General features: G+C 37.0%; 7 protein-coding genes, 1 long non-coding RNA gene and 1 pseudogene across 23 annotated transcripts; 3 read left to right on the plus strand and 6 right to left on the minus strand.

Moving 5' to 3' along the window:
- Positions 1-3,187: 3,187 nt before the first annotated feature.
- Positions 3,188-4,628, minus strand: LOC126622527 (uncharacterized). The gene is made up of 2 exons (XM_050291322.1): positions 4,308-4,628; positions 3,188-3,415 (listed from the first exon to the last, which is right to left on the minus strand). Exons 1-2 carry the CDS (start codon positions 4,626-4,628, stop codon positions 3,188-3,190), a joined length of 549 nt encoding a protein of 182 aa, XP_050147279.1.
- Positions 4,629-15,301: 10,673 nt separating this feature from the next.
- Positions 15,302-16,025, plus strand: LOC126624458 (auxin-responsive protein SAUR21-like). The gene has a single exon (XM_050293517.1). The coding sequence runs from the start codon at positions 15,516-15,518 to the stop codon at positions 15,825-15,827; it is 312 nt and encodes a 103-aa protein (XP_050149474.1). The 5' UTR covers positions 15,302-15,515; the 3' UTR covers positions 15,828-16,025.
- Positions 16,026-18,386: 2,361 nt separating this feature from the next.
- Positions 18,387-19,604, minus strand: LOC126624456 (isoamylase 1, chloroplastic-like; annotated as a pseudogene).
- A 10,119-nt stretch (positions 19,605-29,723) lies between these two features.
- Positions 29,724-30,336, plus strand: LOC126624459 (auxin-responsive protein SAUR23-like). Its single transcript, XM_050293518.1, has one exon. The coding sequence runs from the start codon at positions 29,833-29,835 to the stop codon at positions 30,127-30,129; it is 297 nt and encodes a 98-aa protein (XP_050149475.1). The 5' UTR covers positions 29,724-29,832; the 3' UTR covers positions 30,130-30,336.
- A 6,522-nt stretch (positions 30,337-36,858) lies between these two features.
- Positions 36,859-54,766, minus strand: LOC126623095 (probable ADP-ribosylation factor GTPase-activating protein AGD15). Of its 11 annotated transcripts, none has more exons than XM_050291898.1 (6): positions 54,087-54,766; positions 53,931-53,993; positions 51,991-52,152; positions 51,022-51,113; positions 50,735-50,919; positions 36,859-37,143 (listed from the first exon to the last, which is right to left on the minus strand). In XM_050291898.1, exons 3-6 carry the CDS (start codon positions 52,080-52,082, stop codon positions 37,099-37,101), a joined length of 414 nt encoding a protein of 137 aa, XP_050147855.1. In that variant the 5' UTR covers positions 52,083-52,152; positions 53,931-53,993; positions 54,087-54,766; the 3' UTR covers positions 36,859-37,098. The 11 variants fall into 11 exon arrangements, 1 of the variants encoding a protein (XP_050147855.1); XR_007623610.1 differs by lacking the exons at positions 36,859-37,143; positions 50,735-50,919 and adding exons at positions 51,266-51,481; positions 51,820-51,877 and having other exon boundaries at positions 51,026-51,113; positions 51,991-52,062; XR_007623615.1 differs by lacking the exons at positions 36,859-37,143; positions 50,735-50,919 and adding exons at positions 51,266-51,481; positions 51,820-51,877 and having other exon boundaries at positions 51,026-51,113; positions 51,991-52,082.
- Positions 38,270-42,320, minus strand: LOC126623094 (uncharacterized). Of its 6 annotated transcripts, none has more exons than XM_050291893.1 (7): positions 42,022-42,318; positions 41,730-41,899; positions 41,133-41,239; positions 39,321-39,503; positions 39,108-39,203; positions 38,946-39,026; positions 38,270-38,844 (listed from the first exon to the last, which is right to left on the minus strand). In XM_050291893.1, the coding sequence occupies exons 4-7, from the start codon at positions 39,498-39,500 to the stop codon at positions 38,377-38,379; spliced, it is 825 nt and encodes a 274-aa protein (XP_050147850.1). In that variant the 5' UTR covers positions 39,501-39,503; positions 41,133-41,239; positions 41,730-41,899; positions 42,022-42,318; the 3' UTR covers positions 38,270-38,376. The 6 variants fall into 6 exon arrangements, with proteins under 6 accessions (XP_050147850.1, XP_050147849.1, XP_050147853.1 ...); XM_050291892.1 differs by having other exon boundaries at positions 39,321-39,536; XM_050291896.1 differs by having other exon boundaries at positions 39,108-39,181; positions 39,317-39,536.
- On the minus strand, positions 47,076-48,207 carry LOC126623097 (uncharacterized). Its single transcript, XR_007623620.1, has 3 exons — positions 48,014-48,207; positions 47,720-47,862; positions 47,076-47,273 (listed from the first exon to the last, which is right to left on the minus strand). It is a non-coding gene; the product is annotated as an uncharacterized LOC126623097 (long non-coding RNA).
- Positions 54,767-55,394: 628 nt separating the features above from the next.
- Positions 55,395-56,177, minus strand: LOC126622528 (secreted RxLR effector protein 161-like). Its single transcript, XM_050291323.1, has one exon. The coding sequence runs from the start codon at positions 56,175-56,177 to the stop codon at positions 55,395-55,397; it is 783 nt and encodes a 260-aa protein (XP_050147280.1).
- A 6,253-nt stretch (positions 56,178-62,430) lies between these two features.
- On the plus strand, positions 62,431-65,757 carry LOC126620888 (beta-glucosidase 13-like). Its single transcript, XM_050289197.1, has 13 exons — positions 62,431-62,617; positions 62,740-62,809; positions 62,955-63,013; positions 63,161-63,236; positions 63,405-63,482; positions 63,692-63,779; positions 63,925-64,180; positions 64,281-64,396; positions 64,497-64,714; positions 64,806-64,837; positions 64,928-65,030; positions 65,250-65,358; positions 65,457-65,757. The coding sequence occupies exons 1-13, from the start codon at positions 62,447-62,449 to the stop codon at positions 65,620-65,622; spliced, it is 1,542 nt and encodes a 513-aa protein (XP_050145154.1). The 5' UTR covers positions 62,431-62,446; the 3' UTR covers positions 65,623-65,757.
- The last annotated feature ends 5,667 nt before the right edge of the window (positions 65,758-71,424 follow it).

A 71,424-nucleotide genomic window follows, 5' to 3' on the forward strand; every position in this document is an offset into this window, starting at 1 on the left:
ATTCTATATAAAATTTAAGTTTTATTTATTTATTTTTATAGTATATTATAGGCAAAGATTGAGATTAAAAATCATAAAACATATTAAAAAAATTATAATAATTAATTTACATGTGCGAAAAATATGAAAAAAATATGCAAATGCTCGTAGTTGCATCCTCTACGCTTTGAGGATGGGCATATGATTGTTTGAATTTTTAAAACCATACAAACTCTCATGAATAGTATTTTTAAGGAAGTTCAAAATAAACAAAATTCATAATCATTACTGTATAAGTCTGAAAGATGTGAAAGCATAATAAATGTTCATAATTGCATCCTCAACGCTTAGACAAACCCTCCAAATCTCATGAACAATGTTTTTTATTTGAGTGCAAAATTAATAAAATTAATAATAATTATTGTAGAAGTGTAAAAAATGTAATTACTCGTAATGAAAAGCTTTACAACTTTCATAAAGGGGTCAACTCCGAAATTTAGTATTATGTTTTACATTTTTTGGGGTCAAATTATGTTTTTCATTTTCATTTTTATTGATTTAAAATATATTTTTCTTAACAGGTAATGGGTTGGGTCATATTACCTGATAATATTGACGGGTTGATTTCAGGTCGGGTCATATTACCCGTTTACTTTAACAAGTATTACACGACACAACCAGTTAAGTTATCGGGTATGATACGAAAACGACATGAACACGAGAAACATGACACGAATGCCAGGTCTACCGTCATCCCTTTCCTTTTCTGCAATAGATCGTGTCTTTTCTCTCTCTCTATCTCTGCTCCGTCCCATTTCCTTTTCTACAACAACAAAGCGCGCCTACTATCTTTCTTTGTTTCATCTTACATCGTTGCCAGGTGTATTGGGGCCTCACAAAGTGACGCACACAAGGGACTACGAGACGGCAAAACAAAGTATCACGACAATTTTCAGTCCAGAGGCCACTAGCCCACCAAGCCACCACCTTTCCCGTCCGATGACCGCCTGCCCGTCCAACGGCCACCTAACCCGCTCAAAAGGCCGCCTAATAGGCTTGCCGATTTCCCAAACGATTTTGGGGTAGTCGCATCAGTGCTTTGCCGTCGAGTCCACCTAGGCTGCTTTTTAGAACACTGATGGAAAGAGTGGCAAGTTGCCAAATGACAAAATTGTTTATTATTGTGCGAGTGATACCCTTCATCACCTAGTTGGTGATATGAACAGATTACTCTGATAACTATTTTTTAAGGCACTAAAGCTAGAAGTGTAATGAAAAAGTTAAGACAAGAAATTGGATCAGGCTTGATATGAATTATTTTTCATATTCCAATATATTTTGTTCAAGAGCAGCAGTGCAATTTACATTTGATTGACTTAGAATAGCCAACAAAAAACCAAGTGGGTTAATTTAAATACCCCTGTCAGATCGGAATGTTTTGAGCCATCACTTTTGGGAAGCTGGGTTTTTCTTGATGGTATCTTCGTTTGTCTGCTTCATAAATTTCATAATTTTCTCCTCAGCTGACAGGCAGCTTAAGTGTTGCAGATGGCTTCCCCTCAACAGAGGATCTGAGTCGAACGGTTAAACGGATGATGAATCGTAGCTTCTCCTTCGTCCTAAGTCAGTGAGTTCCGAAATGAGGATCCTTTTGGACATGACAAATTTGGATCACATATTCACTATTGCTGTTCATTCACACACTTAAGCGAGAAGTGAGATGAAGGAAAGTGTCTTCACTGCAAGGGATTGTGATACCACCCATGGGATGATCATAACCAAATTCCTCTTCAACTTGACTCAACAAATCTTGGAGTAAAGGCTCATTCAGGTATGATACTGGAATCAAAAACCGTTTTTTCTGTCTCTCCCCAACGTACACAGAAAAATAGCCTTCCGGGATATCTAAGGTCTTTGAATCAGCTGTCTGTTTTGAATTACATAGAGACCGGACGAGACTTCTCTTGGTGCTAACAATTCCAGGCAATCGGAAACCCATGGCTTTATATTCTCAAAGGGGATAATTGAACAAGAAAAGTACTTTGAAGTACTTAGAAAAAAGAGAGCTTTTGATTCTTGGGAAGGTGAAGACTTGAGTTGCTAATGCCATTGTGAACTAGATGATGTGTATATAAATAGATGAAAGGGGTATGCAAAAATCTTATGGCACATGAAATTATTGGTCAAGAGGTACTGGAAAGAGAAACAATAAGGGAAACTAGCTTGTAACAAATCACATGGGTTTGTCTTGCTGCTCGCGTAACTCCTACTCCGACGGAGTTTTCGTGAAAATAATCAAGCCCTATTATTGTGTAGAAGCAGCAGTCCCTACCTCCTTGGATAACAGGCAACGAAAGACCCCCAAAATGTGAATTCTTTTTCCAATAAAACTGTGTGCGCCTGTTAGGTAAGGGGCATATACTTCAGGCATGCCCGTTAATCAGACTGACTACTAATGCCTTTCTTGATTACGCCTTGCTAACCACTGGCTAACCCTTTGTTGCTCCACATGTCATCGAATAATCAATTGCTTGCGCACTTAAATCTCAATGTTAAACAAGTGGACCAACAGCAGCGCATATGTTATGTCCTATCCAACAAGAACTTGTGGATAATTGGCGTTTCATTTTAAATAAATATAGATTAAATGGTACTAGACAAACAAGAATATGTGGTGCTTTAATCTGGCATGGGGCTTGAATAAGAAGGGACTTGTGGATAATTGGCGTTTCATTTTAAAAAAATTATTGTACAAAATAGATTGAACTCTTTCGGTTTAGCAAATCCATTGGCATGCATGCTTCAGATAGGTGATGAGTAGATTTTATATTATATATTTAACCTAATTCTTAATATATTTTGGTTATTAATTTGGAAGAATTTTGATACTTGAATTGTATTTTCAATATAGGACTTTTTGTTAAGCCCTTCAAGTCTTCCCAATTGCACAGAGAGTAACAAAAAAGATAACAACAACTTTTCATTAACCTCCTTTTCATTCTTTACAATCTGCTATTTATCCTCTACTATCGGCTAACTACTAACAACCCTTTACACATGTTATCATCTTATTAAGCCACTTGGCAGTATCCTATCAATACCCCCCCCCCCCTTAAAACTAATCTTACAGAGTAAGATTACAATTGAATTAGCACAACTACTCATCAACCAAGGACCCAACATAGAAACAAACAACATTCAGCATCTGTTACAGATTCTCAATCTCAGGGAACTTCATCTTCAAATCATGATAGATTTCCCAGGTTGCATCTTCTTTGGAGTGGTTTTGCCATTGAACCAGAATCTCTGTCACCGCAGCATTACCTCGCTTGACCATTCTTTGATCCAAAATCGCAACCGATACATCTTGCAAAATGCCAACCTCTGTTATAACCGGTAAGGACACTGTTGCCTGAACCTGAGGTCCCAAATGTTTCTTCAAGCAAAAAACATGGAACATAGGATGCAACTTAGTATGCTCTGGAAGTTGCAGTTTATAAGCCACAGATCCAATCTTGGAAATTATCTAGTAAGGACCATAAAACCTGGGTTGTAGTTTATGGAATGAATTTGATGCCAAGGATTTGAGTTGATAGGGAATCAACCTCAAATAAACCCAATCTCTTGTGGCAAATTCCCTCTCAGTTCGATGCTTGTCTGCTTGCACTTTCATCCGACATTAAGCTGCCTCTAAATTAGACTTGAGAAGAGACAACATCCTGTTCCTTTCTTGTAAAGCTTGATCCAATGAATTCACCTTAGTAGTGCCACTCTCATATGCAGTTATGGCAGAAGGTGCTTGCCTATACAAAATCTCATATGGAGTCATCTTAGTCGAAAAGTGGACACTTGTATTATAACTGTACTTGGCCTAAGACAGCCACAATGCCTATTTCTTGGGTTGAAGGCTACAAAAACACCTGAGATACGTTTCCAAACATTTGTTGAGTACCTCAGTTTGGCCATCTGTTTGAGGGTGGTATTCAGAACTAAAACACAATGCAGATCCTTGCAGTTGAAAAAAACTCTTTCCAGAACTTACTCATCAAAATTGGGTCTTTATCACTGATTATTAAATGAGGCATACCATGCAATTTAAAGATGTGGTCAATAAAGAGTTGAGCCACTAGAGATGCGGTGTAGGGGTGAGCTAATGCTACAAAGTGGGCATATTTAGAAAATCTGTCAACTACTACCCATATCACTGTCTTACCCTTGCAGTTAGGCAACCCCATAATAAAATCCATTGATATATCAACCCATGCTTTCTTTGGAACTAGTAAGGGTTAGAGCAGTCCTGGTGGAGACAATGTCTCGTACTTATTCACCTGACACACTGAGCAAGACGTAACTTTATCCTTAATGTCCTTCTTCATCCCTTCCCAGTAGAAGGATCGAGTGATTCGCTTGTATGTTTTTAAGAATCCTTCGTGACCTGCCAAAGGACTGGAGTGAAGCTCAGTGAATATCTTGTCCCTCCAAGAGCTAGTAAGGCTGAGAACAATTCGTCCTTTATACTTGAGGAACCCATTATCAAACTGAAATTTATACGTGACAAGAGGTAATGCATCAAATTCTTTACCAACCACCAATTCTTTCTTCTTAAGCACCCACGTGTCTGTTTCAAGATGTCTTTGAAGTTCATCCATCCAACTCGAATAGGGGTAAGAAATTGCAGCTAATTAGGCCATGTTGTCCAACTGTGGAGGAATGGAATCAATGTTGAGAGGAGATCGAGACAAGGCATCTGCAACCTGGTTATCCTTTCCTTGTTTAAATTGAATTTCATAATCAAACCCCATCAACTTGGTCACCCATTTTTGTTGGAAAGGGGTATGTGCTCTCCCTTGGAGGAAGTATTTCAAACTATGGTGATCCGAGAGTATAATAAAGTGGTTTCCCACCAAATAGGATTGCCATTTGTGGATGGCATGGATAATAGCAAGCATCTCCCTTTCATAGGCTAACAAGGTTTGATTTCGTGGACATAAGGCTTTGCTAGTGAAGGTAATAGGCCTCCCATCCTGTTGAAGCACATCACCAATATCAATACCCGATGCATCAGTTTCAATGGTGAAGGCCTTATTAAAGTTGGGCAATGCAAGTACTTAAGGAGAAAGCATAGCTTTCTTCAATGTGTTGAATGCTGTAGTTGCCTCTTCCGACCAAGAAAACCCATATTTCTTGGTTAAAGCAGTCAATGGCCTTACAATCTTCCCAAAATTAGGTATAAACTTCCTGTAATAACCGGTTAACCCTAAAAACCCTCTCAAGGCTTTGACATTGGTTTGAATTGGCCATTTGGAGATTGCATCCAGTTTGCTGGGATCTGCCCCCATTTTCAAAAACAATATGGCCTAGATACTCCACCTGAGATTTTCCAAATGCACATTTTCATTGTTTCACAAATAGGTTGTGCTTCTGTAATGTTTCAAAGACAGTTCTTAAATGTGACAGATGTAGGGACCAAGATGAGCTATACACTAGGATGTCATCAAAGAAAACTAAGATGAATTGCCTGAGATAAGGGCGGAAAATGTCATCCATAAGAGATTGAAAAGTTGTTGGGGCGTTGGTCAAACCAAAGGGCATTACTAGGAATTCGTAATGTCCATCGTGTGTTCGAAATGCAGTCTTCTCGACAACGTCAGGATGCATGCGGATCTGATGATATCCGACCCTCAAATCCAACTTCGAAAAATATTTTGCACCAAACAATTCATCTATAAGAGGGATAGGAAATTGATCCTTCACGATGATATCATTGAGGCCTTTATAATTCATACACATATGCCACGTCCTATCTTTTTTCCTTACCAAAATCACTGAAGAAGAGTAGAGGCTGTTGCTAACCCTAATAAACCCCGACTGCAATAACTCTTTCACACACTTCTCAATCTCACTCTTCTGCATTGGGCTATATCTATATGGTCTGTTGTTGGGAGGTTTACTCCCCGGCAATAATGGAACCTTGTGATCGTGGGATCTATGATGTGGTAAAGTAGTAGGTGTCGCAAATACAGATTCAAATTCAGATAAGAGTTGCTGCAGTTGAAGAATTGCTGAAAGATTATTTGAACTAGCCGTCACATATTCGGGTTCCAAACTATACCCGATAGCCCCATCTATCTCCAAATTGCATAAAACTGCCCCTACAGTAGTTTCTTGGTGCATAAGCTTACTCATTTGTAAGGCTGAGATGTCCTCTAGTTGATTAGTAGGTGTTTCTGGGCTAGCAATGCAATAAGTAGCCCTACCTTTCTGAAACTTCATATACAATTTCTCGAAATCCCATAAAATTGGCCCAAGGGTTCTCAGCCACTGTACTCCAAGAACAACATCACAGCCTCCCAAATGAATAGCATACAAATCTATCATGCAAGCATAATCCTAAATTTTCACAGGTGTTTGCACCAAGGTACCTTGAGTGTATACCTTACCCCCATTAGCTATTTTCACATTAAAAGTATGGCCCGTGTCAAGACTACCCTTAATCTGCTTAACCAATCCATAATTCACAAAATTATATGAACTACTCGAATCGATTAAGATGGTGACAGGACAATTTTTCACAAACCTAGTGACTTTCATAGTCTTGTTAGAAGGTGGTGTAGGGTACCAAACAATGCGCATGCTGTAATTTCCAATTCTTCATTGGTATCCCCTTCCTCCTTACAAGAATCAGAATCTTGAACATCAATCAAAAGTAATTGTTTTTTCTCACAGGTATGTCCCGTGTAATATTTCTCCTTACAATGGAAACACAGACCATTTTTCCTATAAAAGTTTACCTCTTCAGAAGTTAACCTTCTCACACTAGTAGGTCTAGGTTTATTTTCTTGCAGAGGATTTGAATTCAACATTTGTAAGGGTGCACAAAGGGTAGATTGAATTATTGAAGTTTTGGAAAAAGATCTCACCTTTAAGTCTGATAACTTGGTATCCAATTGTTGCGCCATGGCTGAGGCTTCCAATACATCCTTAGGCTTCAAGATCTTGACGTCGTGTCTGAGTTCTGGTTTCAAACCCCCAAGGACTGGACTTATTTCTCTTGTTCGATTAACTAATCGCCGGAATTCGATCACATAATCACGTAGGGTTCCAGTTTGACACAGTTTCACCAAGCTCTCTGCCGTATCTTCGAGTTCGGATGGTCCAAATTCCTGACACAAAATCTTCCAAAATTCTTCCCAAGAAGGATAATTCTCCAAACATCGTGCCCACTGAAACCATTACAAGGCTTCCCCTTCCATGTGAAATGATGTGAGCCTCACTTTCTTTGAGTCTTCAATGTTGAAAAACTCAAAATAGTGCTCTGCTCTGTAAATCCATCCCAGTGGATCATCACCCTCCATGAATCGTGGAAATTCCATCTTCAAGAATGGTTGTCATGGCTGCTGGTTACAATTTTGCCCAAAATCATGGCGGTTGTCGTTCGTATTCCCCCTATCACAAATTTGATTGTGAAGAATCGAATCATGTTGATGAAGAATTGAATTCTGGGTTGACTTGAATTCCTCCTACGAAACCCCGAAACTTTTCTGAGTAGCCTGAATTTCATCGATCTTGGATTCAAGGTTTGAAACCCTTGATTCCATAGTTCTTCGCGATGCTTGCCACATCATACAACATGAAGGATTGAGGGGATGAACGACTAGCTCGATACCAATAAGCCCTTACTCCACATTTTCCTAATTGCATAGAGAGTAACAAACAAGATAACAACAACTTTTCATTAACCGCCTTTTCATTCTTTACAATCTGCTATTTATCCTCTACTATCGGCTAACTACTAACAACCCTTTACACATGTTATCATCTTATTAAGCCACTTGGCAGTATCCTATCACTTTTGACTTCCTCTGGAGCAAAATATGATCAAATGGATGAATTTTGGAGTAATTCCAACCAGAGGACGTTTATGAGTCACTTGGCTTGATCATGTCAAAATTTGGAATTTTTCTACCAAGCAATGTTTTTCTGGCGATAGAATAAAGGAGCAATGTGCGGTGCTAGAAAAGTGACTAACCTAACCTTCAAAGTGGCATGCGTAGATCATAAGTAATTGGTAAAAATTCATAGGATTGCTAGGTGATGATGGAACCCTAGTGGTTTTATAAATTGGTATTTAAAACTCTTTTCTTGTATCATATTAGTTTTGGGCAATTTTATTTTATTTTTTAATTAAAATTCGTTTTTAATATTACCCAAATTCAAAATCACCTTTCTCAATTTTTAGTTTTAAGGAGTTAATTAGGAATTGTTTAGGGTTTAGGGTTTAGGGACTAATTTAACCCTATTTGCGTAGACGGTAAAAATCTTATCAATAGTGCTACTAGAAATTTAGTAGTTGTAATAATCAGACTCTTACACTTTACCATTATCTAGGTTAACGGACCATGGACAAGATCAGTTGCACTGCAAGGATTTTGTTCTTAGGGATATTTTCAAAAAAAAATCTGCCCAACAAAAATAGTTAATAATGTGATAAGTGATCTGCACTAGTTGAGATCTTACTTTTTGAAGAGTGGATACTTTTTTTATCATGCAGTAGGTAGTACGTACATATCTAAATCCGATTTGATAACAAGATTATCGTTGTCTCAAGAGTGCTAATCCGTTCCAGTCAAGAAATTATAGACATATATGTCTGAAGCATGTCCTCTACTATATTCGACGGAAGTCACTCACCCAAATAAATACGTAGCTTTTCCTGTCCACACATCTGTCTAAATTTTAAGTGGGGTTCGATATTGTTTGTAGGTTGTCATAGAAATAGTTGGGGCCAAAATGTTCAGCAACAAATATACAGACTGAAAACCCACTAAGTTCTTGAGATTGAGATGGAAGACAGAGCCGTGTGGTCCTTCAAATGTTTATGTCACTTGCCAACCCTAAGGTCCCTAACATAGTTTCTTCCATACATTTTTTTCCACAATATTCCAGATATTTCCCTAATTCCCAAAAACACCCTTTCGAGTTTCGCCTATATGTGTATACACACACACTTGCAAATATCCCCCATATAAATCAAATCCTCACAAGCTGTATTAATTGTTTTCTCCAGTTTATATCTGTAATAATAACATATACTAAGCACACATACATCATGCTTCTTAATAATAATCTGTTACAGAAAATACTGACTATATGTATACAGTAAATTAATGATAGATTGAAGGATCACATGAAGCAAAAGGGCGAGAGATACCATGTAAAAAAAAGTAATCTTGTATTTCAATTAAAAGAATAATACAACTATTGTTTATGTACACTTTCTCAAATAAAGATTAGTAACTAGGTAAGCCTAGCTAATTACACTTAGGACAAGATTAGTTACACAACAGTTAATAGGATAAGATCAATGACTAAATTATGATAATGCTGAGCTAGACTGTAAACCACCTCAAGTTGATTGGTGGGGGACCAAGAGATAGCTTGGACCGTAAGTACTTGAATCTGTGTTTTGAAAGAGCCTTGGTGTGAATGTCAGCCAGCTGATATTGACTGGGAACATATTGAACATGCAACAGATGAGCAAGTACCAATTCATGAATGTAATGTAATCAATTTCCACATGCTTAGTACGAGCATGGAAAATTGGATTTGATGCCAAGGAAATGGCAGACACATAATCACACTACAGAGTAGGAACTTTGGATAAAGGAAATCCAATATCTCTAAAGATTTACATATCCAGGTAATCTTAGTAGCAGTATGAGCAAGAGATCAATATTTTGCCTCAGTAGAAGATTAGGCTACTGTTGTTTGTTTCTTAGCACTCCAGCTAATAAGGTTGCTGCCCAAATAATACTACTGGATTGCCTATCAAAAACACAACCAGCCTAGTCATCATCAGATAATGCAGTAAGTTGCAATTGGCTTTTCTTAAACCATAAACCCTGAGTGATTGATCCTTTCAAAAATATGAGAAGCCTTTTAACTGCTTGGAAATGATAATCTCTAGGACACTAAAGAAATTGACACACTTGGTTAACTACAAATGAGATGTCAGGCCTTGTCCAAGTTAAATACTGAAGAGCTCCAAAAATGGATCTATATTCATGCGGATTGGACAGTAGAGAACCAGTGTGATCAAGTTTATTACCACTAAGAGGTGTAGGAGATGGTTTGCAGCCCTCTATCTTGGTCTTGATAAGAAGATCCATAGCGTAATTTCCTTGTGAAGAAATGCATTAAAGATCCTTGAAGAAATGCATTAATCAAATTGTACAGCAAGAGTCAAGAGGAGCTCTTCAGTATTTAAAGATCCATGAAGAAATGTATTAAAGATTGTAACCGGTTTAGCAACAGGATTGAAGGCTTCTTTAAAATTAGCTCTCTCTTGTTAATGAAATCCTTTTGCGACAAGCCAACCCTTATATCTATCAACTGAACCATAAAGTTTCCTTTTAATGCGGAATACTCACTCATAACCAACAAGATTCTAATTAAGTGTAGATGGAACCAAAGTCCATGTACCAATTGCTTGCAGAGCTTGAAAGTCTTCCAGCATGGCTTGATTCTTGTAAGCATGCTTAGAGGCTTGCAAGTAAGTAGTTGGAACAAAATTAAGAGTATCAACTGGATGTTTAGTTGCTGCTAGAGCTTTAGGTTTGTAAATACCAGCCTTTGACCTTGTAATCATGGGATGATTATTGGTCGGAACAGAAGGTGGTGCTGAACTTTGAACATGAGCTAAATGCTAAGCTATGATTGGTAGGCATTTGAACTGGAATAAAAGGTGATGGTGAACTTTGAACAGGAGTTAAAGTCTGAGATGCTGAGCTGTGATCAGTAGGCACTTGGGCTAAAATAAAAGGCTGAGCTAAGACTGGATCTTGAACTTGAGCTGGCACTGATTTGATTGAGTAGGAAAATGACAGATCAAATGATGAAGATGATTGATCTATGATGTTCAAGTTGATCTTGAGCATGCCTGAAAATGTGATTAATGAAAAGGAAATTGTTCTTCATTAAGTTGAGCATGCCTTGAGTGTGTTGGAGACTGTAGCCTAGAAATGCATAGAGTGTGCTTTTGCCATCCAATTTAGAAGATGTATATGGTTTGAGCCAGGGATAACAACTATAGCCAAACACCCTTAACTTGGAATAATCTGGAGGTTTATGAAACAACAACTCCCAAGGTAATTTATCAACACCAGATATTGAAAGTCTGTCAAACAAATGCAGGGTTGTAGAGAATGCTTCCACCCAATACTGATGAGGAACCTTAGAAGCAGCCAATAAAGCTCTTGCAATTTCTGTCAAGTGTCTATGTTTCCTTTCAACACATCAATTTTGTTTTGAAGTGTGAGGACAACTAAATTGATGCGAGATTCCATGTTGCAGCAGAAAAGAATTAAAAATAGAACTTGTAAATTCACCATCTGAGTCTGATCTTAAAGTCTTTATTTTATTACTAGTGATATTTTCTACATAACTTTTGAAAGTAACAAAAGTTAAGTACACATCAGACTTGAGTTTTAAGGGGAATGACTAACTATACTTGGTAAACCTATCCACAAAGAGAACATAGAAACTATATCCAGTTATAGAAGAAAGTGGAGCAGGGCCCCAAACATCATAGTGTACAAGTTCAAGACATTTAGAAACAATAATAGTACTTGTAGTGAAATGCAACTTATGGTTCTTATCAATAGCACAATCATGACAAAAGAAATTTACAGATTGCTTTCTAGTGTAAGCAAGTTTATTACTATGTATAACTTTACAAAAAATGGCAGAAGAAAGATGACCGAGCCTCTTATGCCATAGTTGCAAAGAAACTTTGTTATTGACATAGAAGGAGATGGAAATGCAAAGGGTATGCCTTGAAATGGATAGAATCCATAGCTAACTGGCCCCCAAAAAAGCATCTTCCCTATAGAACGATCCTTGATTTCAGATCCATCATAATCCAGGGTCAATTTATAGTAATTATCCCTTAAGAATTGGTATGTAGATAACAGATCGAATTTCATCTCAGGCACATGAAGAACATTATTCAATCTAAATATAGCCTCAGGACTATGAAGAGTAGATGTACTAGTATGATGAATTTGCATACCTTGACCATCACTGATGTAGACTTTATCTTCACTAGAATAAGGCACAAAAGAACAAAGAGCTGAGATATCATTAGTTATATGAGAGGTAGCACGAGAATCGATGAGCCATGATGAAGGAGAAGATTTAGAAGCAGCATGTGCACACATTGCAGTAAGTTTTTCTAGAGGAATCTTTCTAGCAAAGGCATGATTCATGCGCTCAAAACAATCAATTGCTTCGTGTTCTTGATAGTGGCAGATTTGATAGTGAACTCAACCACCAGAGTTATTTTTGTTGAATTCGTCAGAATTGCGATTAAAATTGGAGTAATTGCCTCGACAGTTACCAGAACCATTGGAATTTGATACGGTAGTTGTTGAAATTTATGTTATTTCCACGATAGTTGTTGTGATTGAAAGAACATTTGCTTTGATTGTTATCATTACGATAATTGTTGGTGGATTGAGCTGCAAAGGCTTGTGGAAAAGATTGTTGTTGTGGGGTTGGAAGAAGAGGTGATGAAGAATTCTAATACTAAGCAACAAAAGCTTGGTAAGGCTTAGAAGAGGCAATTGTCTTCTTTTTGTGGCTTATGAAGATCTCCTTATTCAACAGCAAACCATGAAGTTCCTCAAGAGAGGTCAAAGAAATACGAAGCAAGATGGAGTCAATGGACGACTCATAATCATCAGAAAGACTGTTTAGAGTGACAGCTATGAGATCACGATAAAAAACTGGAACATCAGCAGCCATTAACTCATCCGAGAGATTCTTGATTCGTTGAATGTTGTCAGAAATAGCAAGATCACCTTTCTGAATGGCATAAAGGCATGATTGGAGTTGATGAATGTGTGCGGTTGAGACACCTCTAAATCTTTGCTCAAGATATAGCCATAGCTCTTGAATGATATTACGCTAACAATAAATGGAATGATATCTTCCGAAAGTGTAGAATTTAGCCAAATTAGGATGTTTTGATCCTTTTCATACCATATCTCAAACTCTGGATTTGGAATGCTAGATGAAGCGGCTGTGTCAGAAGAAGCAAGGAGAAAAGGAGGTGGACAAGGTTCAGATCCATCCACAATTCCAGTGAGCTTGTATCTTTGAAAAATTGGAGCAAATAATGTTTTCCAAACAAGATAATTGTCACACTTAAGCTTCATAGGGACCATCAATTAATATTCTGAATTGTGATCAAATGTATCGAAGGAACTGCAAAATTAGGGATCATCGGAGTTGAATTGGGGGCGATGACCTCTGGATTCAACAGTGATGAACTTGAAGATGTCATGATCGCAAAGAAATATCAAAGAAAGATGAACAATTAGAGAGGAAAATTTGAAGAAGTTGAGAGAAGATTAGAGATTTTGCAAAGAAAAATTCCAGGAAGCAAGGATCAAGAGGTGGTGAAGCAAGAGGGCGAGAGATACCATGTAAGAAAAGTAATCTTGTATTTCTCATTGATTAAAAGAATAATACAACTGTTGTTTATGTACAATTTCCCAAATAAAGATTAGTAACTTATCCTAGCTAATTACACTTAGGACAAGATTAGTTACACAACAGTTAATTCGATAAGATCAATGACTATGCTATGATAATGTCGAGCTGGACTGTAGAGTAGTATCTGTGTTAATAGTACATTGGTTCATTCAAAGTCGGTGAGTTATGAAAAATGAGGACTCTTTGGATATGACCAAATACAAATTCTTCTCGAGCTTGACTCAATGGTTTTGTAATGAAGATGGTTTGGATGCTTTTGAAGATCGATTCACTTACATTCATGTGCTTAAGTGAGAAGTGAGATCAAGCAATGTATCTTCACTGCAGGGTATCATGCTACCACCCTTTGGATGATCATATCCAAATTCTTCTTCAGCTTGATTCAGCAAACGTATGAATAATGGCTCATTCAAATATGAAATTGGAATCACAAAACTAGGACAGAGCTTGGCACCGAGTTTCAACAATTCTAAGAGGGGAAGTTGTTGGTGCCAAAACTAGGACAGAGCTTGGCATCGAGTTTCAACACGTGTTTGCCTCTAGTGTTGCTTTCGATCTCAGTGGCGCGAGATGGCTCTAGTGAAAGAGAGAATATGCATGCCACTATTAGAGGCTGCCAACAAACAATGTTTATGTTTGAGTGAATGTTAGGTTGCGCGTAAAAATGACTTCTTAACCAAACAATTATTCCCTGAGTGGGACTCTAGTTTGGCTAGGTTTTTTTTGGTGCCTAGAGTGCACGAGGAGTAACTTTGGGTGTTTTTGCCTAAAATGTAGATGAATGAGAAATGAAAATTTACAGCAAGAAGTAGAATGTAGTCATTTCATAATGATGTCAAGATTACAAACATTTATAAAGTAAAATTTAGGGTGATGGGCTGATCAACTACATGACTTGAAACTAAACGAATGGAAATGTAAAGAAAGTAGCAGAAGCTCTTAGCAAGATTCTGGCCATGAAGAGCAACATAATGCTAGAGGAGTGCACATATATCACTGACTTCGGTCTGGGCTTATTACAAAACATGCTTCTCATAGAGGGAATTAGATTTGTTGAAATTGCACATCAACTAAATCATACCACGGAGTGGCAAAGCTATAACATTTTAGATCTCAAGGATCACATGTAGTGTTTGCTTCGAATGAAGGTTTTGAATTTGTAGCTGAAGAGTTGAGAGTTGGTTTTTGCTAAAGAGTAATTGGGTTTGTGTTGAAAAGCAGTTGGGTTGATTGAAGAATCACTCAAGGTTTTGTATAATCGTAGATATTGATAGCTTTCACTTGTATTCACACAATTGTGGTAATGACGTCAACGATGAAGCATAAATATCCATTTAAGTGGATGAGATATTCCCAAACTCTGGTTGTATGTGTGGCAGACTTGCCTAGAAGAGACATGTCTAAGCCCTCCGACAGGTTGGATCAAGTGAGTTGAAACGGTCGTCTGAGTCCTAAGCTTGGGCTTTGAAGTTGATGGACCAAAGTCGTTCAACTTTTCGTAAATTAAAATAGATAGACCCCATAGCACGCCTTATTTTTTCACAGCCCAAACAGAAAGAATTAGGGACACTAGCTTGTACCTAAACACAGGGTAGTACGTATTCCTGCCCGCATTGTACAGATTTTCAAGTGGGGTTTCGTATAGTATATGTTTGCAGGTTGTTAACTTGTTATAAAATGAGTGGGGTCATATGTTCTCCAACGGATATACATACTCAACAGCTACCAGTATTTAAGTTCTTGAGACTAAGAGAAGGAAGACAAAGCCATGTGATCCTTCAAATTCTTATGTCACTTGCCAACCCAAACAGATTTGCTTCCACACATTTTCTTTCCCACATTCCAGATATATTTTCCTATATACACCCTTTCATCCATAAATAGGCACACCCTAAACCCTAATCCCACAAACAAATCAAATCCTCAATTTATCCTTACAACTTGAACCTGTTTTGAAGTTATAATTTAGAGTGTTACACATGGCTATCCGATTGCCTGTTCTTATGCATGCTAAACGGATTCTCCGCCAGCGAAGTTTGTTTGCAAATCGGCCAGCTTCAACATGTTCTCTAAGTGTTCCAAAAGGCTTCTTTGCAGTGCATGTCGGAGAGAGCAAAAAGAAGAGATACATGGTTCCAATTTCATTCTTGAGTCGGCCTTCTTTTCAAGATTTGCTAAGTAAAGCAGAGGAAGAATTTGGATATGACCATCCAATGGGTGGACTCACGATTCCTTGCAGAGAAGAAATATTCCTTGATCTCGCTTCTCCGTTAAACGACATGGTTCATTGATCTCCCTAATTCATCGGAGACAATTTTGTACATACTTACACATTCTCTTGTTTCTATACTTTTAACCTATGAAAAATGGAATACCAAAATGTACGTCCAATTGACAAAGTTGTAGATAGAACTGTTGGCACTGTACATTTAGCAATATTTCTCTTTAGTTGAGAGTTTGAGATGATTTCCAGAGCTTTACCTTGTTCACTTTATTTTCCTTCCACATTTTTTTGGCAGTCAATTATTAAGTTTTGATGTTGCCATTGGGCGGGGAGGGGGTCTTTTCTAACTTGCAATATGGGGTACCTGTAGGCCACACTTCATGCGCTCTTCAGAAGGGATTGTCTAGCAAGTTGATGTTAGGACAATAAGATGACCGTGTAATATTCCAAAAGTGTTACAATTAGATTTTTGTCCTCTTCATTAAACATGACGTATATTTAGTGATTTCAATTTTAGTTACATCGAGTATTTTCGTAATAAAATCCGTCACATATTATACTGTGCAGGTTGTAAGAATCTAGTTAAGGAACACTATTGGGGGGTTAGTAGTGGCTGCATACCCCCTAAAATATTGACATATTATGGGAGTGGATTGTGACTAGATAGAAATCAGTCCAAGCTAAAGTATCAGCGTGATTAATAGTGATCTCGTGTCCCGTCTCTTTTAAATTTTCTTGCCAATTTGACTACGTCTAATCTGCTAATCATATTTTCCGCAAACATTTTTATTGTCATTGGACATTAACCGAATTTCCTCTCCATAGTGCAGACCCTGAATACTATGTAATTAAGCTTCAGCCTTATTCAAGGACAGCCGAAGGGGTAATAAAGAACAATCCAGTGTGACAAACGCCTTCGGCTCCCAATTGTTAAAGCATAAAAGACATTGCAACTAGGTTAAACTCTATATGGTTTGACAAAATACAATGTTTATGTGAGACTAACATGTAAGACATTCTGAAATTACAATAAAAAGACATTAGGATTATGAACAAATTAAATCAATGTAAAATAGAGATCGTCTAATTATATTAAACTTATATATAGAATACGGAAGACATGGTTATGAAGATGAAGCCATTGATCTTTGCAACAGAGTAGTAGTAGTCTTCTACTTCCAGCACCTCTCAATGAACTCTGTTGATGCACAAAACCGGGGTGGTCTTGGAACAACGTAAATCCGACCGTGAATCTGCACAAACGCTCAAGAACACGAAGAACACAAAGAACACAAAGAACACAAGGATTTTATCGTGGTTCACCCCAAGGTTTGGGCTACGTCCACACTAATTGTATTATATTTCTCTGTTGAAGAGGGAGAGAGAGAGCTTAGAGCTTAGGGGGTGTGAGGAAGCTTTGAGAGGGGGTGAGAGGCTTCAGAAATGGCCTCTGAGAGTGAGAGTGAGGCCTCCCCCAATTGTGAGGGTGAGGGGTCCTTTTATAGAATAAGGACTCCTTACTTATTACATATTTGCCCCTTCCTTTATCCCATAATTACATTTAAGTCCCCCGAGTATTTGTACGAGATCTAAATACGAGGCCCTAAATATGGTATAAACAGTAGTCCCCTAAGTCTTCAGTCAAGAGAGTCTTTTGGCTGGAGACTTGAAATTCAGTCCATGTGTGGGCCGAAGTAACTAGATGTCGTCTTGAACTGGTGCTTGATATGAGGCGGTGCCAATCTGATGATGCTCAACTAGAAGTAGCACCTGTTGCGAGGCCGCTCTGCTTGTGGCTTATATTGCATTGGTTGGCTCGGCTTGTGGTGTTGAAGGTGAGGGAGTCCCTTTTATAGAATAAGGGCTCGTTCCTCAATACATAAATGATGGGCTAGAGTTGATGCTCGCGGCGAGGCGGTTGCTCAGCTGGCGGCGTTTCTCTCTAATGAAGGTGAAGGAGTCCCTTTTATAGAATAAGGGCTTGCTCCTTAATACATAAATAATGGGCTAAGTCCCCCAAATATTTTTCATGAGGCCCAATTGAGGCCCAATATATGGTACATAATGTAGTCCTCCAAGTCTTCGGTCAATAGAGTCTGTTGGCTGGAGACTTCAAATTGAATCCATGTATGGGCCGAAGTGGCGGTTGTTCGGAGGCGGTATTTGTATACCCTGCACTGAAGCTTTGTAGGTGAAGCTTTGCAAGTGAAGCTTTGAAGCTAGAGCTCTGTAAATGAAGCTTTCGAAGCTGGAGCTTTTGTAAATGAAGCTTTTGAATCTAGAGCTCTGTAAATGAAGCTTTTGAAGCTGATTGACATGAGTGATGCTCATGAATGTTTATGTTGATTGACATGAGTGATGCTCATGGATGTTGTCATGAGTGATGCTCATGAATGTTAACATGAGTGATGCTCATGAATGTTGACATGAATGAAGGTCATGAATGTTTATGTATGATTGTCATGAGTGATGCTCATGAATGATTTGGAGTACTAGGCGTACTTGTGATGACCTGGTTGGTGCTATTTCAAGCCTATGGGCCTTTGCCCTCCACAACATGTCAGCCCATTTGTTTTGGGCTTTTCCTTTTTTTTTTATTTTTTTATTTTTTTATTTTTATTTTTTTGACCCTCTGATGGGGTTTATATATATTACCCTCTGATGGGGTTTATACAGATGTCTCCGAAAGATAATAAAAATAAATTACATCATTCGGGTGGGGTGTTTATTACTTGTTTTTTGCAGTGTTTTTCTGCTGCACTCTCTTCTTCTTTTCTCTTTTTCTTTTCTGCTTTACTTTTGCTTTTGTTTCTGTCTTCTTTTCTCTTTTGTAATTATTTCAGTGGGTAGCCATATTTTCTGCTTTGCTCTTTTCCACCGCAAATCTCATGTTGAAAGGGTAGCCATGCTTTCTGCTTTGCTCTTTTCCACTTCACCGTTCTTTTGCTGCATTTATTATTCTGTTGTTGAGGTCCATGTGCATTAGCCTTTGCTTTACTTTGCAGATGGCAGACAAAAGTAAAGTAAAGTTCTCTTTACTTTGCAGATTGCAGATGGCGGGGGCATCGACTTGTCTTTCTTCTTTTTTTTCTCTTTACACACAGTCACAGTCAACACCCCATTCTCCATTGCTGCCTTCACCTGATCAATCTTCGCGTTCTCCGGCAGCCTGAGCCTCCTTATGAGCTTGCCGCTGTTTTTTCTGATCGTCAAAAGAAAGTACCGTTCCAGCCATTTGAGGCCAGCAATTACCATCAGGACCTAGCTTGCGGAATTCTCCTCTACGAATAACTGCCTTTGCATAAGGATCCAATGCAATTCTAGAAGAGTCATAGTAGTGTCCCTCATCAGGCGAAAATTTTTCCATCAAATTTGTATCCGTAAAGGATATCTTTGAAATCTCCCTTGAGAAATACATGCCACACATTTCCGGTCTTGTTGGTCAAAGGATCAAGAAGGATCTGCTCAGTAACTTTACCCCCCTCTAAATCGGAGAGAGTGATCAGAGAGTGACGGAAAACGCATTGCCGGAATAGAAGGCGAAGTTAATCCCGCCATCACGCGCCGTGGCACCGAGCGGACTCGGATGACCCTGAGATACCTGAAAGGGCTGCAGTTTCGGCTTGTCGACCACCGTATTCTCCGCCACCTTGGCCTGTCGGCCCTCGCATGATTCCCAAACCCTCGCATCCGCCAATTCAGACTCTTGGTCTTCTAATTTGGGTTTTAACGCCTGGCATTGGGAAAGGTGAAACACTGGGTGTTCTGGCGGGGAAGATTGAGGTTGGGAGCGGTGGACCAGGTGCTGCACTTGGTTAGCTGCTGCTGCTGGGCCATTGGTTCATCAGTGTTTTCTGCCACAGAAGACGCAGGTCAGCGTCTGAACGCCCCTCAGCCGCCCCCCTTTGCGATGCTTGCACCTCAAGTACGGCGGGGATGGATCCAACTCCGCTAGTGTTTCTTTGACGGAAGGCAGATTCGGCAGCGACGTGTCGTCTGGGTCGTACGACAACAGCTCCGCTTCTTTTTGAAGCGAGATCTGCGACTACTTTATCACATCCATCAGGAGGAGGGAGGATTGGGCCGGGTTGTGGCATCGGAGAATGGCGAGTTGGGCCCGTTCTGGGTGCGAACCAGACCCAATTCTTCAGAGGACATGATTGGAAACCGCAAAAATCCTAATCCAGGGAATTGGGCCTGATTTGGCGATCGAAAATCAGGGGAAATTAAGAAGCTTTTGGAGGGTTTGTGAAAAATTGGTTTACCATACGTTGATGTTCACAGGATGGTACTTTTGGTTTTTTGCTTGGGTTTGTGCAGGTTTCAAGGTGGAGGTGAGATTTGATGAAAAAAAATGAAAAAGAACCGACATAGCTTTTCGTGTCGATTCCCACAGACGGCGCCAAATGTTGATGCACAAAACCGGGGTGGTCTTGGAACAACGTAAATCCGACCGTGAATCTGCACAAACGCTCAAGAACACGAAGAACACAAAGAACACAAAGAACACAAGGATTTTATCGTGGTTCACCCCAAGGTTTGGGCTACGTCCACACTGATTGTATTATATTTCTCTGTTGAAGAGGGAGAGAGAGAGCTTAGAGCTTAGGGGGTGTGAGGAAGCTTTGAGAGGGGGTGAGAGGCTTCAGAAATGGCCTCTGAGAGTGAGAGTGAGGCCTCCCCCAATTGTGAGGGTGAGGGGTCCTTTTATAGAATAAGGACTCCTCACTTATTACATATTTGCCCCTTCCTTTATCCCATAATTACATTTAAGTCCCCCGAGTATTTGTACGAGATCTAAATACGAGGCCCTAAATATGGTATAAACAAACTCTACTATTGAAATAGGCTTAAAGTTTTCGTGAGTTTCAGTTGCTATGGAAGCAAGGACTGCTCTTAGGTTATATAGCTAGAGTTTCAATCAATTGCTCCCTATTAACGGAAAGGATATCAACCCAAATCATATCTAATCAATTAGAGTCCCATCATGAGTCTTATTCCTTGTATTTACTTAATAAAAGTCCATAATTGATCGCATTTAATTAGGACTCCAATATGTTTATTTCCTTAAGGCACCGAGAGTCCTAGAGATTTCATCAACTTGATTGCCAAGTCAATTATTCCCTCATTTATTCTCGGCATAATTAATTGTCATTCACAAAATGGTTTATTAAATTCCCTCACTTGAATGTCAATGAGAATACCTCAACAAGATAAATATATATGGTGATCACTTGAGTCCACTAAAGTATGCAATCATACCTTTCAAGTAACTTGTCACCTTGAGACTAAGTGCAGAACCAAATAAAACAAGGGCCAAGCCACACATTGGACAGTTCCTTGCACTCCATGATCACATGCACACTTAACGCAAAGCACTATGTTACTAACAAAGTCATGATATCAAGAGCTAATAGTCAAAACATTAGCTTACAATAGTTGAAAAGTAGTTCACAAAAGAACTCAACAACATTGGTAACAAAATCCAACTTTTCTATCAATTTAGAATATAATAAGAAAACAAGTAAAATACGACATACTATTTACAAAATCAGGACCTCTTATTAAAACTTATGAACAAAATTTACTCTTAAAGTTACTAACACTTCAAATTTTTAACATAAACGGTAATCTCTTACTCCCACTGATTAACAGAGACAAAATTATATGTAGATAAATTACTATCCACTGATTAAAAGAGTAAAACAAAACTTTGTAAATGTCTACAAAATGAAACAGATATCTTTCAAATACTCCCATTAGCAAAACATTAGTCATGGGATCTAAAACATAAAATTTGTGAGCTCAATATCTTTATTCTAGATATATGTAGGGAAGTGACTCTTGTGACTGAAAAACTATACAAAATCATTTGGTCAGTTTTGTTCATCTAACATTTAATAGAAATAGAAAATTTTAACTAAATGTTTTCTAATGCATCAAAAGCATATAATTCTAGAATCATCTTTGGACAAAAACTAATTACATTAGGTTTGCATAGCTAAAACATAAAATACAAGGGCAAACGTATATAACTTCAACACTTTTGAGTAGATGAAGTATATACCATCTTGTCAATTCCATGCTTCACTATACATTGATTTATAGTTGTACTGAATAAGAAAACACTTTTGAGTAGATTAATTATCCATCAATAACATATACATCGCAAGTCCAATTTCTTGAACAACATACAAGAATTAATAAGCAAAACACTTTTGAGCAGAATATATTCATTAACCCTTCTTGAATTTCCTACAAGATTAGTTGCCTATATAACAAATATAAACAAGTATGATAATGTACGTTTTATCTACCAAAACTATGACCATTAAAAGAATGCAAAATTGATGAGTGTGAAGCCCATAATACATTATTTCTCCCACTTGGGCAAACACTCAAAATTGCAAGATTAAACACTAGAGAAAGTAGTTTTCATATAACAAAATATAGGCTAGTTGAATAAATAAAGATAGTGTACACAATCCATTATATAATATAACATGGCAAGTTTTTACAAAGTTTGTAGTTAGAAAAAAACTATCAAAATTGTAATCAAATAGGACACGTTGCAAGGTATGCAAAACTCCATCAGTATTTCCCAAGCTCTACCAAAATTTCAGATTTAATCATAATTTAAATAAACCTAATTTACAATCCCTAATATGCTCAAAACACGAAAATTTCTTAAATAAATTAAATGTTCATTTCATTAGATAAATAACCTTTAATATGCCCAAAACATTAAAATTTCTTAAACAAATTTGTTGAGTCACAAAATAGTTGGTTTGGACATAATAAACCAATCTATAAGTATCAAAATTAGGCTTATAGAAGGAACATTATCTCAACATTATTAATCGATCTAAAAGTGACAAGTGATTAGATAAACTAATGGCTACAAAATTTATTTTAGTGTATGAGAGAAGACCCACATATGTATTAAAGATTAGGTCATAAATTAAAATGAAACCTAATAAGAGAATCAAAACTCAAAATTTATGTTTTAATTCTAAAACAAAGTCGATTAAAGTAAACACATAGATATCTCAACAACATCAATTTTTTCAACAATAATTTTAATCCAATTTAGAACTCACAGAAAATTAAGGTAAAAGATTGGCAAATTTACCTACTCATTCTCGATTCTGTAAGATTCATCATGGATCATGGAAGTAGTCGAGTTGTGGAGGATCGAACCAACTCCAAATTGCATGATTGTTACACTTTTGTGCAGGTACTAACCAAGCAAAGAAAATCCCTGCATAGCTAGCCAAAACATAAAATACACAAAATACATATAGCTTCAACAGCTTTGGCTGGATGAAAATATGTTAGAAATACTTTATGATTTGCTATAAAACTAATTTATAATTGGTGAGTGATTTCCTGAAATTCCCATTTGGACAAAAGTATTCACCATATAAATTAGAATTCTGATTTTTCAAAATAATCTTTTAGAACATTATTAAATAACCGTTTTATTGGATATTCAATGATTCTCAAAAGATTCAAAATTTAATCAGACACAAAGTATTTCGTTATTGACATTGAACAATAGAGTTCTTGAAAGAGGAAACATGGTTATTCAGTTATTCAATAGGGACCCAAATGATCAATTAGTAAACTGATGCCACTTTTCAATTTTCTCTCAAAAGACAATTATCATCATAATCAGAATTGATGACCAAACAAAACATTGGTTTAAGCAAAACAAACCAAAACATTGTCTATAAAATTCGTTAGTATTGAGAATTTGCATAAAATAAGGACATATTGGAATCATAAACTTGTATAATAATTGGTACTAATAGATGTGCACAAATCAGTGAAACAATATTACATAACAAAACTAGTTTTGAAGTACCAAAATTTATACAAAATTTCATGATTTTTAAAATTTTAAGCGAGCCAAAAATGAATTCGAAAAGAGAGGTGCTTTAGAAACTGCAGAAAATGTTCAGTACAGACCTGAGATTACAAATTCACCAAACATTCATTGTTCATCCGATATGCATGAAAATTTTAAGACATAAAGTAAACATATAAATCTGTTAATTCCCAAAATTTCATAATTTTTTAGACTTTACAAGTGTACTATAAGAAAATTAGAAATGGGATGTGCTGTAGAAACGACAAAAATTCTGCAGCACATACTGGAGATTAAACAATTCATCAAAAGTTGAATCTTGCTCCAATGTGCATGAAAATTTCCAAAAATGAAGTAGACATATAACTTTACTGTCAATCAAAATTTCATAATTTTGTTTCGATTTTACAAGTGGGCTAAAAATAAAATCTAAATGGAATGTGCTGCATAAACCGCATAAATTCTGCAGTAAGGTCTCGAGATTAAACAATTCATCAATAATTCATTTTCAAATCAATGCTCGTGAAAATTTTCATAATTTTAAAAAACATCTCAATGTATATCATACTAAAATTTTATGAATGTATGGGTTACATCGATATATCAAAATAATATCACAAACAGACTATTCTGCATAAGTCTGCGGAATTCCAGCAACATGGTATCACACTTAAAAATTTACCATAAATCCATTTCTTGTAAAAAAAAAGGTGGAAAAATATCAGCGTCTACAATCTACTTAATATTATAACATGACCGAATTTCATAATATTTGGAGTTATGGAAATCTATCAAGCCGAGGTTATTGACATGAATGGGTTTCCTTTTAATGAGACTTCAATGGAGTCAACCCCTATAATATTATATTTTGAAAAGACTATAATTTAGCATGATTAATTTTGACAAAAGTTTAGGCAAGAAATAATTCACACCACAATTGAATCAATTTATTAAAAAATTGAAAACCCCAATACGAACCGACTGAAAGCAATTCATAATAATGTAATTAACCACATATCAAAATTATGATAGCAAGCAATCCTTCATAATACAATAATTTGTTTATATATACGTAAGTTGCCAAATAGTTTTACCATTATCGGTTCATCAGAAAACAAACAAATTGGGAATGCCTTTTAGAACATATTAATTAACAATGCTAAATCCAAAATTTAAATCATGAAAGCATGAAATCCAATACAATATTCATCCAGAAAACTCACATTTGCAAGGATTAATTTAATAATTTGAAAGAATTGTAACGAGAACCGTCTAAAATATAAGCAAACTAACCAAAAATTTTAATTTTTTTTTAAAGGCTTGCAATAAGCAGAAGCAAGAAAAAAAAAACACCAGAATCATATCACTCGAGCATGATTAGTCGAACCAATATATATTTAATTTTAGGGTTTATAGGAGACAAAGAAACCTGATAAAACTCACTCCTTTATGCCTTATCCATGAAAGTAAAACAAACCCATTCCTAATAATTAAGCGAGAGCCAAAAGGAAAAATAAAATTTCATGAATACCAGTATCCATAGTCACCACCCAGAGGAATCATACCAAATAGAATTATATCACGGCTCTCTTTCATCCGAACCCTAAGTTTGTTGTGTGGTTCTGATACCACATGTAAGACATATTCTAAAATAACAACAACAAAACATTAGGATTATGAACAAATCAAATCAATGTAAAATAGACATCGACTAATTATATTAAACTTATTTATAGAATACGAAACACATGGTTATGAAGATGAAATCATTGATCCTTACAACAAAGTAGAAGTAGTCTTCTACTTTCAGTGCCTCTCAATTAACTATACTATCGAAATAGGCTTTATAGTTTTTGTGAGTTTCAGTTGATATGGAAGCAAGGACTGCTCTTAGGTTATATAGCTAGGTTTCAATCAATTCCTCCCTATTATCAGAAAGGATATCAACCCAAATCATATCTAATCAATTAGAGTCCCATCATGACTCTTATTCCTTGTATTTACTTAATAAAGGTCCATAATTGATCGCATTTAATTAGGACTTCAATATGTTTATTTCCTTAAGGCACTGAGAGTCCTAGAGATTTCATCAACTTGATTGCCAAGTCAATTATTCCCTCATTTATTCTCGGCATAATTCATTGTCATTCACAAAATGGTTTTACATAACAAACCTCTTTCCCAGACTTTCTATTCTCAACCAAAGCAACATTCTCAAATTGGATTCTACAAAATTGCTGTGTTTACTTTCTCTTGTATATATGTTGTGTTTTCTAACATTGGGTATGGGACTATTTTTTCTTTTAAAATATGTACTTGTTTGAAATGCTTGTGTTGTTTTTTTAATTTTTTTATACTTCAATGCCATTGTAAGCTCTCACTAGTGAGCAGCTAGCACTATTGGTATTTGACAGCATTAATGATTTTCAAGAGAAGCGAGAAAAAATCGTTTAGGTTGTGTGGTAGAAAGATTAGGCCATTTTAGCTTTTAACAGCTAGCACTATGGGACTATTGTTTTTATTTTTTAATAAACGATATTATCTACACTAAGAGAGTGGGAATGAACTAAACTTCATAATGGGCTAGCAATAATGTGGTTTGTAACAACCCATTCCGAACTTCACGAAACGAAAGGGGTATTTTCGTATTTTGCACTTTGGTTGGATTTTATTTGTTTAAAACCTTACTTTTTGGCCTTAATTGGTGTGCCCAAGGGGGGCCCACCCTTGAACTTGTCCCATGGCCTCTCTCCTTCTTGCACTGCCACGTGGTAGTCTCCCCTTCTTCTCTCTCTCTCGCAACTCACTTCCTCTCAAACTCCCCCAAGCCCTCTTTCTTAGACATCTTACTCCCACTCTCTCTGAGCCACACAAACCCAATCAACCACTCACCACCACCATTGTAGTACCTTCCCAGTCACGACCTCGAACACAAGACTGGTCCGCTGTTGCGTACAGTGGCAAAGACCATCGTCCTTTTCCTCCCTTTGTGAATTCAGACGAGTTCACCACAAATCGGGCCTAGGTAAGCCTCGGGGACACCTTCCTTCTCCCATTTTGATGTTTTGTGGCAATTGTTGAGCTTACTTATGTGTTTGGGTGAAGATTTGGTGCAGAAATGGCACCGGGAAATGTTTTCCCAGTTTTCCGATGAATGGGCCGCGAGTTACAAAGGTTTTTCGGCCACTTCCTAGCCATGGCAAGGGACCACAAAGGTATAAACCTCTCCCTCTCACCTCTATCTTCATTTTAGTACTTAGATCGTACCCTATGGTTATAAATCGAGCTCGGACGAAGTTTGGAGGAACTTTCCGGCCGGAATTCAGCCTTCTCCTTTGATTAGGTCCAGCGACCCACAATTTGAACTCGGGCTGGGCTTCCAAGCCCAAAGCCCATTCGAACCAGGTCCTTAGGCCGTGCCAACCTAGGGCCTTCGGCTCGTTTAACCCACTAGACCCTAAACCCAAACCCAGATATCTTACACCCTTTAAAACTAGGCCTTCAGACGAGCTTTCAAGCCCAAAGCCCTTTGACCCACAACCTAGGGCCACCCAAATCCAAACCCATGGGCCTTATAACTCTGCCCTAACCTAAACCTAATCTTTAAACCTATTAACTTTTTAACCAAAAGCCCAACCCACCTAAACCTAACCCTAACCTAAGTCCAAACCCTAAGTCTTAAACCTGGTGGCCCGACCCGGTTGACCCGACCCAGTCTGACCGTTGACTTCAGTCAACGCTAACCGTTAACTTTGACCGATCGACGTTGACTTTTTTCGGGTTTTGTCCGGGATCCCTCCTAGGCTAATTTCGACATCCTAATTCCAATTCCGATGTCTGTTTTCTCAAATTCAATCATTTGATTGGAGTTTTATTAATTGGACCCTTTATGTGCTTAGATGCATTTATTGTGACGTTTCTGTCTTCGCTAGTTTGCATGGCTTTTCGATGGCGAAGCATCTGTGAGTGGACCTCTTCTAAAATGCATATTTTAATAGTAGAAATGCATACATGAAAAGCATGATTTAATGGTTAAGTTTTATGAGTAAATTAGATTTACACTTTATGATTATCATGTTTTACTGAGACTATTTTGGAATACCATACTTTATCGAATTTATGTTCTTTATAGTATATATGATGGATGACTATGTACTATTTATGAACATGTTTTTACACTTCTTTGTAGTATATATGATGGATGACTGTACTATTTATGAACATGTTTTTACACTTCTTTGTAGCATATAGGATGGATGACTATATGCTATGAAGATGTTTTTGAGATATATGGATTTATGTTGGAAAGAGTATATTCAATGTTTTTGTGCTTATCTAGTGGTCACTATTCTGCCTACGGGCGAAGATACTTGTATATTGGCTTCGGGCCGGGAGATATAGTTATAGGCTTCCGGCCAGGAGATATAGTTATTGGCTTCGGGTCAGAAGATATAGTTATTGGCTTTGGGCCGGGAGATGTAGTACCACGGGTGACTATGATACCACTATTTAGCACACTATACTATATATGTTTTATGAATTATTTTATGGCATGCTAGGGTCTTCGGAAAACCTATTACATACTATACTACTGAGTTTTCATAAACTTTGGGGGTTAGTACGTTGAATAACTGTTTCAATACTATATATATATATATATATATATATATATATATATATATATATATATCAACTTGGTCAACTCATGTTTGTTTTGCGCCCCCTTAGGACTTAGAATCGAGACATACAATCCCAGCGTCAAGACACTTCCGCATTGGCATCTTCGAGTCCTCTCGGTGAAGGACCCATTCCTATATTCATTCAATTTTATATTCTTCCCTTAGTGTTCTAGTTAGATTGTATGCTCTGAAAACGTTCCTCATTTGCATAATCATTGTATATTTTAATTCATAACTTTTATTTATATTCATTGTTCTCATGCATCCTAATATGGCTTCGTCACCTTCGGGTGTCGGCCAGCACGTGCCTACCTTGGTGTTCAGGGAATATCAGGGTCGGGCGTGTCATGGTTCGAATTCGCCTTTAGCAAGAATCAAACCTAAGACCTCTCACTTACAAATGAAGAGGAATACCATTAGACTGCAGTACTAAGTGGCAATTGTAAGCCAGATGTTGAAAACTCAAAATATAGCCTTTCACTTATTTGGTTTCTAGTTTTCACTGAAACTACTAAAATTTGTTACCAGATAAGTTTTCGGTTTTAATTTTTGAAAACTAAAACAAAACATGAAATAGTTTCAAACAACCCCTTAATGTTGCAAAATTTAGAAACAATTTAAACTTGAACTATTGAAATGATTTCCGATCCGATTATTATTTTTTGTTTGGGATAATATTTAATAAACCTTCTAAAATATATACAGTTTTGAACATTAAACTACGTTGTAGCTAGCATTCCCCTTTGTTTTTAAGAATGTTACTCAATTATAATGAGATCTATCTGAATTATATAGTTTGTTTTAATACATTGACATTATTTACACTATAGTGTGGGGGAGTAGGCTAAGCCTTATAATGGACCAGCTATAATAATTTAGTTTGAATTCGACTTTGACAAAAATCAAACATATGATCTCTCACTTAAAAGTGAAGATAAATACCACTAGACTGTAGTACGAAGTGACATCTGAATTATATAGTAAGGGCAAAGCATGAGGCCACAGTAGTGAATACTGAATAATAGATATTTAGACGTACTTATCTTGTAATAATAATATTTGGAGATAACAAGATTCCAACAGTGTTTACATGTTGTCAAGAAATTGTAGGGACTTGCAGATATATCTACGGCTGTCCCTTGTTTAAGGCTAGCCAGTAAACTAACACCAGCAGTTCTCACTTCCTTACAAAATATATAAGTTTGGATGACTAGCTACCAAAATTGTGGGCATATGTGAAGGAAGACACAACCATGTGCTCGCCCAAGAATTTATGTGCAACCATTTTCTAACTAAATTGCCCTCGCAAATTTAGATGTACAAACTCTCTCGTCCATAGATTTTTGTCCAACCTACTTCTTCTATTTATACACGCACATTATCCCAACAAAATATGCAACTCGAGTACTCCACACATTCTCCACTACCAAATCTTTTCTTCTTCTCTTATTCTTCCAAGTCATTTTTCGAAACACCGTCCTCTTTCTGATTAAAGTGATACTACTTAAGTTACATTTTAACACATGGCCATTCGATTACCGCAAATACTACGACAATCGAGTTTATTGTTTGCAAACAAAGCAGCTTCATCGTCGCCGTCTTCTGTTGGTGTTCCAAAAGGCTACATGGTAGTGTATGTCGGAGAGAATGGAAAGAAGCGGTTTGTAATTCCAATATCATTCTTGAATCACCCTTCGTTTCAAGAATTGCTAAACAAGGCGGTGGAGGAATTTGGGTACAATTATCCGATGGGTGGACTCACAATTCCTTGTACAGAAGACATCTTCATTGACCTCACTTCTCGCTTGAACGGATTGTGAACTGCAGCATGCATGCGTACACTAATTGTTGTGAACTAGGACACAAAATTTTGTGAATTCTTTTACATTCTGTTTCTTGTCTAGACCTTCCACTAAGGGAAATTGTCTGACCACCAAAAGAGTTGATGAATTTCTCACACATTTATTTTTTTTCATCAACATGTTTCAAATCAATGACATTATTAAATCGAAACTGATCTTGAGATATTTCAGACTGCAAATCTTTATTTTTTTCAAGTTATATATGGGTCTTCATCGATATTTTGTCGAATAAAAAATGTACGCCTCAGCTCATTGTTCTCATATCAGTGATTGATTGGTCGAGGACATTAGAACTCTTTTATGTTCATACATAACCAAATGCTAAAAGAAAATTAAGTTAATAAATCTTGCAAGAAAAGAGGAAAGTTCAATTAAGAAGTCAATGGAAGACTAACTGATCAAAAACGACATTCTATATCTTATTCTGAAGTGGTTTAATCAATTTCTAATATGCTTTGGTTTACATGATACACCAATGTACACTAAAATATTCGAATTTCTTAACTAGTCTTTCACATCCATCAGCTCAAACATGCACATGCCTTGCTTCAGAAGTGCGATCTTCTTAAGTGCAAGCCTACTTCTACATGAAAATTTTTAGTTATGACAGGAATACGGATGATACACCACATGTTTTTATGCAAGTGGTGGAAAATTTTAATTTTTAAGTTATTAACCTTTTAACACACATAACTCACCATTTATATAGAAAGACGTGATGTACCACTTCGTGTGATGGTCACACTAAAAAATCTTTCCTTCTCCACCTCTTGCGGCTAAGGTGGCCCTTACGGCTTCCGATGGTTCTCTACTTTCATCTCTACTTTTTATGATGAGCTCGTTGGTTCCTTGCATTTGACGCTTGCTAGTCCTCATTTATCATATGCTGTTATTATTATTGCTTAGTTCATGAGTGCTCCGAGCACCACCAATACGATAGTTGTGAAACACATTCTCTAGTATGTCAAAGATACTATTGACTTTGGCCTTCACTTCTGCCCTCAATCCTCTTATACGGGACTCTCTGCTTTCTCTGATGCTCACTCCCGACACTCGATGCTCCACTAGTGGCTATCTTGTCTATTTGGTCACGAACCTGATCTCTTGGTGTTCCAAGAAACAACCTATTATTTCGCGCTGTAGTGTCGAGTTTGAATATCCCTCTCTTGCTCAAACCTGAGCCAAAACCGTATGTTTTGGCTTGGGGTTCGCCTCCCTTTCTTGGTTCTTTTCCATTACGTACGAGAATTTGAGTGCCAAATGTAAGAATTGTAGAAAGTAAGATCTTAGTGAATAAGAAAACTGAATCTTAGAGAAAGAGAAAGATTAGAGAGAGAGAGGGAATGTAGAGAGAGAAAGAGAATTGTGAAAATGATTTTCATTATATTTCATATCTCTGTACATGAAGTATTTATACATAAATACCAAAGCTAACTATTTTAGCATTCCCCTAACTAACCCATACAGTCAAGAACTAATCTGGTGCTGTACACCTTTGGTAACTATGTGAACCTACAGTACTCCTAACACACCCCCTCAAGCTGAAGGTAGAGGATCGAACTGAAAGCTTGTCAGTTAGGGAGAGAAACCGATCGGCAGGGAGAGACTTAGTAAAAATGTCAGCAATCTGTGACAACGTATTAACATGTTGAACATCAATCTGACCCAAAAGAACTTTCTCGCGGATAAAGTGATAGTCAATCTCAACATGCTTTGTACGAGCATGAAATACTGGATTGAAAGCTAGTGCAATAGCACTCTTGTTATCACAGAATATAACAGGTGTACGAAGAAGGGGAAATGAAAGATCAGAGAGTATCTTGCAAACCCACGAAATTTCTGCAGCAGTGTTGGCAAGGGACCTGTACTCAACCTCAGTGGATGACCGAGCCACTGTGTTCTGTTTCTTAGCACTCCAAGCTACTAAATTGGGTCCCAAAAACACACAATAGCCACTTGTAGATCATCGGTCAACAGGGCAACCAGCCCAATCGGCATCAGACCAAGCAGTGAGAAGCTGAGCACCCTTGGTGAACCGCAGTCCGGAGTCAATAGTGTCTTTAAGATATCTGAGGATACGCTTAACAGCTTGCAAATGAATAGTTCGGGGAGTTTGCATATGTTGACACACTTGATTCACTGCAAAAGCAAGATCAGGACGAGTCCAGGTAAGGTACTGTAATGCACCAACAATGGACCTATAGGAAATAGGATCTGCAAGTGGTGTGCCTGAGTGATCCAGTTTAGAAGAACTAACTGGAGTAGTGCAAGGCTTGACGCCTAACATATCAGTTTTCTTTAGGAGATCCAAAGCATATTTTGACTGATGAAGAAATAGACCGTGAGAAGATCGAGTCACTTCAATTCCCAGAAAATAGTGAATATCACCAAGATCTTTGACAGGAAAAATAGCTTGCAGTTGAGAAATAATAGTTTGGCAGACTTGAGAGGAGCTGCTAGTGATGATTATATCATCAATGTACACCAAGATAAAAGTGATAGTGATGTCTTTCTTGATAAAAAGACTAGTGTCAGAGGAGGATGCAGAGAATCCCAAGGACAGAATAGCCCGATAAAAGGCTTCATACCAGGCGCGAGGCGCTTGTTTAAGACCATAAAGGGACTTCTTAAGTTTGCAAACATGAGTAGGCTTGGAAAGATCAACAAAACCCGGGGGCTGCACCATATAGACATCCTCCTTTAACTGACCATGAAGAAAAGCATTGCTAACATCTAATTGATGAATGAACCAATCATAATGCACTGCAAGGGAAAGCAAAATCCAAATAGTGGGTGGTTTAGCCACGGGACTGAAAGTCTCAAAGAAGTCCAAACCTTCTTGTTGGTGAAAACCCTTAGCAACTAGTTGTGCTTTATACCTTTCGATAGACCCATCTGCCTTGTGTTTCACCTTGAAAACCCATTTACAGCCGACAAGATTGTAGGAAGGATGAGAAGGCACCAAATCCCATGTACCAGTGGATTGAAGAGCTTGAAATTCATCTTGCATTGCGGCCATCCAAGGTGCATGTTTTGAGGCTTGAAGGTAAGTGGTGGGTGCAAATGGTATTTGGGTAAGAGGATCAATAGAAGATGGAAGGGGATGCTTGGTAGTAGTGAAAACTTTGGGTTTATGAATACCAGCTTTGGCTCTAGTGATCATAGAATGAGTATTGTGAGATGCACCAATAGGTGGAGGAGAACCCGAGGCTATATCAGTATGAAGAGCAACTGGGAGAGAGGAAGGAGATGTTGATGGAATAGAGGTAGGATCATGTATTGGACTAGTAGATGGTTGATGTTGAGAGGCTGCAGTTTGAGAAGAAGATGGCACGGGTATATTAACTGAGATGGAAGAAGGGAGAGGATTGGAATGAGATAGTACAGAAGATGAAGCTGGTAAAAAATTAGGATGAAGATAAGGAAAAGTACTCTCATCAAACACCACATGTCTTGAAATATAGAGTTTCTCAATGATAGGATCATAGCACCGATATCCACTGTGATTCAAGCTATAGCCCAGAAAAATGCACAGCTTACTCTTTGGTTCTAACTTATGGCTGGAGTAAGGTTTCAGCCATGGATAACAGGCACATCCAAAAGGCTTCAAGGTATGATACTTCGGTGGAGCTTGAAATAAATGTGCCCATGGACTCAAGGAAGAGGTCTATGAAGGCAACCTGTTGATGAGATAAACAGATGTCTGAAAAGCTTCAACCCAAAATTTGGATGGTAAACCACTCTGAGAAAGTAGGGTTCTGCCCATTTCAACAACATAACAATGTTTCCTCTCTGCACATCCATTTTGTTCAGGTGTGTGTGGACAACTCAGCTGATGTGTAATACCTTGAGCATTAAAGAAAGCTTGAAGTGTGTGGCTCAAAAACTCACCCCTTGAATCAGTCCTTAAACACTGAACTTTAGAGGCAAATAGTGTTTGAACTTTGAGAAGGAAATTGATAAGAGCTGAAGATACATCCGATTTAAGATATAGAGGATATAACCAACTGTATTTGGTGAAATCATCTACTATTATTAGATAGTATTTGTAACCAGTACAAGAGAGTGAAGGGAAGGGTCCCCATACATCAGCATGAACCAAATGAAAAGGCTTTACTGAAGTACAAGGCAACACAGAGAAGGGAAGCTTAGAAGCTTTGCCCATTCGACAAGCAACACAAAATGGCATTTTATTCACTGAACCAGTTACAGGTAAATGATGATTATGTAACACAGAGTGTAAGATAGCATTAGAAGGATGTCCAAGCCTCCTATGCCAGAGATGAATGTCAGCCTTCGTAACCATCAAAGCACGAGGAGACACTGTTATTCCAGAAGAGCCATTGGAAGATGTCCAGTAGAAAGGGTAGAGGCCACTTTCACTGGGGCCCTGGAAAAGCATCTTCCCAGTGTGTAGATCCTTGATATATAACCCAAACGGATCAAAAGTTAGAGATCAGAAATTATCATTGACAAATTTGTAGACAGATAGTAGATTATGAGAAGCTTGAGGGACAAGTAAGACATCATTAAGACGAAAGACTGTATTAGGTGTGCGTATAAAGACATGACCAATATGTGAAATCAACAGACCTTTACCATCACCCACAAATAGTTGTTCACTACCAGTGTAGGGAATAGCAGAGTTAAAGAAAGATGGATCTGGAGAAACATGATGAGAAGCACCACTATCTGTTATCCAGTAATTGGGTGGAGCAGATGTGGTTGCAGACATAGCCATAGGTGAATAACCAGAGAATTGAGGAGAGTCATTTCTAGGAGTAGAACCAGAACCATGAGGAGAGCCAGTGGTCATTGAAGAGGCAAATTGTGAAAGACAACCACAATGAAGAGCATGATGACCATGCTGATTGCAAAGTTGGCATGGAATCGACTTGCCAGACTGAGAGCCTCCAGATCGAGATGGACCAGCACCAAGAATCCTACCAGTCTGGTGATTGAATCGATTACCCCCAAAATTACGATTCTGATTGAATTTGGAACGATTTTGGTTGCGACCTCGATAATTCCCTCGGGATCCAGAGTGATAACCAGAATTAGGAGAGGATTGAGCAGTATATGCATGAAATGGAGTGGATGCAGGGGCTCGATTTTTACGCTTTTGAAGAGAAATTTCCTTACTCGAATTAAGATAATCAGTCATCGAAGAGTCACCTTTCTGGATCGTCTGAATCTTGGCACGAAGACTGTGAACATGTGAACGAGAAGCGCCAGAAAAGCGTTTTTCCAGAGAAAGCCACAAAGATCTGGAATCATCCATACCAACAGTCAAAGGCAGGAGATCTTCAGAGAGAGTTAAATTTATCCAAATCATCAATATTTGATCTCGATCACACCAAACGTCATACGCAGGATTAAGAACTCAAGTGCCAGTAGAATCACAGACGAACTGAGAAGGACAAATGTCAGTGCCATTGACAAGCCCTAAAAGCTTGAAACACTTCAGAACCAGAAGAAAGAGGCTGCGCCAGGTGATGTAATTGTGACGCATCAACTTAGTCGGAACCATGCCGGTGATGTTCTGAACGGTGACAGATGTAATCGAATGATTCAGAGCATCAGCGGGAGGAATAGCGGCTGAGGACGAAGAATTGGTAGAGGTCTCCACAACAGTCATGGCAAATTTGCAGAAAAAATAGAGAGAGAAGACGAGAAAGATCTGTTTGGTAGGAAAGAAAAGTGCGGAAAAATCAAGAATACGGAAGCAGGAGATCAACGTCGGTGGACTCCGGCGATGATACCATGTAGAAAGTAAGATCTTAGTGAATAAGAAAACTGAATCTTAGAGAAAAAGAAAGATTAGAGAGAGAGAGAGAATGTAGAGAGAGAAAGAGAATTGTGAAAATGATTTTCATTATATTTCATATCTCTGTACATGAAGTATTTATACATAAATACCAAAGCTAACTATTTTAGCATTCCCCTAACTAACCCATACAGTCAAGAACTAATCTGGTGCTGTACACCTTTGGTAACTATGTGAACCTACAGTACTCCTAACAAGAATATCGTTTAGATCAATATGAAGTTAGGATTACATATATATATATATATATATATATATATATATAAGCATGTATATGCATGCACAATGCAGATGAGTTATACTCGCATGCTGTTGCACATATGTCTAACAACCAATACCACAATGATGTCGAGAACATTTACCTGCAGATGAAGACATGCTGGAATGGAAGAGAAGGAAGTCTTCCACTCTCAGTATACAATATGTTCTTTGCCACATAATAGGGTTTGGCGTATATTAGAACTTGGAATATGAGAGTATGGACATTCCCTTTTATATGTGATTTGATTATTCCATCGTGTCCTATTATTGGAAGGAACTAGAAATATTACCCGCGCATTGCTGCGAGATTAAAAACCGCATGAAAAAATATGTTTCAGAAGAATAAAAGATTGTTACAAATAATTAATGTTATCTACACTGAAAGATGTTTCAACTTTTTGAAAAAAGTTTTACATGGAAAGTATAAATTGGGTGAATCAAGCTCTTGAAGCTCTTTGAACCACTTTATGAGCCTAATTGGTACAATTGAAAATGAAGAGTTTAATTAAACCTTATGAACCTAATTGAAACAAATTAATACCTTGACGGACTAAATGAACCGCAAATGAAAACTCTAAAATCCTATTCATTAAGTACAATTACCATAGGAAGCTGAATAAAATGTCAAAAGTGATACACTGAGATAAGGTTGGTGGCATCAAAATCACTAATAAAATATGCATCAAAATCACTAAGACTTGACTTCACTTGCTTGTTAAAATATAAAAAATTCAAATAATATTGTTTCCAAAAACTTGTCTAAAGAAAAGAACACCATTCACCTCTAAGGCTCTAACCATTTTTTGGGGGTTGGGGTGGACGCGCTTCCTCTTCCACATTTAAAGACCAATGTTGGGGGTAGACCAAGAGTAAGTGCAACCCGACTGCAGCAAAAAAACGCAATTGACTTTCACACTACAGAAATAAATGTTAAAAAACACATACTTGCACCCAAAGCTTTTTTTTTTTTTTTTTCGTGCAGTATAAGAATAAAAAACGATAACATTCCCCCGAAACCCAAATTCATCCCCCAATTTCTTGCAACAAAATTTTAGTAATTACAAACGTCCCAAACTTACTAAAAGGTTTTCAATAACCTTCTTGCATTGCAGGGTCCAAGAAGAAGCAAACCATTTCAGGAACTCACATCGCAAACATAATAGAACTAATTCAAATATGAAAACCCACAAATCATAATGCTTCTATCTAGTGAATCATCTTCATGGACCACAACTTCTAAAATCCTAAAAGGCTTCTTTCTTTCTCCACTATCTGAATGTTCCATTTATTTTCTACTATTGAACTAAATTTTCACTTAATTAAATCTCAAACACTTCCAACTAAATCTTAAATCAAACAGAGCTGTTCAATTATATTAAACTACACATAGGGAGAGGGAAAGAGAAGAGAGACCTGGAATTCCCAGGATCCTTAGTACTAAGAGGGGCATAATTCCGATTGGGATTCAAAAGCAAAGTATACACCAAATGCTATATCAGTGTTGTCGGATGCTGAAAAGTAACTGCAATCCAGGGAACAATTTCGTTTATAAGCAAAATATAAAATAACTAGTAGAAAAAACACTTTGTGCGACGTAGGTACCTTCGTCGTGCAAAGTCCAAAAGCGTTGCGCAAGGGTTTGCGCGACGCACCTTCGTCGCGCAAAACCCGTCGCGCCAAGTCGGTGATGCTAGAGTTTGCTCAACCAAGGTATAACCTGCGTCACGCAAGGCAACTTTGCATGACGTAGGTCCTGCATCGCGCAAGGCCACTTTGCTCGACGTAGATCCTGCGTCGCGCAAAGTTGTCTTTGCACGACGCAGGACCTACGTCGAGCAAAGTGGCCTTGTGCAACTCAGGGCCTACGTCGTGCAAAGTTGCCTTGCGTGACGCGACCTACGTCACGCAAACCCTTTATTTTTATTTTTTTTATTTTTTAATGTTTTGGTCAAAACTATTTTTTTTTTAATTTTTGATAAATATTGTAATTAAATAGTAAAGAATAATTAATTAACCAAGCAAAAGTATTTAATTATAAAATATATAAAAATGTATACATACAAGATGTCCAAACAAAAAAGAAAAAAGTACAAGTGAACTAGGTTTAAAACATCAAGCTACTGAGTATCGGGAGGGTAAGGTGGCTCTGAGGTCGAAGGTGGATCAAGATGAGGTGCTGGTAGCGAGACTTGTAGGCCGGCCATCTGTATGGCTCGTACAAGGTCTCTCACTGTCTCAGCATAGGTCCTCACCTCCTCGCTCTGGACCCTCAGCTGCGCTTTCATCTGCTCGCCCTGGGCCCTCATCTGCTCTTCCTGGATCGCAAGCTTACCCCTTAAGGTTGTCACTTCATCCATCAATGATGTGTTCAATCTGGAAGAAGAGGCACCCGTCTCACGAACCCATGACTTCCCCATACCCCGAACAACCTGGCCATGACGACGACCAAGGTTCTGATCCAGGACTTCAGTCATGATCTGAAAACCTACATCCTCTGGTACCATGACGTCCTCGATCGAAGTCTCCGAGGGAAGCTGCAATGTTGCTTCTTGGAGAACAGCAATGCCCTTTTCCACCATAGTATCCTGTAATAATAAAGAAAAAACATATAATGTTCAATAACAAAGTATAAATAATATTTGAACGATTCATACAAATAAGAATAATAATAATTACATATACTTACATAAAACTGCTCAGCGATTTCATTACCAAGTCGAACGTAAACGTCCTTGAACATGTCGATCTCTGGGAACTTAGAACCCTCCTAAAGAAAAAAAACATTAAGAAAATTTTATTAATAATAATAAATAAATTGTATAAAATTTCAAAGTTAATATAGTATTACCTGACGTCGTTCCTCAAGCCTATACGAAAAGGGCTTCGAACCAGAATGGTGGAGAAGTGTCTTTGACTCTCGAGCTATTTGGCCAGCAACAGATTTCTTTTGTTAAACACACAATATACTTGTTAGTGCGACTATTTGAAATAAATTAATAAAAAAAGCTTTAAAAAATTACTAAAACAATAATAAATTATTATTAAAATATTATGCACATACCACAAAGTCTGGGTCCGTAAAATGCTTGCAGAGCCACTCCCAATCCTCTGGCCGGTCATTCAATTCGCTTGGAACATGTAAGCGAGCAATCTCCAGATTATCCCATTTCTTAAAATGATTGTGAAAATTGTTCTTCCAATTTTTGTACCGGCTTGCTAAGGTCCCCTCTAAGTAGGCCATGACCTCGGGGGATGCGTCATCAAGATCATAAATGAACTATGAATATGAAAAATAATAAAATTGAATGTATTCTTGCATTTGAAACGAATCACCACTTGGACTAATAAAAGTGAATATATTCTTACGCCATGAAGTAAAGACACAGGAAAACCAAATGTACAGAAACACATGTTGGACTTCATCACTTTGAAGTTCAAGTATGAGAGCTACATCAAGTCATCTAAATGGCGTTTAATCCAGAACTTATGAATGAAATTATTTAACTCTCTTCATACTTAATCATGCCCTCCTTACACCTCCCCACTAGATAGAGAATGGAAAAACATGCGTCCCCCCCCCCCGCCCAAAGAAAAAAAAAAAAAAAACCCCATCCTGATTCCACTAAACTTTTTCAAACAATTTATTTTCAATAATATTCATACACAATTGTAATATTTGGGAATTTGGCTCAGCAATAAAATACTCAAAAATCAACATGCAATTTGAGCCTAAACCCTAAACCAAATTCAAATGCTTCACATGTTCATACACAACTGAAATATGTTTCACATGCTTTCACTGTTGATATACACGTAGAAATGCTTTCCCTTATTTTCCATCATTAGACGATGCAATAATCTTACAAATTCCCAAATATTACAATTTTGTTCATGGAAGATTACCCTATGAGAATCTAAGACCAGACCATGTCTTAAGGACTCTATTGCTGAGCCAAATTCATGTTCATACAACTACATAAATACATAACACCATCAACAAGCCACAATCTTGTAACAACTACATAAATACAGAACAACTAGATACATATATCATTACAAAACATTGGAAAAAATTTTGACCATGAGGCTTATTATGATATCGCTACATTATTAGCCATATTTCCTTATAAATGTTATTGACTTTATATAACTGACCAAAACTAAATAAATTAGGTCACCATGTGCATCTAGGTGGATACTCCATTTATATAGGAAAAGCCAGGGTATCACATGGCTGGACTTAGTTGGATTTTAGAACATTGTTGGAAACTTTTTAGCCCTGAACCAAAAGTTTATACATTTTAGAACATTGGTGTCCGACCAGTGAAGTGAAGGGGGCTGAGGAGCAAGTGTGCGCTAAAGGTTGAAGTAGATGTGCAAGTGTGCATACTTTAGATAAACACAATGCCTGACATACGACACTCTAGATCCATAAGCTTGTGGCGAATGCAAGCCTAAACGAATAGTAGTTATAACATACAAATTCCTAAACGAATAGGTTGACCGTTGATGGCAATTCTTTCTTGCAAAACTAATAGTTGGCAATTCTTTCTCTGCCTTTAACGTAAAAAAGAAAAGTTTACCCTTTTGTTTTGAGTTCTTTCAATAGAAATCAGTAGACAAGTTCTTACTCAGGGAAAATGGACGCTTTCACCTTCTATGTTTACTTAATTTCACAAATTGGCCACCAAAACATATGCACTCTTCTTTAGACAGTTTATCAATACTCAAGTTCGATAGCATCATATTTTTTTGGGACAACCAACCACAAAGTCAAAAAATCATAGTGAAGTAAGCAGCATGCGAAAGTTGTGGTAGTTAAGTGCAGAAACTTTGAAAGCTATGAGAATCTGGCTCAAGTTGGATGTATTACCTCTGTAGTTCCTACTATGCTGCAATTTACAAACAATTCACGATGTGGCAGAAAAATAATCCGAAGCTTGGTCTGCAACAGTTGAATTCCAGTTCTGCGCCGCCGGACTGTTAAAAAGATCCTCAATTAACAAGGTCCTCAATTAAAAGGTCCTCAATTAACAAAGCACAACAATACTAAACCAGCGTAAATGACTTTAACTAAGAGATGGCATTGTAGATCAGCAAATGGGCTTTCACTTTCGACAATTTTAGCCACAAAAATAACTAAATCTTAATACTTTTCGGTCAAACACATCTGGTAACAGGACATTATTAGCAAATCACATAAACCATTTTGCTAAAATGGCACCAACTACATTAAATCAAAGATATCAAACACACATAATCATCCAAGTTCATTCTTTACTTCATCATACTACCACCTAATATCTCTGCTAATCATCATTCTAAAATTTCTTTTCCTGGACTTTCTCGGTAACCAAACAGCTGAATTATGAGCTTATAATCAAACAGTCCAACCTCGCAAATTCAAAATCTTTTCATCCAATTCAAACTCAGGATCCAAATGAAAGAGAAAGAGAGCAACAAGACTTACAGTTTTGGCAATCGCAGCACCCCAGCCTTCATCAAAGGCCCTCTTCATCACCGTATAGTTAGTCCAGGGCGGCAACCCGATAACGAACGGGTTGGGCATGCGCAACCCATTAACAGTAACACTAAGATCAGGCTCTGCCTTGCTCTCGAAGGCTAACACCCTGAACCAAACTAAACCAAATTCATGTTCATACACAAAACACACATACATTAACAAAATACTCAGAAATCAACATGCAATTTGAACCTAAACCCTAAATAACAAAAACCCATCGAAAATCAGAAACCCTTACCTTGATTTTGGGACTTGATTCACGTCGGCTTCGAGATTTGCGTGAAGGTCTGTCGTTTGGGTTCAAGGTTAAGAGGAAAGACAGGTCTGGGTTCGAGATTGTGAAGAGGAAAGATTTGGGGTTCAAGATTTGTGAAGAGGAGAGAGGGAGATAAAGAGGGACGGTTGGGTTAGGTTCGAATAGAAGGAGGACCACCTGAGAAGGAGGAGGGTAATTATGTGATCAAGAGGGATGGTTGGGTTAGGTTCGAATAGAAGTAGGAGGGTTCTGTGTTCAAGAGGGAGATAAAGAAGGGCAAAGTGAAAAAATTTGGAAAAATTGAAAAAAAAACGTTTATTTTTCATTATTATACCGTCAAAATTATCAGACCTTGCGTGACGTAGGTGTATAATTAGACGTCGTGCAAAGTGGTTTTGCACGACAATCATACTAAGGCATCACGCAAAGTATTTATTTGGAAAAAACAATTATTATAAAAATTACCGAAAATGTGACTTTCCTCCTTTCAAATTCAAATTCAAATTTTTTTAACATCCCCCACAATAATATATTTTTCTAACAAAAACCCACAATAATTTTTTTTTTCATATATATCAGTCAATTTCTTAAGTATTATAAATACGAAATAAATAAATTAAAATATACTTAGTAAATATATATACCGTTGAACTTCATGGGAAAAGCATTGTATGAAATTAACTAGTTTCAAAGATCCAACCATCAAAGTTGTTTGTATATGCTTTGAGATCGCATCAGCCAAAAATCGCAAAAAACAAACATATAGAGATCAAGTAACGGGACAAAACTTTTCGACGATTATGAACGAAAAAGCACGACTTAACGGTTAATTTAACTCTGATTTTGATGATTTTTTACAGCTACACTCCTTAATCCTATATGAATACAATAAACTAATTCGATCGTCAATTTAAAATATTGACCCAAGTGGATACCACAATATCTTATGTTATACTTAATGACAATATAAATAAACTTCAAATGTTAGTGAATCTAATGTTTTGATGTGATACGCATTGTACGAAACTAGTTTCAACGATCCAACCGTCAAAGTTGTTTCTATATGCTTCGAGATCATGTACGCCAAAAATCGCAAAAAAAAAAAAACATATAGAGATCAAGTAACAAGACAAAACTTTTCGACGATTATAAACGAAAAAGCACGATTTAACGGTTAATTTAACTCCGATTTTGATGATTTTTTACAGCTACACTCCTTAATCCTATATGAATACAATAAACTAATTTGATCGTCAATTTAAAATATTGACACAAATGGATACCACAATATCTTATGTTATACTTGATGACAATATAAATAAACTTCAAATGTTAGTGAATCTAATGTTTTGATGTGATACGCATTGTACGAAACTAGTTTCAACGATCCAACCGTCAAAGTTGTTTGTATATGCTTCGAGATCATATACGCAAAAAATCGCAAAAAACAAACATATAAAGATCAAGTAACGGGACAAAACTTTTCGACGATTATAAACGAAAAAGCACGATTTAATGGTTAATTTAACTCCGATTTTGATGATTTTTTACAGCTACACTCCTTAATTCTATATGAATACAATAAACTAATTTGATCGTCAATTTAAAATATTGACACAAGTGGATACCACAAAATCTTATGTTATACTGAATGAAAATATAAATAAACTCCAAGTGTTAGTAAATCTAATGTTTTGATATGATACGCATTGTACGAAACTAATTTGAACGATCTAACCGTCAAAGTTGTTTGTATATGCTTCGAGATCATGTACGCCAAAAATCGCAAAAAAAAAACATTCATATATCAAGGTTTGGGATGTTAATTAGACCATCTCCGATCAAAGGGATTTTGGTCAATATTAACCTTGAAATTGAACAAAATAATCTCCAACCAAAGAGCTTTTACAAATGGGTGTATTCAGGGTTCGAATCAGCCCCTAGAAGGCCTAAAAAGTGCCACCCCCAAGCAGTTAGGCATTTCTTTTTGAGCTTGTTAGTTATTGACATGGTGAAAAGGTACTTAGGCATACTAAAAAGTACGTGATAAAATAATAGAGAGAGTAAGATTTAGCCAATAAGATTGAAGACGGAAAATTTAAAGATTTTGTGTTATATACTTTATGTTGAATATATTTTGTGTTTGAAAATTTATAAAATTAGTTTGTTATTATTCCTTAAAAAATTATATTTTTGAGGCCTATGTAGCCCTCCATAGTTGGAGATTTCCTTAATTAGTAGTATATCCGATTCAAGTTTTCGTTATTAGTAATACTGTTTAGTGCTTGGAGTAGAATGTCAGGAGGTTTGTGAAGGCCGGTCAAACAAAGGCATGGAATAAGAACCTTTTGAAGGAGGAAATAGAGGAGAGGCTAAGAGATTTGAGATGATGCTACTTGAAAGAGTAACATTTCGATGACGTGAAAAAGTTCCAATTGGTCATCTACAAGAGTCGAGCTTAACACATCTTACTTAAAACAAATATTTGCAAGTAGATTTCATATACCATAATATATTCAACATAAATTATATAACACAAAATCTTCAAAAACAAAATAAAGTATTTATTTTGTACTCATAAGCCAAAAATAAAAAATAAAAAAAAAATAAAAAAACTTGCGCGACGTAGGTACATGCGTCGCTCAAAATTGCTTTGCACGACGTAGATACACCTGCGTTGCGCAAAATAGCTTTGCGCGACGCATGTACCTACGTCGCGCAAGTTTTTTTTTTTTTTTTTTTTTTGGGCTTATGAGTACAAAATAAATACTTCATTTTGTTTTTGAAGATTTTGTGTTATATACTTTATGTTGAATATATTTTGTGTTTGAAAATATATAAATTTAGTTTGTTATTATTCCTTAAAAAATTATATTTTTTTGAGGCCTATGTAGCCCTTCATAGTTGGAGACTGCCTTAATTAGTAGTGTATCCGATTAAAGTTTTCGTTATTACAGTAATACTGTTTGGTGATTGGAGTGGAATGTCAGAAGGTTTGTGAAGGCCGATCAAACAAAGGTATGGAATAAGAACCTCTTTAGGGAGGAAATAGAGGAGAGGCTAAGATTTGAGATGACGCTACTTGAAAGAGTAACATTTCAATGACGTGAAAAAGTTCCAATTGATCATCTACAAGAGTCAAGCTTAACACATCTTACTTAAAACAAATATTTGCAAGTAGATTTCATATACCAGAATACATTCAACATAAATTATATAACACAAAATCTTCAAAAACAAAATAAAGTATTTATTTTGTACTCATAAGCCAAAAAAAATAATAATAACTTGCGCGACGTAGGTACATGCGTTGCGCAAAATAGCTTTGAGCGACTAGATACACCTGCGTTGCGCAAAATAGCTTTGCGCGACGCATGTACCTACGTCACGCAAGTTTTTTCTTTTTTTTTTTTGTTTTTTTTGGGCTTATGAGTACAAAATAAATACTTTATTTTGTTTTTGAAGAGTTTGTGTTATATACTTTATGTTGAATATATTTTGTGTTTGAAAATATATAAATTTAGTTTGTTATTGTTCCTTAAAAAATTATATTTTTTTGAGGCCTATGTAGCCCTCCATAGTTGGAGATTGCCTTAATTAGTAGTGTATCCGATTAAAGTTTTCATTATTACAGTAATACTGTTTGGTGATTGGAGTGGAATGTCAGGAGGTTTGTGAAGGCCGGTCAAACAAAGTTATGGAATAAGAACCTCTTCAGGGAGGAAATAGAGGAGATGCTAAGATTTGAGATGGCGCTACTTGAAAGAGTAACGTTTCAATGACGTGAAAAAGTTCCAATTGGTCATCTACAATAGTCGAGCTTAACACATCTTACTTAAAAAAGAAAAAGGTAATGAAAGAAAAGAAAAAAAAAATACAACGCGACGTAGGTACACGTGCGTCACACAAAATAGCTCAAGTTATCTACCAAGTTAACTTAAGCTATTTATTGTATACTCAAAACGACTCAAGTTATCTACCAAGCTTGTACATTTTAAGCTCGCTCAAGCTCGACTCATATAATTAAAAAGAAATTCAAAAATATGTAAATTCATTACACCCTGATAAATAAGAAATGTGATTGTTTGAAATGCCCTCTCTTGGAAGCTGATCAGGTACAAAACACATTGCTGCAAGATGGCTCTTTGCAGTCACAATTGAGAGTTCTCGTACTGTAGAAAGCTGTTTGTCATTTTATCACTTAAAACGTATGAAGAATATTTTTCACTAAATTATTCTCATTTAGCGTGCAAATGAAATCACAAGTGCTCAACTATCTGTAAATAGTACCATATTCTATAAAATTAGAATCATTACAAAAAAAGCTAGCAAACATTCCATTACCTGTAAATTTGGAGTAGTGAATTCACCAAATAACTTAACATGGAATATGTGTACATCAAATGGGCGATATGTGACAAGTATATATTCTTGATAGACATCCATCACCATTGGTTTAGCCAGCAATGGTTTTTGACAAAGTAGCGAGCTCTGATCAAGATGATATCTTGGATAGAAAAACAATTCGTAACTGCAATTTTACATCAGACCATTATAAATATCCCACAGTACATAATAAAACAACTAAAAAAATAATCCACACTGGTTCCATATCTCACACCCTTCTCTCTTTCTACTCCGGCTCTCTACTCTAGCTACCAGTTTTTTATTCTTCAAGTGCACATAACGAATTACTTAAACCCCACAAGATTTGGAAAAGCAAGGCACCGCACTCTTCATTGCACATACTTCATAACAAACATCTTATCAATAAGTTTGCAAGTACAGATGAAATTCACACCGAAATGTTCTCGTATAGTGAAAGCAATGACAAAAGTAGGCAACTTTAATTGGAGCAGAAATTTCACAAACACATAATCAACATAAAAGTTTAAATTTTGACATTACTCCAGCAAACAGCACAAAGGCAATAAGCTATCTATCTTCAAAAGCCTCCCATCCCTGATTTAGAGACATCAGTCATCCAAAAATCTCAAAAACATTTTCCCATCTTGAAAAGACAAACAAATGCCACAATCACATATGAAGTTCAAAGCTCAAACAAATAAATGGACAACATAACAAAGTTGCCGAAAAGTTTCCAGACCTACATTGTCATTATCAGGCAGGAAATTCACATTTTACAACAGATCAGAAAACTATTGCATACCTGACATACAGGTTCCCCCCACTCTCACTGGGTAATCCCCTGTAGCTCTTACAGCTGCCACGACCTACGTGCAGCATCAAACTGAAATCATAAACAAAAGATAACAAAATTCACAAGCAAAGACGATTTCAGTTACCAATAAAATCCAAGCAGTTGTAACTAAGGCAACATTTCCCACTGCACCGAGCCCACACACAAATATTAGGCCTAATATTTTCATTAAATATAGACTAGTTTAACTATGTCGAATAAATTCCAAAAAAGTCCCATTCTTTTCCCCAGCCTTCTCAGCAAACAAACAATCATCTAGTTTCAGGTAAAGGGACAAAAAACTACCTGCAACAAAACACTCAAACTTACGAAAATTCAAAACAACCTATATATCCTGTTGCAGTCACCTATCACTGAAAGCTTGAGTCCTAGTTTACATATCAAAACCCACAATTAAGCAATATTGAAAAAAGCTAATTAACTGATTGCAATGCAAGTTTACAACGAACAAGGACTTACCGCACCACGATCACGAGGATGGTTGTACTGGCACCGACCACCGTATCCACAGAACCCGGTTCGCATGTAGTAGACACAGTTGGGCACGCCAGGTCTCTCCGGGTACGATTCACTGCTCGTCAGCCCCAATTGCCACATTTGCTCTACAATTCCCCCGTAAACCAGAACAAAACCCCAATCACAACCCCACATTACCAAACCAAACACAAAACCCTAGAAACCCCAGATTACGAAATTAGCACAAATCGAGCTCAAACGAAGCGAAATTAAAACGCCGAGCAAGTAAAGGAGTACCTTCGAGGCCGGAGATCCAATGATGAGGATGATGGAGCCAGGGTGGCCAGCAGAAACCCAACCGGATATTGAACAACAGGCATATCAACGAGAGATGAAGCTGAGAGGTTGTACCTCATGGTCTGCACTCGATGGTCAAATTTGCGTGTAAATCCAAACTTGCACTGACCATTTTGCAGGTAGAATGTACACGGTTGCACTCCCTGTCCAAACACGATGGTTAATTTTCTCCATAGAATATGACATTGTTTAACTAATTAATGAAATATATGCAATTCACCACGTATATGGTAAAATGCTCAAAATAATCGACACGGGCACAAAAAGGTAAAATGCTCAGTTTTGATTTATCAGTAGTCCAGTGATCATTTCATTTGATTCAGATTGTTTGTTCATGTAATGGTATTCGACAGGTAGATTTTCTTGAGGGACACTAATATGTGTCATATGTGTGATTTTCTTGTTGGTGAAGATGCGAAGGCCTAAAGGACGACAAACTTTGATACCCTTAAATCCCGCATAGGCTATGATTGGGTAGATTTATATCCATTATTATTTGTGCCTTTTGTGAATAAGCTTTTAGATGTTTAGTGGTTGCTTAGTTTTATTTGTTTCTGTGCATTATGTGTTGCAGGGCCTTAAGTATGTCATGCTATTGTTTTTTGTTTAATTGAGTTACGCAAACTCAAAAGAGCCCATTATTTGCAATCACGTTAATTTTCAAGACTTTTTCAAGTCAATTTAATTTATGATGATTTGAAGTAAACGTCATTTTAATTTCCATTGTTGGTAGATTCGCAAAAGACATGTATGATTGTATTAGGCTATAAAATGAAAAGTTGTCCCTTCGTTCAATTTCATGTTTTTGCTCATGTTTTAATCTCTCTTCCTTGCATTGCCTCTCACGCATCAACCTCTCTTTTCTTTTCGTCTCTCACTCTTGTTTTTCCATTTCCTTCCTCATTCTATAAACAGAAAAATCAAAATATCAGCATATTAATTGCTATGCTTCAGAAACAATTGTTTAGGACTTAAAAATAGAACCTTTCTCCTAACAATTTCTTGTTTCTCCAGCTCCTTGCCGATTCGCAACTCATGAGCTTCAACTTCTTTAGCGATTCTCGCTTCTTCACTCTACAAGGTGCAACTGGTTAAGTCCTTGGTTGAGAAAATATACTAATATACTAAAGTTAACTGAACAAGTATACCTTATGTTTCCTCTCAATTCTCAGGATAGAGTCATTAATTTGGCCTTCAGATAATACATTAGAGTTTCTAGTGCAGGTGCAACAACATGGGGATCACTAAACTGAGTATTTACCCTCACATTAGAGAAGGAGTCCCTTTGTGCTACACTGCCATCATCAATAGGAGATCAAAATTTTTAATATATTGGGTATTTACCCTCAATCATATATGCATGATAAGAACAAAAAAGATCAAATTTTTCAATATATTGGGTAATATTAACCAAAATTTCAATACAATCATATATAAAAAAATGGATGACATAGAGGTTTTTAAATCACCTGAGTGTGATCAGGCGGCTATGGAGGTTTGTAGGTGAGCTATGGAGTTTTTGACTTGTGTTAGAACACTGAAAACTGAAAAAAAAGACAAAAAGGTATATTTTCGTGTTGACTTTGCGCGACGAATCTAGGCGTCGCGCAAAACAACTTTGCGCGATGTAGTGAACCTGCGTCACGCAAAGATGGAAAAAAAGTGGTAAAACAAGCTTGGTTTGGCACCAAACTCTTGCACGACGCAAAAGACGTCGCGCAAGTGGTCTTTGCGCGACGAAGGAGTGCGTCACGCAAAACCGTTTTGCGCGACGAAGGTACAACTACGTTGCTCAAAACAGTTTTGCGCGACACATTCCTTCGTCGCTCAAAGTACCGTCGCGCAAAGACCACTTGCGCGACGTCTTGTGTCTTAGCGTCGCACAAACATACTTTGTGCGACAAAATGTGCTGCGTCGCGCAAGTTTCTGTCGCGCAAACATGTTTTTGTGATGGTGGAAAACATAAAAGCCAAACTAAAACTATAAGCCTGTATTAGAGGTTTATTAAATCCAATGTTGAAACCTATTTAATAGGATTGTTCAAAACCTAAAGAAGGATTGAATAGTCTTGATAGAGTAGAGGGAAAAGAAGAAGCAAGCCACTATAAAATTATAAACATCGTCCAACTGAGAACAATATGTAAAAAAGTTGGCTACTGATTTGTAAGATGGAGAATAAATGAAGGCTTGCTCATGGATATGGAGGCTAATGAACATTGTTAGATACTCGGTATGCATATCATTCATTTAGTAGATATTGAGGGCAGGAAATGTAGTTTCACAATTGGAGAAGGCCACTTAGGAAGAAAAATATAACATAAATGTGAATTGCAAATATAAATCCAATTTTCAAACTAAATTCACTAATATAAATCTGAAACTTGAATTATCTATGTTTTCTATTAAAAGTTCCAGTGCTTATCTTCTAGCCATCATACGTCTAAAACAATACTTTTTCATCCAAATTTTGAAACCATTCATACTCATACCAATCAACTCTATCGTGCTCAAATCAATTCCGTCTAATACGTAACAAAAAATTTGTACTTACATCTTTACTATACCATGTCTCCTTTTCATGTCCATTAGTGAAGTCAATATCGTCGCACCAACTGACCATTATTTTGCAACTGTGAAAGAGAGATCTAATTAAAATCTACCCCACAGGATCTTGCCACTGGAGGAGTAGCTTCCGCCACCGTAAAAAGCATCGCTTCCTCAAGAGAATGTCTCCTTGTTTCCTTTGGAGCTCCACATGTGGCTCCATCCTTTACCAAACTATTGGAACTGATGCTCATATCTGCTGGTTTAGGAGCTGGTTGTTTTGCATTCTTCGCAACCCACAGTCTTCCCTCATACCTGAAAGTACCCAAGAAAGTTAAGAGCAGAAGGAAATAATAACTGACGCATTCTCCATGTTCCACATAAAGCTCATAATTAATTTTAGAAAACAACTTATTTGGCACAAATAGCTTTCTCAGTCCCAAAATTTGGTGGCAATTCTTTTCCCAATAACTATTTCCCTTTTCATTCACTTGTCTACACAAAAGTACATAGAGAATTAACTAACAGGATAATGAATCAAAACATAGTAGGTTAGAAAAGATTAAAAAACACAGAGAGCAAGAATGTGAACACTGAACTTCCGTTTTCTAACAAATCAAAGCACCCTAATAACAAAACTCACAAACCTGGAATGTCCTCTTGCGCTTATCAACCACGACTCTGAGCTGATTGAGCAGCTGCTGCACCATCTCTCGCCGATTCAAGAGCAAGCACACCATTAAAAATCTCGAAACAAACCGATGCTTCTTGTTCGCCCAGCTCAGGTCCTGAAACATGCACTCCTTTAGTACTCTCTGCTCAGAATCACCTCGTTGAATTGCCTCGTGTGCATAAGGAAGCAACTGCAACTCAATGAGACAGATTACTGTAAAGTAAATCATGGTTCACAATCCAAATACAAATGCTAAGCAACGCACAAATAAAGACATGAAATCATTGTAAATTTTGAATAAAATCTCTCTCTCTCTCTCTCTCTCTCTCTTACACGCAAAATAGGAGAAGCAGATTTGCAGAGACATAAAGGGGTAAAAAATGAAGAGGCAACAAACGGTAGGAAGAGTATAAGGAATGTTTAAAGCCTTCTTAGAATTAACCACATTTGGATTTGTTCAAAAAATTACAGAAAAGAATTACCAACTACATTAAAATAAGATTGTTGTCTCACTAAAAAAAAACTCACCAAAAATAGTCTCCGTGGTTAAAGGGATTCTGTCTGATTCCAAAACATATATCTCTCACTGTCAATCAAATATGTACTAAATCAGCGTAATGCACTATATCATGTTCCGAACCACAATGCATTCAAAGCAATAATCAATTGAGCACACTAAATAAGTGGAAACATTTATACCTCAATCCGATTTGTGTCTTCTCATGTTTGCTTGTAGTTACAGACTTTGATAGGGTTTCCATTTTCTTCCAACTGAAGAAAGGAATTGGCATCTAGTTATGTTTCAATAGTTATGTGTTCAATGTAAGGGAGAGCCAAATCCAAGCAGTAGGTTTCCGTTAACTTCCCACCAAGGAAAGTAAAATCAATTGCAACGATAAAGAAAAAGCACAAACTTATAAAATATACAAAACCATAAAAAGCAGGAAACGGTATTCTCAAAATGCACAAAAATATAAAAACAGATAGATCCCTAAGTATTCAACCTTCAGAGCACACAAAAAGTTAAAATTTTCTTCAATAAAAAAGTCAAAGGGAAAATCTGAAATTATATAGCCCAAGTGCAAAAAGCTTGGAAGCCTGTTGACCCTAAAAAATACCAAGCCTACGTGGCGCGCAGGCCGAGTAATTAGTAAGTTAACTACGTCCTTCGGTTGTATGCGAGGCGTGCCAACTCGTCGGCCGAGCTCGGTCGAGGAGTAAAATTTGTTGATGTTGTGTTGAGTGCGTGGCTGACTTCTGCGTCTTGCGATTGCGACCGAGGAAGGAACACGTCTCGGCCTCTTGGGTTCTCGAACCTGAAGACAAGGCTACTATTCTTACGAAGGTCACAAATCGTCATCGTCGGATTCGGCCACAGTGATGGTATTCGTCAGAGTAAACTCTCGCCGAATCGACACTAAAGTGTAAGGACACAAATACTCAAAGCAGATATGTGTCTTAACAATAAACGTGGTTCGGCCGTCGGAATGCCGAACTCTAAATCCCACCCGAGAGTATCCAATCATAAACCAACTCGGCATGCAATGTGCCGTGCCTAATAAACTGTAACACCTCACCTCACTGAGAAGGCTAATGAGATGATCTCGACCAATAAGGATTCGGAAATCCTTCTCGACCGAGACTTGGATAGGTAACCAATCGTCCTCGCCGCAATACTGTTGATGCCAACGGAAGATGCTGTGAGATCGGCTGATTCTATGGCGACAGAGCTATCTATGCCGACTGAAGATATCACTGGTTGCTTTCACAGTGCTGTTGATGCCAACGGAAGATGTGTCAGCGAAAAGAGAAAATAAAAAATCTCAAGTTGTTGAGAGAGTTTGCGCAGGGCAATTGTGTGTTGAATTGGAGGGGTCCTTGAATGGTGCACGACCTCTTGTATTTATAGTAGCTGTATATCTGTTGCGACATCCAGGCTAAAATAATATTCCTCATAATATTATCTTTAATATCCTACGAATTGCTTTTCGATTCTATCTCTTGCATGCAATCTCTTCTGAGCAATTAGTCTTTGATTTGATAATGTCTGACAACATCATCATCACCCTAAAAAGACCTAGCCACCCTAGGCTTCTTAAATGTCACCATTATCCAATACTTTTATCTTGGCATTCCCCCATACTTTTAGACTAGGTGCATGCAACGAATGTGATGTCAATCTTCTGAAGATACACCCAAGCTGTTCTAATCCGTTGCACTGCTAACAACTCCAAATTAATCCGGACTGTTCCGCTTGCTTGGAGGTATAATTTGCATCTTATCTTATCACATTCAAGAATATGTCAAGATAACTCACAAAAGATAATTTTTACAGTAAAAACCATAATATTATCATTTAAAAATAGAATTACCCTTATTTTCCATCCAACGGTTGGGAGCTATGCTCACTCAATGGCCTTGATTGTATGGGCCGATAGTGTAAATTTGGGTCCAAACACCTGCACACAAAAGCCCCAAAAAACTACAACCACACTCAAAATCCGAACGCAGAAACAAAACTCCAAAAATGAAAAAAAATAAAATATTTACAGAAAACGGATCTGCAAATGGAACAGGACCCCAAAATATTTAAATTTTGTTCAACAAAAGATATAATATGAACAACAGAAATTATATACCTTGATAAGAAAGGGCTTCCAATCTTGTATGCAAAAACCCCAAAATTCGAAACCCAGCTTTTCCTGAAAGCAAAAACCAAATCAAATCAGGCAATCACACACAAATCCCAAAAAAAAAGTAAAAATCAAGCACACTGAGAAAGACGAAAAACTCACCAGGAAACGCTGCGTTATGTGAGCAAGAAATTGGATTCCGACTAAATTCAAAAAAGGCAGAAACTTGTAAGGGTTGAGGGTTTTCAAACAAAAGAATTTTGCAAGAGCGCAAAAGTTTCTGAGCAAGAACTGGCGTTGATAATTGGTGAGAGAAATATGCAAACGGTAGATAGAAAAGAAAGGAAGACTGATTTGCAGAGCTTGTGTGAAGGGGATGAATTTTCAAATCGCTGAAATCTCTCTCTCTGTCTCTGTCTCATCTCCCTTTCTAACAAAATCCCTAAAATCCTTCCACAAATCCTCCCATATCTCTCTCTCACACACACTCTTTATCTCAGGGGCGGTCCATCCCCCAAAATCCTCATCAAATGACAACGAAGCCAAACCTACCCCACAATTCGCTCAAAACATTAGAGGACTAAATTGCCCTTCCAAACACATCATCCCTACCGTCAAATTTTAAGCTTTGATGGGCAGAACTGTCATCAAACGACTGAGGGTCCAACTGAGGGCAGGACTTTTACCGAAAACCAACGAAGCCCATGAAAAAAATTGAGGCAGCCCAAACCCCAACCCAGCCACAGATTTGTTGGCAGCAGTGTGTAAATAAGGCAAAATCAAGGGACAAAATTTTGACTGTAGCTAAGCTACAGTCAAATCTTTCCTCAATTTTAGAATAGATAATATCAATATAATCACAACCATATCAAAATATTACCATGATATCAATCTATGTTTACTGTAATAGGGCTTTGCCATAAGTTAGTTGCATTAGGGTTTAAGACTTCACGATTCTTACTCTATTAGGGCTATTACAAGATTACTTGTCAACCAAGTAATCTCAAGAAAATCTCGTTGACATTCACAATATGATCTCGCTGATTACTCAACGAGATCTTACATTCTGCCAACGATAATCCCCCATAATGAAAGAATACATGGTGATCACAAAGTCTTACAATAGTATGCAACTTCCCTTTGAACAACCTGTCACTCTCAGATTGATTACAGGACTACAGAAAACCAAGTATATATCTAGCTGCACTTGCACTCTATAATCACATGCACAATCAATTTGTTAGCACTTTGTTGTTAACATAATCATGGTAATCAAAATAGTTGAATTACTCATCAACATTCTTAATAGAAAACTGAGTAATACTCCAGTTTTACTCGCATAATTATTTTGGCAAACAAACTTCAATAGTCAATGCAATATTACAAGAACAATGATTAAATGAACATAAGGGAAACTAACTTATTCAAAAGTTTGAGTAGAGAACAAAACCAATTGATGAATGTCTACTCTTACTCATTAATTGAATCAAATGGTTCTTGAACTCCCATATTGAACACATGCCTCTTGAACACACCCACTGGTAAAGCCTTTGTCAAAGGGTCAGCTATCATAAGAGTTGTGCCAATGTGCTCAATTTCCACCATTCCACTTTTCACTTCATCCTTCACTTGCAAATATTTTATATCTATTAGTCTGCAACGCTTATTCTTTGAGAAGAAAACTGCAGCCTTGTTATCACAGTACACCTTCAAAGGTTTTTCTATATAATCTATCACTCGCAGACATTTCATCATATTCTTGATACAAATGGCCTGTTTACTTGCAGTGTAATAGCTAATGAATTCTGCCTCCATTGTAGAAGAAGCAGTGGCCTTTTGTTTTGTACTCTTCCATGAGATTGCACCACCAGCCAATATAAACATATAACCACTTCTTGATTTTCTATCATCCACGCACCCTGCCATATCTGAATATGTGTAAGCAATCATTTCCATGTTTTGGACACAATTGTACACAAGCATGTAATCTCTAGTCATTCTCAAGTACCATAATACTTTCTTTGCTATAACCCTATGAGCTTCAACAGGATTTGATTGAAACCTACCTAGCACACTCATTCCAAATGCCAAGTTTAGCCTTGTAAAAATATGAGCATACATCAAACTGCCCACAAACGATGCATATGGTTTATCTTTCATGGTCTCCTTCTCAAGTTCATTCTTGGGACATTGCTCTTTGCTCAATTTATCCCCTTTTCCAATTGGCAGCTCTCCACTAGAACACTTTGCCATATTAAACCTCTTTATTATTCTGTCAATGTAGTTCTTTTAAGACAATCCTAAAATCTTCTTTGATCGATCTCTTGTTATTTAAATGCCTAAGAAAAAATGAGCTTCTCCTAGGTCTTTCATATCAAATGCATCAGCAGGCATTCTTTTAGTCTCATGCAATAAGGACATGTCTGAGGTTGCTAATAAGATATCATCAACATATATGACAAGAAAAATGATTTTTTAGCCACCGACCTTGACATATATGCAGTCATCTATCCTGTTTTCCTGGAAACCAAGGCTCGTGACAACTTGATCAAATTTCTTATACCACTGCTGAGAAGCCTATTTCAATCCATAGAGTGACTTGTTTAATTTGCACACCATAGATTCCTTCCCCCTTTCAACAAATCCTGGAGGTTGATGCATGAAGATCTCTTGTTCTAAATCACCATTAAGGAACGTAGTTTTCATATCCATTTGATAGAGCTCTAAATCATAATGTGCTATGAGTGTCATAACTATTCTCATGGGGTCTTTGGACGAAATTGGAGAGAAAGTTTCATTATAATCGATGCCTTCACGTTGAGTGAAACCCTTTGCCACTAAGCAAGCCTTGTGCCTCTTGATGTTGCCTTGGGAATCTCTTTTTGTCTTAAACACCCATTTGCAGCCTATTGGTTTGCAATTGTCACTGCAAGGAACAAGTGTCCATACACCATTTTTCTGCATTGAGTCCAAATTCTTCCAGCATTGCATGGTGCCATAAGTCATGGTGCACACTTTTAAGAACAAACAGAAAGGCCTTTATACTTTGTTGCGTTTATATGTATTCACCCACACTAAATAGTATCCTTAAATTTCCTTGTTCGCGTTAACATTTGGAATTTATCATGAAGGAGAAGGATGCCTTTGTGATTCTACTCCATTATAATACTTATATCTTTTTCAAGATAAACAAAAAAAAAAAATTTCACACTATTTTTGAAACATAACTAAACTAATTCACACTATTTCTGAAACGTAATTAAAATAAAGGAAAATTAATGAAAATGGTTTGAAAACATAGAGTTTTAACGATAAAGACAAAATAAAGGGTAAAGTGAATAGTACCATGATTGACTTTTTAGTGTAAAATTGTGATTTTTCGTTAAAGTGAACAGTACCGGGAACTTTTCGTTAAAGTTCCCTTAAAATAACTCCCACTATTTCTGAAACCACGACAAACTAACTCATACTGTGACAACCCCTTCCTAATTTTACGTTTTTATTAATTTTAAAAGCGTGAATTGACGAAAATGCTCTAAAGGCAAGGACTTTGACTTTCGTTGACCATCGTCTAGAGAAGCGTATGACTTATTCTTTTGGCGTATTTGCATAGTACTCGATGGTATGAACGCATAGGCGAAGATCGTTTGCTAGTCCGGATTATAATGGTATAGTTACGGACGTTTGAAATTGATTACTTACATTTTAGATTATAAATTATTTGAACTCCCACCATATGGGAATGGTAACCAATTAGAAGTAAGGGAAGGAAATAAAGGGCCGCTAAGTTAAAAGAAAGAGATGACCAATCAAAAAATGAGGAGAAATGGAAGGAAGGTGGTACGGGGGAGGAAGTCCCCATCTGATGGGAGGCGGATGAACCAGAGAAGGAGGAGGTGAGTGGACCAATGGGAGGAAGAGAAGGGAAGAAAGGAGAGAGGAGTGAGAGGCACGGGATCATAAACCCTTCCCTTTCAACCTGTGCATAACCCAGTTTCGACTCGGTTCCAAATCTGGCAAATTTCTGCAATTTTTCTCGTTGATCACCACCATCAATCACCTGCAAATCACTCATGTGGCCTCCCATCCACCATTTCAGCAAAAAAACAGAGAGTTTTGGTTCCAATTTCGTGAAGGCCGACGCACGGCTTCGTGGGTACTAGGCGACGATCCACCCATTTCTAAAACACTTCTCTGGAGGTCGGAACAAAGCCCAAACAGTTTTAGAGGCCGTGGTGTTGCGGATTGATCGAATTGAAGGACACCCAAATTATAGGGTTCCGACGAGTTCTTGGCGATTTGAAGCTCTTCCCGGCCAAATTGGACTTGGCCACAGGTATAAGACTTGCTTTACTCATTGAGATCTTCATTTTTGTGAAGTTTGAGAATTTTTAGAAATAGTTGATTTTTCTGGCGAGTTGGGGCGGTCGATCGTCGGATACAGAAACGCGTGGGTTGAGGCATCCCCTAACCTTCCTAGGCTAAACTTCATACCCAATTCCATATGTGATGTCCGATTAACAAAATTCCATTGTTTTGGTACAATTTCGCTAAGGTCCGTTACTTGGTCATTATAAGAATCAACGATCCAACCGTTGTATCATCACCAAACTTTAATAGCTTATTATTCGTAATATTTGAGGATCTTAGGAACTTACAGATTGGGAATCCGACGTACGGATCTTCCCAAATTAGATTTGTAAGTTTGTAAAATAAAACATTGACCACCACTTGAATTTGCAATTGGCGAAGATCCAACCGTTGGATCGTAATGAAACTTTAGTATATTGTTCTAGAAAAATAATATAGATCTTTGGATGTTACGGATAAAAATTCTAAGGTACGGATCTTCCGGATCTAGTTAGGTAGGGTTGCGGACCCTACCGTCGACTGACAGTTGACTTTTGGTCAATGGGTTTCGAATCATTTTAGAATGTCCTTGGGGATGTGTTTTATGTAAGTAATGTGTTCTATCGATAAGAATTCTGAGACGTTATTTGATAATTGTTCTAGACGACGATCGTTCATGACACCTTGATATTCGTGCAAGGGAGTTGTAGCGCAAAGTCCAGGTGAGTGGGCTTTTGGTTTTCTATATACATATATATGCTCTACATTTTCCCAAATTTTTTTTAAATGGATTTACGATTTTAAATGCCATGTCAATTGCATTACATTTTAGAATATTGATTAGAATAGATATGCATGTTGTTGTTTGACGCTGCAGACGCTCAGGTAAGCTTCCAGTGATATATATTGATGATGGTGGAATGTATTGTTGTGATTATACGTAGATGCATTTAGAGCTCATTATCCTGCACCTCAATGTTAGTGCTTCCGCCCGTGGCCAGGGCACAGTCTTTCACGTTATGTTCACCTCCTGCACCGCACGCTCACCTTGGATCCAAGTTTGGTGCACAACCCTGTCGTATAGACCATAATAGGTGGTTTCAACTCGTAGGTGACCCGCGATTATTCGCCAAGCCTTCACGTGATCGTAGCACTTGAGCGTACTTATCTACACCTAGCCTTGTCGTACAGACCACAATAGGTGGTTCGGACTCGTGTGCAAGCATACTTAACGAGCTATAGATTCAGCCGTACATGTCACATTAGGTGACTTCGGCTGACATACTATTTTACATTGATTCGTATCACCTGGCTTACACATTTTATGGTTGAACATCTTGACCTAGCATACCTCTATTTTCACTGCTTCTAAGCATTATCCTTATGTACCTACGTATTATTATTTTCTGGGAAATTATACAAGTTTTACAGTGAGGGGTTATTACTTTCAGAAAAAAGAATTGTGTTTTCTAAAGTTTTGTTTTTGCCCACTCACCTTTCTGTTTTTCGCCCCCCTAGGTTCTAGTAGCAAAGTTTCGTACGGACGAGGATTATTGGCAAATCTTTGGGTAGACGATTACCATCGATGGTATAATTTTTACTCTATTTTACTGTACTGTACTTATGCTATGTCATCACGTGTGAATTTGGTTCATTCCCACTCACAGCTCACTTTGTATTTAGGCACTTTTAGGTTTAAATTTATTCATATCTTCCACATCACTTCACTTTATGGCTTCGTCACCTTCCAGGTGTCGGCCAGCACAGCTCGATTCGGAGTCCTAGTGGACTTTTCGGGTCGGGGTGTGTCACTTACTATTTCTAAAACTGAGCCATAATAGCCCACACTATTTGTGGAAGGGAACAAAATAAACACTATTTCTAAAACTAAAGCAAAATAACCAACACTATTTCTGAAAACTGAACCAAAATAACCCTGTAGTATTTCAGAAATTAAACTAAAATAACAGACTATTTTTGAAAATGAACAAAATAAAGACAAAGTTTTGACACAATAACACAATCTTGAATCTTGATTGATCGCACGTCTTTCTCCAAAAAATGGTAGTCTTGTATATTCCTATTTAATAGTATAATCTATATATGGATTACTTTTGATTTGGCTATGTATAACAGGTTGAATTCAGCTTCATGAAATTTTCAGTCCCCTCTTCTCTATTCTCTCTCCTCTCTCTCATGTAAAATCATGGTGTTTTTTTTTTTTTTTTTTTTTTTTTTTTTTTTTTTTGTGGGTTTCGAAAACATATAATACTTTGATAAATACGTTTTTCCTTTTTTGTATTCATGGCCCTTTTGGGATTCTTCCGTCAGGAGCAGTGTCTAGAAAAACAAAATCGACATAAGGACTGTTGAGAAATGTATCAAAACTGTGTTGAGCAACAAAAAATAAATAAACAATTTGACTGCAATTAAATTGCAGGACCATGAAATCTTTTTACATACAAAAATAGCAATATTCTATGAATTAGAAAAGCATACAAAAATAGCTATATTTTATGAATTAAAAAAACAAAAATCATCTAAAGCTTACTTTAAAAATCAAGTTTTCTACATACCCATAGTGAAACAAAGGACAATTGGTTTTGTTTATTAGTTTGGCACGTGTGGTAGTTGGAATAATGAAAGTGGGATGGTGGACAGCAGTGGAAAATGGAAGTGGGGATGGTGGACGCCATTTCATCACCTTCATATTTAATAAGGTAATAGGCTTTCCGTTAGGGGCAAGTTTGAAAAAAAAAATTATTGTGTTGAGCTTTTAGTTCGGTCGCGAGCTTTTATGTTTAGAGGGCTGGTATATGAATAGTTTGTCATTAAGATTAAATTTTAAGTTTATTAGGTTAAATAATAGTTTATGGTAGTATTTGGTTAAATTAAAGTTAGGTCCAAGTTCTTTTCATTAAAGCTTCTTTTTTTTTTCCTTGTATTATGAGAGGTAAAGTTTATGTCCCTTTTAACTAGATGTAACTTTCTTTCGTTACCAATAAAATTCTCTTGTATAGCAGACGTTTCTGAAAAATAAAAAAAATAAAAAAAAAGTTTTATTGAAGATGGATGTGTGAATTCGTGTATATAAAACCTTTGTCCCAAGAAAGTATAGAACTAGAACTAAAACTTTACCCTTTACACTCTCGTATTCTCATTACTCTCTTAGAAGTCTAGAACCAGAACTGTGGAACCATTTTGTTCCCGTTGCCTGCTATCATAACTACAATATAACTAATTTTTTCGACAATTTTGCTGTAGCGATGCATTAGGTGCAAGCCCTCCAAACTAGCATAGGGATACATCTCTATTTCAATCCACTTTTTCACAATTTCTACAATATAACTATTTTTTTTTGACAATTTTGCTGTAGCAATGGATTAGGCGCAAACCCTCCAAACTAGTATAGGGATATATCTCTATTTCAATCCACTTTTTGACAATTTTGGTGTAGTGGTCAGCCCTCTAGCACACTTTTGTAGTCTTTTATTATGTTAGTGAGACCAACTGAATTTCCTTAACAAATTGTCAGATTCCAAGCAGGAAGTAAACATATCTAACTCTAAAATAATTACAAAATATGGAACAACATAATATTAACAAACCAGTATATCCAGTTCTCACAAACAAGTACTTAATTCGTTTTTGTATGTACAATACCTCTTAACTTGTTACATATTTCAATAGGTTTGGAGGAAAAACGTGAAGAAATAGACTTTCACCCCCTGCTTTTTTTACCCCATCCCTAATAAAATTTTCACCTCATCATAATCTGTTCATTGAAATCTCCAAGATATTAAGTTTCACGTACGCTATGTTCATGTTCCCAACTTAATGCAAGTCATGACCTTATCACGATTAGATTATATAGGGCAACTTAATGCAACTATGCAAGTCATGACCATATCACGATTAGATTATATGGGGCTATATTCTCGTGATATTCTAAATTATTTATAATGTTATGAAGGTGTCTAGCCAATTGATATCGAAGACTTTTGGTACTTATTTACAAACTATACTTTTACTAATTATTTATTATCTGTATTGATCCACCTTCTTAATTAAATATTAACGGTTACATGTTTTCCACATACATACTTTCTCTATATAAACGCCGCGCGAGGAAGGCCAAAACCATTCCAGTTCACCAAAAGCCCTAATTAGCAATGGCAATGACGTTACAGTCACTGCTGTTGGGTGTGCTACTACTAACTGGCTTTGCAGCGGCAGATAGTAAAACTTGTGCTGTTATACCTAGTCGTTATAGCAGTGCTTCCCTGAACAGAAGCAGTTTTCCATCAGGCTTTGTATTTGGTTCAGCTTCAGCATCTTACCAAGTTTGTGTTTCTGCACTTAATAAGTTGTTGGGGTTTTTATTTAATGTCAGACCTATTAGCATACATGCAGGAAAATACTAACATGCTCATTTTGTACTCTTATATGTGTAAATTAATTTCAGTATGAAGGCGCATGGGATGAAGGTGGTAAAGGACCAAGCATATGGGATAACTTCACCCACCAGTATCCAGGTACCTACACCGGTGCCAGATTGAATTGAACCTTGATTAATACAGATTTATTCTTAACCTTTACAAGGGTTAGACATTGATGGGGGACGAGGCCTAAACCATGAGGTTTATGAAGATAATGAAAATTTTACATGGTTAATTGCAGAAAAAATCATTGATGGAAGCAATGGGGACGTGGCTGATGATCAATACCACCGCTATAAGGTTCAAAAATTTCATTAACTTTGTTCCCCAGTCCTTCTGAATTATTCAATAGTATAAGGAGAATTAAAGAATTTACGGCCTTAAGAAAATTAAGGAGGTTGAAGATGAGGCATTTTCTTATAATACATATTGCGTTATTCTATATAGGAAGATGTAAAGATTATGAAGGATATGGGATTGGATGCTTATAGGTTCTCTATCTCATGGTCCAGATTGTTACCAAGTAAGTTGATCATCCGCATTCGCATTAATTAGTTGGGACGAAGTAGTGTGTCCATGCATGATGTTTGCTCTGAGTAATATGACCAATAATATCTGTAGTTTAACCTATTTTGTTCCCCTTTCGAATGTATTTGCTTATGTTCTTGTTTAATTTTAATTATATAATTAGATGGAAAGCTAAGTGGGGGTGTGAACAAGGAAGGAGTACAATACTACAACAATCTCATCAATGAACTCCTAAACAAAGGTGATGCAACTGCTTAATCTCATATATCATCCCACCTTACACACACACACACACACACACACACACACACACACACACACACACACACACACACACACACACACACACACACACACACACACACACACACACACACACATGTACATATATACATATTAAGAGTTACATGTTATATAATCGAGCGTGTTGCTTTTATTGATCATGCACAGGTGTAACACCATATGCGACAATCTTTCATTGGGATCTTCCTCAAGCTTTAGAAGAAGAATATGGTGGTTTCTTAAACCGTCAAATTGTGTAAGTAGTAGACTTTGATTCTCTAATTAATAATAATTCTTTATCTTCTTGACGATTGATCGTTTAGATATTCAAATGTATATTGCTATAATGCGTAAACCTTCAAAATCAGCATGCAACTGATTTTTAATTTTCCATGTTGCAGCAATCATTTTCGAGACTACGCAGAACTTTGCTTTAAGTTATTTGGCGATCGGGTAAAGCATTGGATCACACTAAATGAGCCATATACTTTTATTACTTTTGGCTATGCATCAGGAGAATTAGCACCCGGGCGATGTTCTGCTTGGCAGAACTCAAACTGCACCGGCGGTGATTCGGCTACCGAACCCTATATAGTAGCACACCACTTCCTCCTCGCTCATGCACATGCTGTTAAAGTGTACAAGACTAAATATCAGGTCATATTAATACTCAATGTTGTAATATTAAATTAATGAGATAGGGTTAATTTACCTTTTTTCATACCGTAACTAATCAAGTTTGGGTGGTGATGTGCAGGCATCTCAAGAAGGTGTGATAGGAATAACATTAGCGACAAATTGGTTTGTGCCGGTTTCTAACGCAACGCGTCATCGGAATGCTGCAAATCGATCTTTGGATTTTATGTTTGGATGGCAAGTTTATTAATTCCAAACTTATATATCAACCCAATTAACTGTTCATTTATATGATAATAATACAAAATATATTGATGAAATTTCAATGATTATGTAGGTTTATGGAGCCATTGACAAGCGGCCAATATCCGCACAGTATGCAAGTTCTTGTTAAAGAAAGATTACCTAAATTTACACAAGAAGAATCCAAGTTAATAAAAGGGTCATTTGATTTTGTTGGAATGAATTATTATACTACTCACTATTCAAGCGATCAACCTCATAATAATTCTGCAAATGCAAGCTTCCTGACCGATGCTCGCGTTTTTGAATCAAGTGAGTACAAAATGAGAAACCAATTATTTAATTTGAGTAATTTAAGCTCATCAAAATATTTAAAATCTCATATTCATAAATGTTGTGGCAGCCGAGCTTAATGGAGTCCCCATTGGTCCTCCGGTACGCATCGAACAATTAGCTAAACTATTTGCATTCAAAGAGTAGTTGTTTTTCATTTAGTTAACTTACCTTCATAAATTGGGGTTGCAGGCTGCTTCAAGCTGGCTAGTTGTTTATCCAAAAGGCATTCGAGAGATTTTACTCTACGCAAAGCACAAATATAATAATCCGCTCATTTACATTACTGAGAACGGTAATTATTTTTAAACCTTAATTAACTAAATAATTAATGCTTCACATGTATTTGGTGTAAAATGCAGTTGACATCTATAAGTGATCTACATATAAAACTAGATGGGAACTCTCAAACATTTAGCAATCTGTTGAATCGATAGGAATGAAATGATGAATCTATAATTCTTCGCCTCTTTGTCAATTAAAAACATCAAATAAAAAATTAATTATATTGCAGGCCTTGACGAGTTCGATGACCCCACATTGTCACTTCCGCAATCCCTCAATGATACCCACAGAATTGATTACCACTACCACCACCTCGACTATCTTCGAAAAGCAATCAAGTAAGTTCTTTTGAAAAGTTACATAAGGTTTAACTTATATCTTTTACTTATCACTACACTAGACATACTTAAATTTGAAATTCGCCTTTTTTGTGCAGTGATGGTGTAAATGTGAAGGGATACTTTGCATGGTCATTGCTGGACAATTTTGAATGGGCTTCTGGATACACCTTACGATTTGGTTTCGTCTATATAGATTACAATGATGGACTTAAGAGGCACCCAAAACTCTCAGCAAGCTGGTTCAAATGTTTCCTTGGATAATGGTGAAGATATCCTGCTGCGGTTGTTGTTCGTGAAATAAATATGCCAAGCATATCATTTCCCTATTTTCATAGTTGTATTCCTTTGTGAATGTTCTTCATTTTTCGTGAAATAAATATCCCAACTATATATGGATGTTTCTTTGTGTATGGACAAAATAAAAAATGGTCCTTATAACATACAGGATGTGGGAATATGATTTTCTGGGCTTATAACCTGTGGCATCTCGGGTGGCAAGAGGGACGGGAATACTCGTAACCCATGAGCATAGTCCTTAGTCTGACATACTACACATTGAAGATGTTACTTGTCTCCTAAGTAAGAAAACCCTAATTCAAGTCAAATTAGGATATCTTAGAAATTAGATAACGCAATCATAATCGTAAGAAGATTGGATATCTTATCCAAGATTCCCAATTTGATAGGCTTACCTTCCCTACCAGGACTACTGTTCATCTTCTCTACAACTATCATACGCATATTTTCTCTATGCCTAACGGAGGCTCATCTTGCATACACGCCGCCGTCTACACATGTATAGACGCGTTCATTAGAAACTTATCTTCTTAACGCCTCGCCATAGGCTATTCGTCAAGAATAGTTCATGATGTAGCTCACATCGCACCATTCTTTCTTAGAGTTACACCAGTGAGGTAATGCATTTGTATTGATTAACCTTTCAAACCATAAATCCGCATTCGCATACAACACGCATAGTTTTACACCTAAATTCCACGATCACATGAATTAAGGACATTCTTGATGAAATAAAGCATGTTAGAACCTATCACGACATTTACGCATTGATGATTCAAAACATAGATGAACATGAGATTTTGAAGAAAAAGGAGAACAATTTAGGAGGTTAGCCATCTCCAACCGACCCAGTCAAAGGGCCAAGGGGTTAAAAATAGCTTTAAATGACACGAAAACCATCTCTAACTGAGGGCTAGGCCAAAGGGTTTCTGGGTCCCACTGGGCTATAAAACCAAAATCAGGCCAGCGGGTTGGTCATTTCCAACTAGCCAGCCAGCCAGCCCACTTAACAGCCAACGGCTAGTTGACGTCAGATTACCATTGAAATTTGATTTTTTTTTTTTGGACGAATTTAAAAAAAGAATGCTAATTTTTTTTTCCTATAAATACCTAAGTCATTCCTACACCATTTCTCTTATCCTTTTCACCATTCCATACTATCTTACCTCTTCCAATAATCTTTCATTTAATTTTTTCAATAATTTTCAAATGGCCACATCTGCAATGAAAGGAAAGGCTTGGACCCGAAAAGAAGATGAAGCTCTTTGGAGGGCCTATATATGGGTCTCGGAAGATAGTGTCAAGAGTCGTTCTTAAACAAGTGAGGTGTTTGGACTTGTATGTTGAAAAAGTACTATGAGTTCTATGGAGGCACCACTCCCCCGAATCCCCGAAACTACTACGAAATAAGTGTTTTCACAAGTTATTTTAAATATTTAGTTATATTACATTTAATTTCATAAATAAATTTCCTTTAATTTTCGTAATTATATTGTCTAGGTACACCAAGAGGAGGAATTGTATACGGAGGACATGAAAAAACCCTTTACTCATCACGGTTGTTGGGAAATTTGTAAAGGGTGGGTGTTATTTCAACATCCACCTCAAGAAAGACTTGATCCTATCTAAAATTTGCACAACTAATTACATCCCGACACGTGGCACTCGAAATCTTATTTCATGCTTCAAGGTTTTTTCCAATATCTTAATTTATTTTAGAAGAACCTGATTGGCAGAAATCAATTGAAAGTCTTTGAATTTGTAGAAGAAAGCCTCATCCACGATCTTTTACTTCCTTAGCTTCTGGCAAAAGCGTGCTGATAACGTGTTGTAGGCCTATTTTACTGAACTGCATAAAGGACAGAGAGGGAGAGGGGCTGGCGGCAATACAGATAAAAGAGAAATGTAATTCAAAGTTGCATGTTGTATCATCCCCTTATACCTTTATTGATAGTAGTAGGATAGGTAGAATCTGTACCCTAATGGGATTACATCTCTAATAGGAATTAAACTACTAAAGGGAATATACAAGATACTCCTAGATACACTAGGATTTACACAATCACATTTCTAATCCGATAAGACTGCAATATTATTTTCTTTTTTCTCTTATTTTTTTTCTCCTTTACATTCTTTACTTTTGTTAGCATTAATTAGCTTCTTCATCTCTAGCATATATAAAGGGATGGAATCGATGGATTACTTGAGGAAAACATCATCATGACTATATTAAAACAAGGAATGAATCAAGCTACAAACAGGAAGGCCATTATACTTTGTCGCGTTTATATGTATTCACCCACACTAAACAAAATCCTTAAATTTCCTTGTTCGCGTTAACGTTTGGAATTTTTCATGAAGGAGAAGGATGCCTTTATGATTCTACTCCATTATAATACTTATATCTTTTTCAAGATAAACAACAAAAATTAAAATAATTCATGCTATTTTTGAAACGTAACTAAACTAATTCACACTATTTCTCAAACATAATTAAAATAAAGGAAAGTTAATGAAAAGGGTTTGAAAACTTAGAGTTTTAACGATAAGGACAAAATAAAGGGTAAAGTGAATAGTACCATGATTGACTTTTTAGTGTAAAAATGTGGTTTTTCGTTAAAGTGAATAGTACCGGAAACTTTTCGTTAAAGTTCCCTTAATATAACTCTCACTATTTCTGAAACCACGACAAACTAACTCATACTGTGACAACCCGTTTCTAATTTTACGTTTTTATTAATTTTAAAAGTGTGAATTGATGAAAATGCTCTAAAGGCAAGCTATCGTCTAGAGAAGCGTATGACTTATTCTTTTGGCGTTTGCATAGTAATAAGGGACCGCTAAGTTAAAAGAAAGAGATGACCAATAAAAAAATGACGAGAAATGGAAGGAAGGTGGTACGGGGGAGAAAGTCCCCATCTAATGGTAGGCGGACGAACCAGAGAATGAGGAGGTGAGTGGACCAATGGGAGGAAGAGAAGGGAAGAAAGGAGAGAGGAGTGAGAGGCACGGGATCATGAACCCTTCCCTTTCAACCTGTGCACAACCCAGTTTCGACCCGGTTCCAAATCCGGCAAATTTCTGCCATTTTTCTCGTTGATCACCACCATCCATCACCTGCAAATCACTCATGTGGCCTCCCATCCACCATTTCAGCCCAAAAACAAAGAGTTTTGGTTCCAATTTCGTGAAGGCCGACGCACGGCTTCGTGGGTACTAGGTGACGATCCACCCATTTCTAAAACTCTTCTCTGGAGGTCAGGAACAAAGCCCAAACAGTTTTAGGGGTCGTGGTGTTGCGGATTGATCGAATTAAAGGACACCCAAATTCTAGGGTTCCGACGAGTTCTTGGCGATTTGAAGCTCTTCCCGGCCAAATTGGACTTGGCCGCATGTATAAGACTTGCTTTAATCACTGAGATCTTCATTTTTGTGAAGTTTGAGAATTTTTAGAAATAGTTGATTTTTCTGACGAGTTGGGGCGGTCGACCGTCGGATACAGAAACGCGTGGGTCGAGGCATCCCCTGACCTTCCTAGGCTAAACTTCATACCCAATGCCATATGTGATGTCCGATTAACGAAATTCCATTGTTTTAGTACAATTTCGCTAAGGTCCGTTACTTGGTCATTATAAGAATCGACGATCCAACTGTTGGATCGTCACCAAACTTTAATAGCTTATTATTCGTAATATTTGAGGACCTTAGGAACTTACAGATTAGGAATCCGACGTACGGATCTTCCCAAATTAGATTTGTAAGTTTGTAAAATAAAACGTTGACCGCCACTTGAATTTGCAATTGGCGAAGATCCAGCCGTTGGATCATAATAAAACTTTACGATGATGTTCTTGAAGCATAATGTAGATCTTTGGAAGATACGGATCAAAAATACGAGGTACGGATCTTCCGGATCGAGTTACGTAGGGTTGCAGACCCTACCGTCGACCATTGACCGACAGTTGACTTCTGGTCAATGGGTTTCGAATCGTTTTAGAATTTCCTTGGGGATGTGTTTTATGTAAGTTACATGTTCTATCGATAAAAATTCTGAGACGTTATTTGATAATTGTTCTAGACGACGATCGTTCGTGACACCTTGATATTTGTGCAAGCGAGTTGTAGCACGAACTCTAGTTGAGTAGTTCTTAAACAAGTGAGGTGTTTGGACTCGTACGTTGAAAAAGTACTATGAGTTCTATGGAGGCACCACTCCCCCAAATCCCCGAAACTACTACGAAATAAGTGTTTTCACAAGTTATTTTAAATATTTAATTATATTACATTTAATTTCATAAATAAATTTCCTTTAATTTTCGTAATTATATTGTCTAGGTACACCAAGCGGAGGAATTGTATACGGAGGACATGAAAAAACACTTTACTCATAACGGTTGTTGGGAAATTTGTAAAGGGTGGGTGTTATTTCAACATCCACCTCAAGAAAGACTTGATCCTATCTAAAATTTGCACAATTAATTACATCCCGACACGTGACACTCGAAATCCTATTTCATGCTTCAAGGTTTTTTTCAAATATCTTAATGTATTTTAGAAGAACCTGATTGGCAGAAATCAATTGAAAGTCTTTGAGTTTGTAGAAGAAAGCCTCATCCACAATCTTTTACTTCCTTAGCTTCTGGCAAGAGCGTGCTGATAACGTGTTGTAGGCCTATTTTACTGAACTGTACAAAGGACAGAGAGGGAGAGGGGCCGACGACAATACAGAGAAAAGAGAAATGTAATTCAAAGTTGCATGTTGTATCATCCCCTTATACCTTTATTGATAGTAGTAGGATCGGTAGAATCCGTACCCTAATGGGATTACATCTCTAATAGGAATTAAACTACTAAAAGGAATATACAAGATACTCCTAGATACACTAGGATTTACACAATCACATTTCTAATCCGATAAGACTGCAATATTATTTTCTTTTTTCTGTTATTTTTTTTCTCTTTTACATTCTTTACTTTTGTTAGCATTAATTAGCTTCTTCATCTCTGGCATATATAAAAAATGATGGAATCGATTGATGACTTCAGGAAAACATCATCATGACTATATTAAAACATGGAATGAATCAAGCTACAAACAGGAAGGCCTTTATACTTTGTCGCGTTTATATGTATTCGCCCACACTAAACAGAATCCGTAAATTTCCTTGTTCGCGTTAACGTTTGGAATTTATCATGAAGGAGAAGGATGCCTTTATGATTCTACTCCATTATAATACTTATATCTTTTTCAAGATAAACAAAAAATTAAAATTATAGTAATTTCTTTTAGGGTTATAAAATTATAAAATTAATATTTTGCTTGTCGTGTGGGGTATCGGGTCGTGTTTGGAATCGCCACGCTTAGCTTGCGCGACCAAAAATTGTTATGTGTCACACAATTATGTTTTAAAATGGTTTTTTAAATTTTTTTTCTTTTGTTTACAATTTATTATAAAATACAAACATACCAAATTTATTTGCAATGTAATTCACATACCATTTTTTTCCATCACTCTATATAATGCATTAACCATTTCATGTGTTTTACAAAAAATGTTACAAATATATTGCCTTAAATCTTCATCCGAACTATAATAACTTTCACTTTTATCGCTATCATCATTTTTAGTGTCCCATTCCTCATCATCGATAGGTACGTCACCATCGTCGTTTGTGCTCACTGGACCATCGTATCGTGGAATATTACCGAGGTCAATTGTGATCGACTGAATCGGTATTTCGATTGAAGATACTCCTTCTATCTGA

The sequence above is a fragment of the Malus sylvestris genome, chromosome 5 (assembly GCF_916048215.2).
Source record: "Malus sylvestris chromosome 5, drMalSylv7.2, whole genome shotgun sequence".
NCBI lineage: Eukaryota > Viridiplantae > Streptophyta > Magnoliopsida > Rosales > Rosaceae > Malus > Malus sylvestris.

Coding starts and splice junctions, on each gene's coding strand:
- LOC126623095 (XM_050291898.1), bottom strand. CDS start 52,082: ATGCCAATTCCTTTCTTCAGTTGGAAGAAAATGGAAACCCTATCAAAG. Junction 50,920..51,021: donor TGTGCCAAATAAGTTGTTTT/CTAAAATTAATT, acceptor ATGAGGGAAGAC/TGTGGGTTGCGAAGAATGCA. Junction 37,144..50,734: donor CAGTGGCAAGATCCTGTGGG/GTAGATTTTAAT, acceptor TTTTTGCTGCAG/TCGGGTTGCACTTACTCTTG.
- LOC126622528 (XM_050291323.1), bottom strand. CDS start 56,177: ATGGCAAAGTGTTCTAGTGGAGAGCTGCCAATTGGAAAAGGGGATAAA.
- LOC126624458 (XM_050293517.1), top strand. CDS start 15,516: ATGGCTATCCGATTGCCTGTTCTTATGCATGCTAAACGGATTCTCCGC.
- LOC126623094 (XM_050291893.1), bottom strand. CDS start 39,500: ATGGCCTACTTAGAGGGGACCTTAGCAAGCCGGTACAAAAATTGGAAG. Junction 39,027..39,107: donor GGCTTGAGGAACGACGTCAG/GTAATACTATAT, acceptor TTTTTTCTTTAG/GAGGGTTCTAAGTTCCCAGA. Junction 38,845..38,945: donor AAATCGCTGAGCAGTTTTAT/GTAAGTATATGT, acceptor TTATTATTACAG/GATACTATGGTGGAAAAGGG.
- LOC126620888 (XM_050289197.1), top strand. CDS start 62,447: ATGGCAATGACGTTACAGTCACTGCTGTTGGGTGTGCTACTACTAACT. Junction 63,014..63,160: donor ATCAATACCACCGCTATAAG/GTTCAAAAATTT, acceptor TATTCTATATAG/GAAGATGTAAAGATTATGAA. Junction 65,031..65,249: donor CATTTACATTACTGAGAACG/GTAATTATTTTT, acceptor ATTATATTGCAG/GCCTTGACGAGTTCGATGAC.
- LOC126622527 (XM_050291322.1), bottom strand. CDS start 4,628: ATGGATGAACTTCAAAGACATCTTGAAACAGACACGTGGGTGCTTAAG. Junction 3,416..4,307: donor CGTCTTGCTCAGTGTGTCAG/GTGAATAAGTAC, acceptor TTTTGCTTGAAG/AAACATTTGGGACCTCAGGT.
- LOC126624459 (XM_050293518.1), top strand. CDS start 29,833: ATGGCCATTCGATTACCGCAAATACTACGACAATCGAGTTTATTGTTT.